We start from the raw sequence: 72089 nt of genomic DNA, 5'->3' as shown, positions 1-72089 counted from the left end.
TCATTTATGGACTCAGTTTTTGCCTGCTGCTGCTACAGGACTCCCTTGGTTTGTTTTTGTGTTTCATCAATAAATCCTCCACTTCACACGTTCTCCTGCCTGCCTGCCTGCTCTCTGCATTTTGGGTCCGCCATTCCCTACTCCTCCCTGCTACACCTAACATAACGATCCGACCAACATGGACCTAGCAGAGAAGCTCGTGTGCACCAAGAAGGTGTTGGAATACGGCTGGACTGTGCGGTGTTTGCTCTTGTCTGAGCCGGACCGGCACCCTCCTTTTCTGGAGAAGCTTGCCATTCAGCAGCAGTGGTTATCGGAGAGGCCTTGGGTGAGTCACTTTGTTCCCCAGCGGGGGGGGGCGGCGCCCCCGGGGGGGGGGTGGGCGGAACCCCCCCCGGAGCGAACAAAAAAAAAATTTGCTCTCCCCTGGTGGCGGGCGGGGGTGGGCGGGGGGGGGGGGGGGTGGCCCGGCCCGCCGGCGGCCCCGCGGGCCCCCCCGGAACGGCGGCGCCGGGGGGGCGCGCGCCGGCGCGGGGCGCGCCCCACGGCAAGGAGCGGCGCGAGGACGCCCGCGCGGCGCGGGGGCCGCGGCCCCCCCCCCCCCCCCCCGGCCCCGGGCGGGGAAAAGGAACGTGCGTGGCTCTCAGCACCATGTCCCCAATCAGCCTCACAGTGGACCTGAGCCTGAAGCGACCTGTGTGCCCGCTCCCCCCGCCTGCAGCCGGCACGCTGCAGCCCAGTCGCCCGGCACGCGCCTGCAGCCCAGACGCGCGCTGACGTGCAGCCGCCCTGCTTCGCCGCTGACGTGCAGCCGCCCTGCTTCGCCCGCTGACGTGCAGCCGCCCTGCTTCGCCGCCTGACGTGCAGCCGCCCGGGGTCGCCCCGCTGGCGTGCAGCCGCTTGGATCCGCCGCTGGCGTGCAGCCGCTTGGATCCGCTGGCTCACCGCTTTGCAGCCGCGCGGATCCACCGCTGGCGTGCAGCCGCCCGGATCCGCCGTCGCGGCCGCCCCCGGATCCGCCGCTGGCGTGCCGACGCCGGATCCGCCCGGCTGACGTGCAGCCACCCTGCTTTGCCGCTGACGTACAGCTGCCGGGGTGCGCCCGGCGCCGCGCGGCACTCCTGCCTCTGGGCTGACGTACAGCCCCTCCCCCTCTTGGCCTGCTAGCAGCATCTCCCCTGAGACCAGGCCAGCTAGCATCTCCCCTGAGACCAGGCCAGCTAGCATCTCCCCTGAGTCCAGGCCAGCTAGCATCTCCCCTGAGTCCAGGCCAGCTAGCATCTCCCCTGAGTCTAGGCTAGCTAGCATCTCCCCTGAGTCTAGGCTAGCTAGCATCTCCCCTGAGTCTATGCTAGCTAGCATCTCCCCTGAGTCTAGGCTAGCTAGCAGCTCCCCTGAGTCTAGGCTAGCTAGCAGCTCCCCTGAGTCTAGGCTAGCTAGCAGCTCCCCTGAGTCTAGGCTAGCTAGCAGCTCCCCTGAGTCTAGGCTAGCTAGCAGCTCCCCTGCCTCGCAGCCAGTTAGCAGCTCCCCTGCTTCGCAGCCAGTTAGCAGCTCCTCTGCCTCCCAGCTAGCTAGCAGCTCCCCAGGATCCCAGCTAGCTTGCAGCCCCCCTGACTCGCAGCTAGCTAGCAGCTCCCCTGACTCCCAGCTAGCTGCGGCGCCTTAGTGTCCCCAGGCCCTCTCGCGTCTCTAGTGTCCCCGAGGCTCCCTGGTGTCCCCGAGGCTCTCTAGTGTCCCTGATCGCCTCTAGTGTCCCAGAGCCACCCAGTGTGTGCCCCAGCGCTGTCAGCCCGGATCCCCGGCTGGCTGGCTGCCCCCTGTATCCCGCCGTGGGACCACCCCTAGGACTTTGCCGGTCTCTGGCGCCCCTGGGACTGCCCGGGAGACCCCCTCTGAGACTTTGCCGGCCTCCGGTGCTCCGGAGACCGCCTCTGGGACCGCACCTGAGACCATCCCTGTCCCTGTCACTGTCCCTGTCTTCATCCCTGTCACTGTCCCTGTCTTCATCCCTGTCACTGTCCCTGTCTTCATCCCTATCACTGTCCCTGTCTCCTTCCCTGTCACTGTCACTGTCCCCATTCCCGTCACCGTGCCCATCCTTGTCCCCGTCACCGTGCCCATCCTTGTCCCCGTCACCGTGCCCGTCTCTGTCCCCGTCACCGTGCCCGTCTCTGTCCCTGTCACCATCCGTGTCCCCATTACAGTCCCAGCCCATAAGTCCCAGTCCGTCCCGTCTGTGTCTGAGTCCGTCCCGTCTGTGTCTGAGTCCGTCCCGTCTGTGTCTGAGTCCGTCCCGTCTGTGTCTGAGTCCGTCCCGTCTGTGTCTGAGTCCGTCCTGTCTGAGTCTGTCCTGTCCGAGTCTGAGTATGTCCTGTCTGAGTCTGTCCTGTCTGTGTCTGTGTCTGAGTCTGTCCTGTCCGAGCCTGTTCTGTCCGTGTCTGTTTTGTCTGAGTCATGTCTGTCATAGTCTGCCCGGTTCTGCGTTTCCCCAGTCCCAAGGCCCCCGTCCCTAGTGGTCTCTCTCTGTCTCCCCCTGTCCCTAGTGGTCTCTCTGTCTCCCCCTGTCTCTAGTGGTCTCTCTCTGTCTCCCCCTGTCCCTAGTGACCCTCTGTTTCCCCCAGGCCTCTCCGGTGCCCAGTGTTCTCTGTGTTCCATGTGCCCCAGCGCCCCTCTGTGTTCCCCGGGGCCCCTCTGTTCCCTGTGCCCCCGGGGCCCTCTGTGTTCCCGGGTCCCCCAGGACTCTCTGTGCCCCTGGACATTGCTTCCCCCGGACTCTCCTTCGCCGCCGGCCTCCAGAGGGGACTCTCCTTCGCCGCGCCTCCTGAGGGTACCCGCCCGCCCGGCCTCCTGAGGGTATCGCCTCCCGCCCGGCCTCCTGAGGATGCGCCTTGCCGCCGCCCGGCCTCCTGAGGGGACTCGCTTCGCCGCCGGCCTCCAGGGGGATGCTCGCCGCCGGCCCGGCCGCGCAAAGGGGTATCTCCTTCACCGGACGGCCTCCCAGGGGACTCTCCTCTCCCGCGCCCGGCCTCCTGAGGGGTATCGCCTTCGCCGCCGGCCTCCTGAGGGATATCGCCCAGCCGCCCGGCGGCCGCCAGAGGGTATAGCAGTGTGGCGGCCGCCTGAGAGACTTCCCCGTCCTGTTCGTCCTCCTGAGGGGATTCGCCGTTGCAGACGGCCTCCTACGAACCCTCACCGTTCTGTTCGGCCGTCTGAGGGGTTCTGCCTTCGTCGCCGGCCGCCTGAAGCATCCTGCCTTCGTCGCCGGTCGCCTGTGGGATTCTGCCTTCTCTGTGGCCCCCTGTGCCCCCAGTGCTCTGTGTTTCCCCGTGCCCCCGGGACTCTCTGTTCCCTGTGCTCCTGGACTCCCTGTTCCCCGTGCCCCAGGACTCTCTTTTCCCTCTGGCCTCTCTCTGTTTTCCCTTGCCCCGAGTGTCTCCAGTGCCTTCCTCGCCCCTCCGGGGTTGATTTAGTTTGACTTTTTGGGTCGTCCCTCCTCCGGGCCCCCTCCTCCCTCCCTGGTTTGTCTTTTGCTCCTTTCTTGTTTTTTTGGACATCTGGGATCTGTCCCTTGGGGGGTACTGTTATGGTTTTGGTGTCTTGTCTTATTTTGGTGGTCTGTTTTGTGCTCTGTTTCCTGTTTTATTTTGAAGTCTCTGGTTTTCTGTCTTGTCTTGTCCACTTTGCTTCCTGTCTTGTGTTTCCCTCCTTTTGTTGATTGCTCTGCCCTGCCTAATGTGTTTCACCTGTTTCCCAGCCCTTGTGTCACCTGTCTTGTGTTATCTCATTAGTCTGTGTATTTAGCCTCTGTGTTCCCCTTGTCTTGTGTCGGATCGTTTTTGTCCCGTGCCTATGGTGTTTGTGTTCGTATGTTTTGTCTTTTTGTCAGTCCTCGTCTATGCTCCTGGTTTCTCCTGTTTTCTTGGATTCCCTTGGTTTTGTTTGTACCCTTTTTGTCTTCATTTATGGACTCAGTTTTTGCCTGCTGCTGCTACAGGACTCCCTTGGTTTGTTTTTGTGTTTCATCAATAAATCCTCCACTTCACACGTTCTCCTGCCTGCCTGCCTGCTCTCTGCATTTTGGGTCCGCCATTCCCTACTCCTCCCTGCTACACCTAACATTTACTGTTTCTCAATAAAAGCTCTTTCTGTCATAAAATGCAAAAACAGATCAGTATAAGCAAAAAACAGATTAACATATAAGCAAAATATATATGTTATTTTTTGGGGTTTTCAACACACACTCTAAGCAATGATATAGTTTGCTTTTCAAAACACATCTATCTAAGTGATTATATAGTTATCCTGGTAATACTGATAACATTATATATAACAACATATATAACGTTATCAGTATTACCAGGATAACAAGAAATTACATGGATTCTGCTATTTCTTTGTTTTTTGGGTTTTCATCTGGCCTCGCGGACAACAAAGACTAAACTGAAAGCTTATAGTTAAGGAGTGAGGAGTTGCAGTGTACGCCTAGACCGGCAGGGCAGGGTGTATGGATGCAGACACAGCACCCCTGCTTTTCTCTGCTTCCCTTCATAGTCATCAGATTTACCTATCATATAATCAATAATATAGCGAGAGTAGAGGGAGACAGGCCAGTACAACCCGATCCGGTTGGGGAGAGTTCTAGCCGACCAGGCACCTCTCTTTAACCTGCCTCTCTTAGTTATGCTGTTATAATTCTAGACTGGCGGGGAGGTTCCTTCCTCCCTATGACACACTGAGCTGCTCTCTCCTCTCTCTTTTCTTTTGTTTCCTTTTGTATGCATCCTGTCCCAGAAAAGCTTGTTACTAACCTAGCTCTGGGGAGTTTACTCCCCGGAGTCCTTATGTTTCTTCTTCGCCCAGAACATCGTCTCGGATTAGGGTGACACCAATATCGGGATCTTGGGTGCAGCTGTCGCTGTGGACCGGCTTCACCCTGCTACGCTCTGCGATCCCCTGCAATGTCCGGCTACGTCCTGCTGCGTCCACTGCATCCAACTATGCTCTGCTGTGCCACGCTACATCCTGTAACGCCCTGCTATGCCCGGCTATGACATGAACTACTACGACTACCATTGTAGTCACTGTTCCATTACCTTTATTGTTATGACTTTTACTGCCACTGTTCATCATAACCCCAACCGGCCCCGTCAGACACCGCCTACCAAGAGTCTGGGTCTGCCAAGGTTTCTTCCTAAAAGGGAGTTTTTCCTCGCCACTGTTGCAATAGCCACTGCTAATGCTTGCTCTTGAGGGAATTATTGAAATTGTTAGGGTTTTGTAAATTATAGAGTGTGGTCTAGACCTACTCTATCTGTAAAGTGTCTCGAGATAACTCTTGTTAGGGCCCGAGCGCCGACAACGGCGAAGGGCCTATTGAAACTGAAGGAATTATTGTTTCTTTCTTTCTTTCTTTCTTTTTCCCGTCAAATGAATTGGCTTTTTGAGGGGCTTAATATATTCAAAAACTCACCAAATTTGGCGGTCGCATCAAGTCTGGTGAACATTTACGTATTTTAAGGGTTTCGGGAATAGGCACACAAAAATGGCTCGCTAGCGCCCCCTAGAAAGTTAAGAAAATTGAGCAACTGCAGTGCGTTTAACGTAGACTCACGAAACACGGTATACATATGTAACATGTCAAGATGTACAAAAAACTTCATAAGAGCCATACCCTAAAACAAACAGGAGGTCCACCATTTTAATTTCAAAGTTTGAAATTAGTGCGATTTTGGCCATTTCCACATGTCGTACTTCAACGAACTCCTCCTAGAGATTTCATCCGATCAACTTCAAACTCGGTCTGTGTCAACTTAAGACATTGAAGATGAAAAGTTGTTAAAAGAAAAACTTTTCGTCATAGGGCGTAGCCGTGGCGGGGCGGCCATTTTGTGCGTTTCGCCGCCGAAACAGGAAGTGGGTGTAACTCGAGTGCAGCTTAAGCCACGCCCCCTTTCATAACATTTGAACCATTTAAGGTTGACCTTTGTGTGAGGTATCAATGAACTCAGCAGAGAGTTCCTTCTTCATTGGTGATGGTTTGGCCCGCCCCCTATGCTTTAGCCACGCCCCCTTTCACAGCTGATGAACCGTATGACGTAGAGTCTTGTGTGAGGTATCATGGTATCATTGAACTCGGCAAGGATTTCCCTTTTCATTGGTGACGATTTGTGGTGTCTTGAGTGCCGAGCGAATGAACGGTAACAAGGAGCGGCGTCTGCCAGGAACCCCGACGCACGCAGAGGTGCAAGGGCCCGTCCATCGCTGCTCGCAGCTTTAATTATGATTTGATACTATAAATAAAATTGAATTGAATTATTCTACTGTCAGGAGTACATAGAATATCACAAAAACATTTTAATGTCATGTTTACTAAAAGCTTTGATTAAAAGGGTTTGCTTGGCTCATCAACATTATACAAAAACGTTATAGACCCTTTGCACGTGACGTCACACTCTACTCCCGCGAATTATGAACGCCATGACGGACGGCGGAAGAGCTATTCTGTAGACGGACGGCAAGTCAAACCTATGAGTCAAACGAGTGTGTTCGTTGTTCTTGTTCTCACATACACAATCTGCAGACTAATCCTCACCAACACAAGCATGTATATGTATTGCCTTTCTGTTTTAAATGATAAATAATAATAATAAAACTTCCTCACCTAGCTAGCTGCCGTGCTAACCAGCTGTTCCTGCTAACAGGTCCCACATAACTATCATCGGTTATTCACTGACCTACATATCCCAAAAAGTAAGCCGTTCCCTTGATCATTTAACTTAACACACATACAAAAAATATTGCTTAAATTAAAGATGACATGGCACGGAAACTAGCTTCAAAAAGGCCAAACAACTGAATTAAATGCGGGTCTGCGGAGCTCCTACCCCGGTTAGCCGACCAGCTAGCTGCAGCCAGAGCCATATCACTCTGCTAGCTTTGGACTGCTCGCTAGCTGCTGCCCATCGCGTCGAAATATCCACCGGTAAGCAGCGAATATAATCACAGATAAGACGAAGGCTAGATGTTACATTATGTGTGGTTAATACTGATCATAGACACTCCGTGATTTACTGCATGGATTAACGTGTGATGAATTATTTCCCAGAGCTGGGATGCGTTCAGGCATCCATTAGAGAGTTGCATCGGCTCAGCCAGTGAACAACGGTACGTGCCTGTAGCTAGCTTGCCCTGCTAGCTGATAGCCGTTAGCTTCTAGCTGCCATCCTGTGAGTGTATGTATGTAGACTTCTGTGATAATCATCCCAATAACAATCCACGATGGTGTGGCTATGTCCTCCAGAGGACAGGTCTTGTCACGTCTTGAAGAACGAGACAGACAGAGGGGCAACAGGCAGATGAACTTGCTGCTCCAAGCGCAAGCTAAAGCTAGCCTTCAGTAACTGGAAGACATAGCCACACCACCGCCACTGTTATTGGGAAGATTATCACAGAAGCCTGGCTGAATACACTCATCGGACGGCAGCTAACGGCTAGCGGGGCAAGCTAGCTACCGGCAGGATCAAGACAGGGACCAGGGTAGGTTAATTTAAACAATGTCTGAAGAAGCCATGAACAAGAAGAAGATATGGTAGTAGTAGTATTATTATTACAGTTTATTTAGTGTTATTTATTTGAAACTAATGAAACTTTCCGCTCGTCTACTACACTGTTTAGCCTGTGCTTCCGGTGATTCTGCCGTCCGTCATGGCGTCGTCACGTGGTCATGGTCACGTGTTTGCTAAGGGTCTATATGAAGGAGAATCCATGAAACAGTTACACAATCTAAAAAAAATTTTTTCTGCAAACTGCAAAGTAGTAAAATAAACTCAAATTGAATGAATACACATACAAACAACTTTAACATTGTTTCCCTTTCAAAACAAAATAGTTGTAAGCTAGTTGTACAACCACTACCTTGGCCACAGGTAAGTTAGGATGTAGTGTGGTTGTAGTGGGCGAGTGAACGGAGCTCCGCTGTCAGCCTCCTTCGCTGTTTGAATAACGTTAGCAGGTTGGCAGACGTATTTCAGCGAGGCGAGACATCTTAAATCCAGAGTTTTAATCATTTCTCTGAACCCGTCTTTCTCAACGGTCTGTAGTGGGACCGGAGGTGGATTGCATTCATAACGTTGCTCCGCTGCATGCTTGAAGTGACAAGTCTTTCATGTTAGCACTGTAACGTTAGCACGGTAACGTTAGTATGGCCGAGTAACGTTAGAGCGACGGGCAACTATAACAGAGGGCTCCTCTCTTGATCATCCGTTGTTCTGGTGTATCTCGGGTCTTTCTTCATCCTCTAGCTAACTTTATTCTTGGTTCTTGAATGTGCAGTAGCGACCGGAGCCTCTCCCAGCTTAACAGACTGTTATGCTACCTGGCTAGCTAGTCTAGCAGCTGTAATGTTACCCAGCATGCCATTCGGTGGTGTAGCTACATTTGTAAATGTAAAATTATTAGTGTTAGAAACTGTTTAAGTCTCAAATTGTTATGTGCTATGGTGTTTTATTCTTTTAAAGAGAGTTAGTTGTCAGTTATTAATTGTTGTGTTATAAAGTTACTAAAATGAGTGAGAAGGGTACCCAGTTAACATGGGTCTCAGTGCTGCGACGGACGAAAAAAAAATAAAAACCTGAATCGACCCGTGGATCTGTTAATTTTTCCGATCCCCGATCCAGCTATTTTGTCAATATCGGGGCTGATATCCGATCTTAATATCGGATCGGTGCACCCCTACTGTAAAAATCAATATAATCAATAATAATAAATTAAATAATAAATAAATGTATACCTTATTAATCCTGCAAGGGGAAATTACAATGTTTTCACTCTGTTATTATACAAATTACAAACAGGCCTGAATTACACACACATGCTCAGTACCTATACATGCACTAATGGAGAAATGTCAGAGTGAGGGAGATGCCCATTGAAAGGGACCCTGAACAGTTGGGGGTTCGGTGCCTTGCTCAAGAGCACCTTCGCAGTGCCCAGGAGGTGAACTGGCACCTCTACAGCTACCAGTCCACCACCATACTTTGGTTCATATGGGGACTTGAACCAGCCCAACTCCCTACTGACTGAGCTACTGCCACCCATTGCCACCAATATCTGCAAAGCAACAAGTCTCTCCCTACTCGTTGCCTTCATTGGTTTGATTGGTTAGGTTAAGCCTTTTTATGCTTGCATGCAAGCATTCACCAGACTTCTCAGAAATCAATGAAATTCAAAGTAAAGTATTACTTACTGGCCAGCCAAGCCCTGTTTGTTATCACACAACTTGAACACAACAGGCTTTGTGGGGACATTTTACACACAATGTAACAGTTTCTTATAGGGACCAGATCTGCCCTAAGTAGCCTACTGTATTTCCACAAACCTTCTAGATGCATTACATTAAACTGTCGAGTGTACTAATTCATACTAGAGTACATGACATTACCCTTCCTTCCTAGCCACTTCCTAGCCTCCCAACCTGAGAATGCGGTTTGTCACAGGATGTGTTTATGTTGGTTGAGAGCGGTCAGCTCTGGAGTGAACCAGGGGCTATCTCTAAACTTTTTAAATGGGGCATGCTTATTTAGGACAGAGAGGAAATCAGTTTTGAAGGACATCCAGCATCCTCCACTGTCAGAATGAGGTTAATGCTCTCTAAGGCTACACGGTTCAGTTCAGACAGAAAGGCTTGTTCTGTGTTTTAGACAACGTGACAGAGATAAGTTGTGGGTGTTTGACCGCTGACCCATTATGGATGCATGCAATCAGGCAGGTTGGTCACTGACATCTTGGTCAAAGACAGCTGGGGTGTATTTAGAGGGCAGGTTGGTCAGGACAATATCTATGAGGGTGCCCTTGTTTACGGATTTAAGTGTTGTATCTTGTAGGTTCATTTATAATTTGTGTGAGGTTGATGGCATCAAGCTTAGCAAGTAGAGTGGCTGGGTTGAGCATATCTTGGTTTTATTTTTTCATTTTTTTTAACCTTTATTTAAGTCGATTGAGAACAATTTCTCACATTCACACAGTTCCTCATTCATGGAAGCTGCCCAGTACAACCACAGTCTGATCGGCTGGCCACTGAGCAGCTCCAATGGAGCGGTTGGGCTTAAGGGCTCAAAGGCACCTCAGTGGTAATGAGGGAGGGACAAGTGCTGCTCTTTTTACCGTACTTTTACTTTCCCAGCTCGCTTCTTAACCCCTTAGGCCACCACGGTCCGTGTACTTTTTCATTCATTCGATTTTCATTTCATAAACAGGTATTAAAAAACAAAAAACGAATGGTTATTTGATTTTCGTTTTAAAATACAACATTTGAAATACAAGCTATAAGCTAGCCACCAGCCCTGTGACCTATTTATGTAAAGGAGGGCAAAAAACGGATGATCAGTTGCTCAGAAAGTTATAGGCTACAGTTTCCCTCAACTGCAGCCGGGACATTCTAACGCTTAACGTGAAAAAAGCTTAACGTGGTTTAATTAATGTACTTTAATAATGATCAATGATTACCAAATTTCTCTCTCATATTGATCCTCATAACCACTGAAAACTGTAAAAAAAATCTAACCCAAAGTCCAATTATTATGGACGTTATCTGACTGATAACCGACTGATATCTGATTGATCATTGTTTAGGTACATTAAACCACGTTAAACTTTTTCACGTTAATGTCCCGGCTGCAGTTGAGGGAAACTGTAGCCTAACTTCCTGAGCGACTGATTATCCGTTTTTTGCCCCCCTTTACATAAATATACATAATCTATATCTATACATATATGAAATAGATCATGAAATACATAAATGAGGCAATACATATGAACATAGGCATTAGTCATTATAGTTCAATAGCCTAAATACATATGTTTTACTTTTATTTATTTCCGGGGACTTTTATTTATTCAGTCTATTATATGCACATTATATTCAAAGGAAGTTTTGTTATCTCACAGACTTCGACTAAAAGCAGCAGCAAGCCAGCCTGGCATCAGTGCATCATAGCATATCACTCTCTGCAAAGAAAATAAAATATGAATATATCACGAGCGCGGCAGATTCCCAGCTCAGCTAGAGCGGGTAACGCAGCTCTGCAGACGGACCAGAGTCAGTCAGCACCGGGGAGCGAACCGGGGACTCAGGTCACAGGGCTGGTGGCTAGCTGCTAGCTAGCTGCAGCAGATAATACTAGAATATTAGACCCAGCACCGGAGGTCTGATCCCCATGATCTGATCCTGAACCCCCGGTGACTCTCAGATCAGCAAGTTTAACGGTAGCAACAGAAAGTTTGCTGGGCTAGGTAATGGTGGCGTAACGGTAACGTTACAGCCGTGAACCGAAATTCTGTTTCCTCAGCTGGTTCAACTCTCTTGGGGCGAAGTTGTCTCTGGCGAGACAGAGAGGCAGAGGGAGAGAGGATAATAAATAAATGTGACATTATGAAGAGGCAAGAAGCATTATCAAGAGTACAGGTTTCCAAAGTAATTTTAGCCTGGGCTGAAAGCAACACTGGTAGGCTAGGCTGGTTCTGTTGCCGTGGAAATGACAACATCCGGTCTCTGAATATGAAAAAACAAGACTTTTTTCATATCTATTTCCGACTGATTTTATTTTTGTTATATGAAATAGAAAATGAAAATCACAGCATATTTTAAATTTCTCCCATCCCCTTTTGACCATGAAAAGGAAAAAACGCCTTGTATTTCAATTTCAAATGTATTTTAAAACGAAAATCAAATAACCATTAGTTTTTTTTGTTTTTTAATACCTGTTAATGAAATGAAAATCAAATGAACAAAACATACACTGACCTTAGAGGGGGGGCGATTAGTTTCAACAGTTTCTCAACTGCTGCTGGGAAATCATGTGTGGGTGTGTGTTTGTGTTACACGTGTACAGATATACTTTGGGAGGAGGGCAGGCAGGACAGTAGTGAGGTGAAGTGGAGGAGATGGGGGGCGGGGCGGTATGGTGGATAAAAGGATTGTACTGCAGAGCGACAGTCTACAGTGGATCAGGATCAGGCCGAAGGATGAGTAGGACTCTGCTGTGGCTGCTGGCCTCTCTGGCCTTTGTCTCTCTGACTTCTCTGGCAGATGGAGCTCCATTGTAAGTAGACCTGCATTATTTTTACACCCCCATGTGCTTTAGATAATTCACACAGAGCTAAAATATATAGTTTGTTTGTTTGTTCATCTTCCTGAGGAAATTATTATTGGTTAAACTGCAATAGGAGCAACACAAATATCTAAGGTGTTCTGCATGTATATTCAATTAAAAAAGTGTATGGATGGAAATATTAGTTTAACTTGTGTCTTAAGTAATAAGAAGTTGAGTCCAGTTTGCAGTTTATGTAACACAAGTCAAGGTAATGTTGTCTTTGAAATTATGCCAATGAGTTGGCCTCATTCTTGTTCAAAGTTTGCTACGATGCCAGACAGAGCACAAGTCTAGAGACATGATGAAATGATTTGTTGATCTAGTACTGGATCTTCATCAAGGTAATCAATAGATCACTCGACGTGTGTGAAGTCCATGCTGGAGCTTATGATCGTAATCTAAGCAAATAGGTTTGTTTTCTTCAGCAATTTGTTTGAGTTGAAACTTTAACTCACAGACTCTAAGACAGTGGCTCTCAACATAAACCTGAGGGGCCAAGAGGAATAAGTAAGGAGGGGGACATTTACGTTGCACAAAATTATGTTAAAATGTTTAGACTTTTCTACACAATTTTTCTTTTTGTTCTTGTGAAATACTAAAATATTCCTATAATTTACCACAGTAAAAAGTCTCACATAGTAAAGCCAATATCTGTGTTAAGGGTTTACCATGCAAGCACTTCTTAATTTATTTTTAAGGGGTCGCACACAAAAAAGGTTGGTAATGTTTGTCAGTATATTATAAACAGCATGAGGTCATGCATGTGAATGGCAGTATATTCACATCAATATCTTTCTCTCTCACCGCTGTTCTGCAGGAAGCTGATGTCTGCCCCTAACTTGTTGCGGGTAGGAACAGCTGAAAACATCTTTGTGGAGTGTCAGGACTGCACCGGAGGAGACATCCCGGTCCACATCAACGTGATGAACCATCCAACCAAAAGCACAATGCTGACATCCACATCTGTGACCCTTACCAGGGAAAGAAACTTCCAGGAGCTCGGACAAATAACGGTAAATGAAATACTGTCACGCTATATATGCATGTTACTGTAACTTGACTTCAATTACTAAAAGACGACCAGAAATAATCTAGAAATGAATCCAGAAATGTACATCCTGATGAACATGATGCTCATCATACTGGTTTCAGATCCCTGCTGACAGCTTCAGTAAGGATCCTACCATAAAGCAGTATGTGTACCTGCAAGCTCAGTTCCCAGACCACCTGCTGGAGAAAGTCGTCTTAGTGTCCTTCCAGTCCGGGTAATCTTCATCCAGACTGACAAGACCCTCTACACCCCCAACAGCAAAGGTCAGTTCAATACTGAGCTGCATAACTGTTAAGAAACACACTTCTGTGTTTTTCCATAATTAAATGATTTTATTGTAAATTACAGTACAACGAATCCTCCTTTTGACATTTTTGACACACATTTGAGACACCTTCCTCCAACCTTCAGCAGCAAAATCAATCTTTCTTTCTCTGTCAGTTCATTACAGGATGTTTGCAGTGCAGCCCGTTATGGAGCCCGTAGAGAGGGATGCCCAAACTCAAACTGATGCTACTATTGCCATTGAGATTGTGGTATTGTATTTTATCTTTGATAAACAGACTGTAATGTAATGTTGTATAGTCAGCTGTAACTGAGAGCATGGAACCTCTTAATGAGGTGATATTACAAATGCCTAACATTAGATAATGTTCATACACAATAACCTTCGGTCTTTGTTATGTTTTTAGTAAAACCTATCCTGCTACTTTACTTTACTTACTGTAAAAGTAAATCTAGTGGCCGAGTTGTACATATGAACACATTCTCTCTCTTGTGGCAGAATGAAAGCTAGAAAAAGTACCGAAAAAGAGTCAATATAGACATTGATCAGGGTCATGGATTGTAGAAAAAAGGCATACATTAAAGGTGCCCTGCCACACAAAACCGTTTTTACTTGTGTTTTTTTTATGTTCAAGGTCCATATGTGTGTTTTTATGTCATGAATGTGAAAATGAACTGCTACTTCCTCTGTCAGCTCTAGCCACTGAACAGAAATAAGCAGAGAAATCAGACCAATCACAAAAGCTGGTCAGTCTGACATCATGTTGCCTGAGCTCATTACTATTCATGAGCTCGCCCAGTTGCGCTTGGGTAAAGGATGCTGCTAGCCAGGCTCTCATTGGCTAGCTGTTAGCCAATCAGAGTCAAGCAGCTTAGCTCGTTGAATATTAATGAGAACTGCGTCTTCCTGCCGGCTGTCTATACCACACTAGCATGGCTTGAAACAAGGTAACCAAGGTTACAGAGTCCATGGTATAACTTCAGACATTACCACAAAGTAATTAAATACATGTGGAAGGGCACCTTTAAATTTAGCATGTATTTACTAAATCAATTTGTAAACTGGCACGGCTCTCTGTTTATGGTTGTTCAATATTGTTTATTTTTAGACCCCTGAGGACATCATTTTACCATTTGGTCCAGTCTCTTTGAAATCAGGGATCTACTCTGGAGTTTACCAACTCGCTGAAATTGTCAGGTTAGTATGTTATCTTGTTAGGGCCCGAGCCTACAGCGGGAAGGCCCTATTGAAACTGAAGAAATTATTCTTTCTTTCTTTCTTTCTTTTCCCGTCAAATGAATTGGCTTTTTGGGGGGCTTAATATATTCAAAACTCACAAAAATTGGCGGTCACATCAAGTCTGGTGAAAATGTACGTATTTTAAGGGTTTCGGAAATAGGCACAAAAATGGCTCGCTAGCGCCCCTAAAAGTTAAGAAAATTGAGCCCCTGCAGAGCGTTTAACATAGACTGCCGAAACTTGGTTGACATATGTATCATGTCACGATGTACAAAAAACTTCATTAGAGCCATACCCTAAACCCAACAGGAAGTCCGCCATTTTGATTTCAAAGTTCGAAATTAGTGTGATTTTGGCCATTTCCACATGTCGTACTTTAAAGAACCTCCTCCTAGAGATTTCATGCGATCAACTTCAAACTCGGTCTGTGCCATCTTAAGATGTTAAAGATGAAAAGTTATTAAAAGAAAAACTTTTCGTCATAGGCGTGGCCGTGGCGGGGCGGCCATTTTGTGTGTTTCGCCGCCGAAACAGGAAGTGGGTGTAACTTCGAGTATACGTTGTCCGATTACCTCGAAACTTTTCAGGATTCATAAGAGTCCAACCCTGAGGACAAATAAAGGCCGATATTTACTTAAAGTCATAGCGCCCCCTGGTGGAAACAGGAAGTAGGCCTAAAAGTCAAGGTGCTATACTTTTAACGAACTCCTCCTAGAGATTTCATCCGATGGACTTCAAACTTGGTCTGTACCATCCCAACACCTTAACGATGAAAGGCTATTAAAGAAAAACTTTTCGTCAGACGGTGTGGGCGTGGCGTGGCGGCCATTTTGAGTGTTTAGCGATGAACAAAGAAGTTGTTGTAACTTGAGTGTACGTTGTCGTATCTGCCCGAAATTTCTCACGATGGACAAGGGTCCAGGCCTGAGGACACCTACAGGCCAAAATTGACTTTTGGTCATAGCCCCCCCCTGGCCACAGGAAATGCGCCTTATATGACAAACATCATCCGATTTACATGAAACTTAGAATGTGTGGTCTACATGTGATACTGAGCCGCCCTATAATATGACCACGCCCACTTACTCAGGCCACGCCCCCTTTCATTTTGCGGTTGCTGCCCCGAGACTCTGGAACAAGTTACCCCCTGATATTCGCACAATTACAGATGTTGCTCTTTTTAGGTCTAAACTCAAAACCTTACCTGTTTAGAATGGCTTTTAATACGCAGTAGTGGTGTGACAATTTCCTCTTTCTGTTTCTATGTAACCTTTTAATGATTTTACTGTTTTCTACATTTCATTCTTCTTATTGCAACATATGTTGTCTATTCTTAGCTCAAGATGTGAAGCACTTTGGATACCTGTTGGTTGTTTTAAAGCTATACAAATAAATTTTGATTGATTGATTGATTTCATAACATTTGAACCGTTTGAGGTAGAGTCTTGTGTGAGGTGTCACTGAACTCTGCAGAGAGTTCGTTTTTAATTGGTCATGGTTTGACCCCCCCTATGCTTAAGCCACGCCCCTGTCCAAAAATTTGAACTTTTTAAGGTATACCCTTGTTTGAGGTATCAATGAAATCAACAGATACTTCCTTCAAAGTTATTTCGATGGTAAACAAACTCGTAGTAGGGCGAATTATCCCGATAGTAAAGCAGGGGCGCGCCGCTGGCTAAACCAGCAATACAGGTTTGAGAGGTGGCGCCCGCCAAATCTCGGAAGTAGGGAGGGATCAGGCCGTGAGTGCAGAGAAGTACTCCACAAAGTAAATTTGAACATGTTTATGTTGTGTTTTCTACAGTTAATTTCCCATGCTGATGTGTTTGGACAGCTACTTGACCAAAATGATCTAAGTCATACAGTGTAGGATGTGGAGAGACACACAAAACACATCCTCAATACACATCTCACAACCGAGCCAATACTTTACAACTTTTATTCTGAACTTCAGTGTTCCGTGTTTCTGTAGTTACTATCAACAGAAACTTCTTACAGCTGCTCATATTATATTTCTTAATTAAATAAAAAATTAAAAAAATTTTTTTTTTTTTTATATTTTTTGTGACAAAAAAAAATGTTGTGTGTGTGTGTGTGTGTGTGTGTGTGTGTGTGTGTGTGTCTGTGTGTGTGTGTCTGTGTGTGTGTGTATGTGTGTGTGTGTAGTCCTGGACTGTGGAAAGTGGTGGCAAAGTTCCCCAGCAACCCACAGCAGAGCTATTCTGCAGAGTTCGAGGTCAAAGAATACGGTGAGCCCCATGACCTGCACCTTTATTAAAAACTTGTATAAACGTACAATATTCACATGATTTTACATGATTTAACACACAGTAACATGTTTCCAATTTTTTAGTGCTGCCCAGTTTTGAAGTTAAACTGATACCTGTAAGTTCCTTCTTACGTTGACAGTCCAGAGTTCACCGTCAACATCAAAGCCAAGTACGCGAAGGTTTATTAGGTGTTATTCAGAAAAGGTCGTGTTTCTCTTTTAGTCAATTAGTCATGTGTGTTTGTTTTGTATTTTTATTATTGGGGCCTTCAAACATGTCCTTCTCTTGTGGATTTAGGTATCTGTTTGGCCAAGAGGTGGATGGGACGGCCTACGTGGTGTTTGGGGTTATGGAAGACAATAATAAGAAGAGTTTTCCAGCTTCTCTTCAGAGAGCGCAGGTGATCACATACTCATGTTTGCTGTATTTAGGGCCTGACTGAAACTTAAGGAATAATTATTATTATTCCTTCGTCCGTAAATTAATCGTCTTTTTGAGGAGCTTAACATGTTCAAAAACTCAACAAATTTGGTGATTGCATCAATTCTGGTGGAAATTTACGTATTTTAAGGGTTTCTGCCCCCTACAAAATTACAAAAATTGAGCCCCTGCAAGGTCGTTTAATGTAGACTAACGACACTTGGTACAGATATGTAACATGTCAAGACTTACAAAAAACATCACCGGAGCCATACCCTAAACCCAACAGGAAGTCCGCCATTTTTAATTAAAAGGTTTGAAATTAGTGTGATTTTGGCCATTTCCACATGTCTTACTACGAACTCCTCCTAGAGATTTCATCCGATCAACTTCAAATTCGGTCTGTGCCATCTTAAGAACTTAAAGATTAAAATGTATTAAAAGAAAAGCTTTTCGTCATAGGGCATGGCCATGGCCGGGGGCCCATTTTGTGTGTTTCACCATCGAAAAGGAAGTGGGTGTAACTCAAGGTGTACGTTGTCCAACTGGCTCGAAACTTTTCAGGATTCATAAGACTCTAACTCTGAGGACATGTACTGGCAAAATTTACTCAAAGTCACAGCGCCCCCTAGTGGCAACAGGAGGTAGGCCTAAAAATCAAGGTGCTATCCTCCTAGAGATTTAATCAAATCAACTTCAAATTAGGTCATCTAAAGACCTTAATGATGAAAAGTTATTAAAAGCAAAACTTTTCGGTCCAGTGGTGTGGCAGCCATTTTTAGCATTTATCTATGAACAAGAGAGTTGTTGTAACTTTGGTGTACGTTGTCCAATTTGGCCAAAATTTCTCACAATTGTCCAGGCCTGAGGTATCTGTAGGCAAAAATTTACTTTTGGACATAGCGCCCTGTGCTGGCAACAGGATATCAGCCTTATATGACAAACATCATTCGGATTTACATGAAACTTATAATGTGTGGTCTACATGTGATACTGAGCCGCCCCTATACTTTAACCACGCCTACTTACTCAGGCCACGCCCGCTTTCATAACATTTTAACCATTTAAAGGGGTCTTGTGTGTGGTGTCATTGAACTCAGCAGGGGTTACCTTTTTCAGTGCAGTGTCGCAAGGGCGGCATCCGTCCAGTAACCCAAAGGCGGGCGAAGCAGAGGCCCCGGTCCAACGCTGCTTGCTTTAATTATTCTTTCTTCCGTGCAATGAATCGCCTTTTTTCAACAGTGTTGGCGTGGCATGGCGGCCATTTTGAGTGTTTAGCGATGAACAAGAAAGTGGCTCTACCTACAGTGTACATAGTCATATCTGCTTGAAATTTTCCACAATCAACAAGAGTCCAGGTCTGAGGACATATACAGGCCAATATCGACTCTTGGTCATAGCACCCCCGCTGGCAACAGGAAATCAGCCTTATGTGACAAACATCATCCGATTTACATGAAACTTAGAATGTGTGGTCTACTTGTGATGCTGAGCCGCCCCTATACTGTAACCACACCCACATAGCCAGGTCACGCCCCCTTTGTGGCTTTTGAACCGTTTAAGGTAGAGTCATGTGTGAGGTATCATTGAACTACACAGAGAGTTCCTTTTTGATTGGTGATGGTATCACCCGCCCTAAGCGTTAACCACGCCCATTTTCATAACGACCCATTTGATGTAGAGTCTTGTGTGAGGTATCATTGAAATCTGCAACTCGATTTTTAGGCTCAAGATTCAATTCAAAATTGATTCCCGACTAAAAAACAATACACAATATGTAAATGTAGTTACTTTTAAAAAAAAGTAGGATGTTGAGAATAATACCAGGCTAACATACTGTAAGAATTTACACTTTAGTGCCTCCAACTGTTCAATAACTGTATCACTGTATGACTGTATTTCAAAATGTATTTTTACATTAGATAGCGCAATGGTATTGGAGGTGACACTGAAGAGAGAGCACATCACACAGACTTACCCAATCATCTCTGAACTGGTGGGGAGGTCCATATATGTAGCTGTCAGTGTGCTGACGGAGAGTGGTAAGAAAGAAACCATTTGTTTGTGCTTATACACTATGTTTGATCATGTGTGGGTCAAATTAAATGTCAGTATTATCAGTTTATTACAATCCATGCTGCCTACCGTGTTATCCTCCTACTAAGCGTTAGCACCCAGAAGGCTGAAACAGGGCAAGTTTTCGTGCTTTTAGCTACTCTTAACATGTTCGAGATGTCATTACAAGAGCCTACATGTGAAGGGATTCCTTCCGAGTGAACACAGTGAATCTGACTGCAGTAGATGGAAAGAAATACATAAAAGTTTTTCTAATTCATACCTCTGTTTAGTTCCGGTGTTGAGATGGCAAGACTTAAGGACCGACAAACTACAACACCAAAAAGAGATACAACAAAAATATGTATTAATTTAATTATTAAATAAGGTATTGTCTCCAAACTTATCTCAATTATAACTTGTCTCCTGCTAGTTATACTACAGTACTTACTTTTCAGAAATAAGCATATGCCTATTTTGGAAAATATTTTTGTATCTCTCTTCTTGTTGTTAGTTTGTAGACGGTCCTGAAGCCCTCATCTGTCCATCTCAACACCAGAACTAAACAGAGCTGAATTAGCACAACTTTGATGTATTTCTTGTATTCTTGCATGTATTTACTACAGTCAGATTCACTGTGTTCACTCAGAAGGAATCCCTTCACATGGCTAGGCACTTGTAATGACATCTTCAACATGTTAAGAGGCTAAAAGCATGTTTTAAAACTTGCCCTGTTTCAGCCTCCCGGGTGCTAACTCTAGCAGGAGGAGAACACGGTGTAGGCAGCATGGATTTAAAAAAAAAAACAGAGCTACGTGTTGAAATCGATCGGAATGCTCCTTTAAAATCAGTTTTATGTTTCTGCATTCATTCACAGGTGGTGAAATAGTGGAGGCAGAGTTGAGAAATATCCAGATTGTTACATCACCTTACACTATCACCCTTTAAGAAGACCCCACATTTTTCCAAACCAGGAATGTCCTTCGATGTTACGGTAAAGGTCTTATTTAGATTTATATAAATTACCAGCAAAAGCATGGCTTACAAATAAAAACCCATTACAGAAAAATGTCATTACTGATTACAGTTACTCTTTGAAAACACAGATGGCAGGACTTCTAAATATGAAGGTTGCCTGCTAATTAATGTTCTTTAAATAATTGTAATTGACCAGAGAAATGTTTTGATCTGTTTTAGTTTACGTACATAATAATTTGTCTAGTTGTGTGTGTGTGTGTGTGTGTGTGTGTGTGTGTGTGTTTGTGTAGACTTAAGGCCGTTTTACAGTTGTGCGGAGGCCCGCCGCAGAGCTTCCGCCGTAGCCTACATAAGTGGCCTGATGTTTATACTTGTGCACTGGTTGTGTGCGTAGAGCCACATGTGTGTGTGTGTGTGGGGGAGTGTGTGGTAGAGGGAAAAGTGAGAGAGTGTCGGCAATTAGCTTCGGAGGCAGTACTGACTCTAGAGTCATAGTGAGAGAAACAAAGTTTCTCCCCTTTGTTTTCTGACCATGGTGGGAAATCTGGAGCAGTAGAAGTTAACCCTCTCCTTGATTTCACGTTGTTTATGGAGAAGGAGAACCAGGAAATGAGTCGGGGAAATGCAACGCTACCAAGCCACGGCCGATGTGCCGCGGCCGACGGTAGTTACATTTTCCGAGAGGTGCACGTCAGGCTACGGGCGAGAGGTTTCAGAAGCTTACAAAACACTTGTATAGAAAATAAAGAGGCATTAAAAATACAGTATAGAAAATACAATATAAGAATAACAATAACAATAACCTTTTAGCTAAATATGGGAAGTAAACAAAAGTAAACAAACAATAAAAAACAATTAACTACAGATATATAAAGATAAATATATATATATATATATATATATGTATATATAGGACTGTGTATGGTATTGTGTTATTATACAGTGAATAAATTAGTATAAATTAGCATTTAAGAGCAGTTAGAATGTCTAGGTATGTATGTGAGTAGATTATTAAGTAATTGCACAGTGAATGAGTGAGTGGCTACCACTCCTTCCCTTCTTTCCTGTCAGGGCCGGATTGGGACTCATTTTCAGCCCTGGATTTTCATGCCTTAGACCGGCACACTTTACTTCACGAATGACTATATTAACAAAATGTAATCAAAACCTTAGTATATAAGTCTGAAATAGCGCCATGTTCTCTACATCCTTGTAATTCGGTGTATTCACTATTTCCAAGTGCTGCTTCACAATGTAGATTTATTAAAAAAGTTAACATCTTAACAACAACCCAATGATGTTGAACAATATCAGAATCTGTTTCTGCGCAAATAAGTAATCACAGATTAAATAAAGAAAAAGATACATTGCATTGCACTTTCTAATGACATCTATTTTTTCCTTTGAATATTTCATACAACTTTCATAATGGGTCACAAGTAATCTGATCATGTTTGCTTGTTTGCACACACTGTGATACAACAGCTTACAGTAGTAGTACTAAATCACATTTTATAAATGGTCATAATTCTCAGCACAAATCTCTCCTTTTTACAAAGCTTTCTGATCAAGTCAAGTCAATGTCATTATGGTAGTGCCGAATCACCTGGCATCATTAATTATCCCAGAGCATTTTTCACATGGAGCAGGTCAACACCACACTCTTATTAATTCTTATAATACTCAGTCAATGATCAACCCTACCTGCCCAAACTGGAGTTCTGGGCTCGTAGTTCTGGCTGCTGGTAACCTTACTGGCTCTTCATTGTTACTGTTAGCAGCAAACTGGACTAGGAGGCCTACTAGCTACTGCTGCAGAGCTACAAGAACAAGTTTGATTCATTAACATAGACGCTGGTTTGCAGGCACTTCTCCTATCTAACTCAGCTTACCCGTCTCAACGTCTTCATTTTGGCGTTTTGCTAAAAATAGAAAAAGTTAATTTGGGCGTCACTTTCTAGAGCTCACCTTTTTAAATTGACGCGCTTTTGGTGCCGTTTAGCACTTTCTACTACCCGTTTAAAAAGCTTCTTTTGCTCGCGGTGGCATCCTCCAACAAGCACCAGTGACTTGTGTACCGCTGACAAATACATTTTTTTTAGCAAGGTCCTGCGCCCGGAGGACTCCTAACATAAATAGGTCATCATTAACCAGGCTGCCAGAAAGAAGAGAACGGTGGCTGCAGAAAAAATAAATACTGTAAATACAAAAAGTGGGCTGTGAGTGCAGGCAGCATAGGGACAGCATCCATAATATTCAACTATGATTTCAACCCTGTGCCATACCTGAACACCGCCCTCACAACCGAACCGAACCCTTTTCCGGAATTCCCGGTCCTCCGATTAGCCAATCCGGGCCTGTTTTCTGTTGTGTTCTGTCCTCTTTACCCTATTTCCTCCTCCCCTGAGTGAGGAGTTGTAGAGTATGATGGCATGAGGGACAAAGGAGTTATTGAGTCTGTTGGTCCTACACTTGGGAAGGATGTGTGTGTGTGTGTGTGTGTGGTGTGTGTGTGTGTGTGTGTGTGTGTGTGTGTGTGTGTGTGTGTCCGTGTCTGTGTACACACCAACATAAGACAATTACACGTTTTCTGATTGTTCAGCTGTTTGTGTTTCTGATGGCAGGTTGAAGTTGTGAATCCGCCGGCGGCCTCCGGCAGAGGGTGTTAGAGTGGTGGGTCGACCCGGCAGGTGAATGCGCGTTACGCCGCAATGGTATGGCAAAGCTTTCTGTCAATACAGAGGAGAGGGAAGGAAAACTGACAATCACCGTAAGTCTACAAATGTGGTTTGCAAATGGAAGCTTAAACCTACATTAATCAACAATTTAGATATTCACTTGAAAAGCAAGGAAAGCTTTCACCTGTGGATCCATGAAGATTTTTAGCTTCCTTATTATATTATATATTATATATATTGTAAATGCTTGCAAATTAACTGTATGGAAATAATGAACTTCATATTGCCATTATTATGTTTTTCTCACATTATATTTAGCAATTTTATATTGCTAGGCTACACTACTATGTCAGGCAAAGGCCACGATAAGTTAGGACAGGATAGAATAGACTCTGAACTTTTCACGGAATCCATTATTCAACTGTATGTATAGTGAATGCTTACCTGTGTGTGTGTCGTTAATTGCAGGCAAGGACCAAGGATGATCTTATTTCAAATGAAAGGCAAACATCAGCCACCATGGTAGCTCTCCCATATACCACTCAAGGCAACAACTACATCCACATAGGTAAGCAGCCCGGTCTCACGGCAGGTCGTTATATAGTTACCGTTATTTTAATCTATTAAGTCTTGGACAGGTTACGTAAATGCCTTTTTTTCGGTGTGCCGATTACGAAATTGAAAGCAATGCATTTTAATGGGAAGCATATTTCGTGATCCCAGAACGGCTGACAGTAGCGAAGTAATATTGATAAGGCGAAAAGTCCGCGTAGGGGGTTGGTCGGGTGGTGGATGGGTCAGAAAACACAGGACTTTCACCCCGAGGACCGGGGATCGCATCCCGCGTGTTGCAGTTCCTCTGTCGGCGTGTCCCGCGTGACGGTTCCTTTCCCCGTTCTTCTTTTTCCTAACCACAACCGTCCAGTTATTGTGGCGTTTCTTTTCCCCGTTGTGGCGTTATAATTTCCCGTTGTTGTGGCCCCTGCGCCCGTAGATCGCATCCTGCGAGTGGCGGACCGTTCCGTTATTGTGTGGCGGTGTGGCGCCTCATTTGCCTGTTGTTCGCGTCCCCAGAGCAGGTTCGAAAGCGTCACCTGTACACGTTCAAAAGTCGTTGCATAAACACGAAAAAACGTCAAAATAAGTCGTTGCATATACACACGAAAAAGCGTCAAAATGCCCGTCAAATTACGTATGAATCAAAATAACGTTGACTATTACACGACCTGGCGTGAGACCGGGTTGAGGTAAGGGACATAATAACATCAGATTATGAAAAAAAGTTGGTGGCTTTGGCAAAGTATGCACCATGCACTACATATTTTCAGTGTCTAACACTCATCACAACATGAAGCTAGCAATCCAAGATGGCATAGCGTACGGACGCGGTGTTTGTATCTGTCCCATGTTTATATTTGTTTATATTTGTACATAGTGTCTTTTCGTCTTTGTTTCGAGCAAACTTTTTCTGGCATATTGCTGTGTTTGCCCTACATGTAACGCGCGTTGTACCTTGAGGTACCCGATTTCCTCGTAACTTTTTGCAACTTTTTCCCGCCACCTCGGAGCTCCAGCTGGATAGCTAGCTCATTAGCTTCTCCCTAGCAGCTGCTCCCTTGTTCTTGGGTGGATCACATCTTCCCTGGACTCTGTCCGCTGTATCACCAGACTTACTAGTTTTGTTTTTGTCTATTCCTCTTGTCTATCCCTGCTTCCAGTTCTGTGCAAACTTCCACCTGGCATTCTGTTCTGCTTGACTCACTGTATTCATCTGTGGCTGGCGAGGAATCTACTGGCCTCGCCTCGGATCTTTCCTGCTCCTACTGTTCACTTTCTGGCTAGCCAGTTAATTAATCTAGCTACTGCTTCATCGTCCTCCACAGCCCAAACAGGACGGACAACATTCATACTCCAGACAACGTCGGCTGTATTACTGATCTTTATTCACTGGACTACCTCGGTCACTTTCTTGCTGCTCCTCTGACCCCTCTCTGGACTATTTATTGTTGTCACTCTCGGTCTGCTGGCTAGCCAGCTGCTGTTAGCCACCAGCAGAGCCAGCTATTGTTAGCCACAACGCCCGGATAGCGTTCGACACCAGTCTCCCACGGTATTTCTGTCCATATACTTAGCCAGGCCCAAGCTAAGCTCTGAACACTGTGTGATTGTTTGTTTTCCTACATCTAAAATTATGACTCATATAATGCTGGTTTTGCTCTCCTCCATCATCTTACTCATTCAGCCAACCCTGATATTCTAGCCGGTTCGAATCCTGGCTCAGGAAATCTACTAATAACTCAGAAATAGCAATCCACAATTATAACATTTTCCGTCAAGATAGAACCACCAAAGGGGTGTTGCAATAAATGGGTCCACTGTCAAACGACCACCACTCATCTCAGTCAGACGTTGTCTAAAACACTTCTGTGAACAAGCCTTCCTAACTGACCTGAACCGTGTAGCTTGGGAGAACATTAACCGTATCCCGGCAGTGGAGGATGCCTGGATGTCATTCAAAACTGATCTCCTATCTGTCTTAAATAAGCATGCCCCCTGTAAAAGGTTTAGAACCAAGAGTAGATATAGCCCCTGCTTCACCCCAGAGTTGATGCCCTCAACCAACATAAAACATCCTGTGGCGAACCGCGTTCGCCTCAAGCAACCCATGATATACAACTCTTTAAAGAAGCCAGGAACCGACACACTCAGGCAGTTCGAGTAGCTGAGGCTCGCTACTTCAAACTGAAAGTTGCTTCTTGCAGTGCCAATTCGAAAAAGTTCTGGGACATTTGAAAAACTATGGAGAACAAGAACACCTCCCAGCTGCCCACAGCTCTGAAATAAGGTAATAATATCACCACTAATAAGTTTATGATAATAGAAAACTTTAATAAGCATTTCGCTGAAGCCAGTCAGGCTTTCCATCAGGCAGCCGGCCCCCGAACAAATTGCTCCACAAACCTTGCTGCTACACGTGGACACCCCTACCACGCATCTCCTTTACTCCAATCCTGACAGCTGATGTGTTTCAAAATCTGGACCCATACAAATCAGCAGGGCTAGACAACCTGAACCCTAGTTTCCCAAAATGATCTGCAAATATCATTGCTTCCCCCATTACCAAACTGTTTAACCTGTCTCTTGCATCTGCAGAAATTCCCGGAGAATCAAAATCCGCCGCAGTCATCCCTCTCTTCAAAGGGGAGACACCCTTGACCCAATCTGCTATAGACCCTATCGAAAGTCTTCAATATCTTGGTCAATAAACAGATTACCAACCACTGTATCCTTTCCGCTACACAATCTGGATTCCATGCCGGTCATGGCTGTACCACAGCCACCCTCAAGATCATAACACGACATCACAAGGTTTCATTCTCGGGCCGACTCTTTTCTCCATATACATAAATGATGTGGCTCTTGCTGTTGGGAACTCTCAAACCCACCTTTATGCAGACGATACCATCCTGTACACATCCGGCCCCTCATTGGATACTGTGCTATCAAACCTCCAGGAGAGCTTTAATGCTATTCAGCACTCCTTCTGAAACCTCCAATTATTACAAAACTCTAGCAAAACCAAGTTCATGCTTTTCAATCGATTGCTGCCCACCCCTGCCTATCCGATTAGCATTACCACGTTCGATGGGTTGGAATTAGAAAATGTGGCAGTGTAAAAGGACAGTTCCCTCTCCATCCAGCAACACATAAATCACCTTCAAACTAAAGTTAAGTCTAGGATCGGTATTCTATTCCGCAGCAGGCGGCGCTCTTTCACTCAGCCCGCGCCAAACTCGCTTTGGTGAAAATGGCAATGTAAAAACTACTGGAAAACTAGCTACTGAAATACTGGCCCTCTGTAGGGTGTCCGGTAAGAACTTGAACCAGAGATGTCTGACTTTGAGATCCAGGAAGATTTATTTATGACTTGAACATGAAGTTAAGTTGGATGTGGTTCTGAAATATAAGCAAAATAATAATGCACTTTAATAAGCATCATCTTACTATGAACATTATTTACCAAAGTAAATGTTATAGTCACCAGCATATAACAAGAAACAATACTAAGAATTACATTAATTTCTCAGTAATAATCAACATAAATATAACATAATGGCTCAGAAACACAAACTAAAACTAAGCCACATCTATTACATTATCCGTTACACGGTGCAAACAGTGTAATACACATTTAATAGCTGAGCATGTGGCTCCACCGCTAGTCTGTTTACTGGTGATTGCACGTTACTAGCAAATTGCCCTAACACAATGCGAATATCAACAAGTAATATTAGACAATCTGCACATCTATCAGCTATGCAATAAGAAACTCTGCAACAGCAATATTATCAAGGCGATAATATATCTCTCTCCAAATAAACGCCACGTCCGTAACACGGACAAAACTTATCCACATCATAGCAGAACACTTATTGAAATATGAATAAACGTAGTTTAAACATTTACACAGATAATGAGGTAGTAAAACCCATGACAGTTTAGCAAGCTACGGGATAGTTTAAACTTACGTTCTGGGCTACACACATCACTTCAACAAGTCCGAAAACTGGAAAGAAAAGATAAAGAAAAGTCTGTTTCACAGCTGCTGTGCGCTGTGCCCCTTCTCCTGCCTGACCGTGAGTGATTGGCAGGAGATCAAAGCCTGGTCGATCATCTCAGGAGAGAGAGCAAGTGTTAGTATGGCCTTTTACAGACAATTTTACTAATTTTGGATTTCAGTGATGTCATATACAGAACTGCCTCAAGCTCTCTTCTGAAAAACTGGAAGTTGTCTACCACAGTGCCATACGTTTTGTGACCAGAGCCCTTTATAACACCGACCAATGCAACCTCTATGCATTAGTTGGCGGGCCCTTGTTACACACTCAACGCCTGACTCACTGGTATCAACTCATTTACAAATCCTTGCTAGGCAAAGCCCTGCTGTACCCTCCGCTCACTGGTCACTATAGCTTTACCCACCCGCGGCCAGCCGGCTCAAGCAGTTACATCTCGGTCTTGGTCACTCAAAGCCCACACCTCCTTTGGCTGATACTCCTTCCAGTATCTCTGTCATGCCCCATTGCATAGTTGCACAGATGCACATCTTCACCTGCATTGCACTTTCATATCTGTTTACACTAATTTGCACTATTTACCTGCCCTTGTATGCTTAACAGTTATTTCTTCCAACCTTTGTTGTCACACAATTTTTGCACATCTATTGATCTACTTTGCTATCTAGACCATGATCTGCACTAACCGTTATATTGACTATATTGACTCCTTACTACATTTCAGCATTCATATAATCTGTCTACTCTTGTATACTGTGTTATTACTGATCTTCATCACTACCTAGACCACACTTTGCACTAATTGTACATTGACTCTTTACTACATCTCAGCAATTCATACAGACTGTCTATTCTTGCATATTGTATTATTAGTGATATGCATCACTAAGTAGTTCACTAGACTATCTGTTTATTGACTCTTCATTCGTCACTCACTTGACTCTTTAGACCATCTCAGCAGTGATATAGACTCTCTGTTCATGTATAGTGCATATCCATCAACTTACTTGCACCTCACTTGTGTCCGGCATTTGTAATTGCCCACTTATTCTGCACTTTATGTAGCATATTGTATTCTGTGTTCTTGTACTGTATTGAATGTGAAACTATTTGTTGTCTTGCAGCCTCACGCTTTTCCTTGGCCAGGTCGCGTAGCAAATGAGAACCTGTTCTCAACGGCTCGGTTAAATAAAGGTTAAATAGAAAATAAAATGAAGTTGAAGTTGAAGTTGAAATGTCTTTAATGTCCCCAAGAGGCAATTTGCTTCACAAATGTCACATTTGCAGGTGTGGATTCACCTGAGCTGAAATTAGGAGACAACCTGAAATTCAACCTCATCCTCAGGAGGCAGGAAACACAAAAGAATGACATCACATACCTGGTGAGATAGAGTTGAGAGTTTTACACCTGCATGTGTGCATATACAACTCTTTTGTTGCATTCCACAGCCTGTATAGTCTATACATGTCGAATAAGAACTGATATTCAAATATGTGTCCGTAGATCCTGAGCAGAGGTCAGCTGGTGAAAAATGGACGTTACAAGAACACAGGTCAAACTCTCATTTCTCAGAATGTTCCCATTACCAAAAACATGCTGCCATCGTTTCGCGTCGTAGCCTACTACCACACAAATGGCAATGAAGTGGTATCAGACTCTGTTTGGGTGGATGTAAAGGACTCCTGCATGGGCCGGTGGAGACACACAACACAGATGTGACCAGTGATGGACTGGGATCAAAAACACCCTGGCATGTGCAACACACAGCCCTATTTTTGTCAATAGCTAGCTTGGAGTGAATCTTTCCACCCACCCCACCACAGTACAATCTTGAATATTTTTGGCTGCATGCATAAAATAAAATTAACCAAAGACAAATAATCAGTAGTGGTCCATAGGGGTCCATAGGGCAGTGGCCCTTCTAGCATTTGCCCAAATTCCAGATGGCCAGTCCGTCACTGGATGTAGCTGACTTTAGGAGGACAAACAAGAACACCCACACACAAATTCATGAAGTTATTTGACATTTCTCAGACACACCGGTTTTTTTTCATTTATGTAGATGCTTTAACAAATACAAAACTGTATGTCCCATTTCAACCCAGTCTCACGGCAGTTCTTGAAATGGTGACATTTTTAATCTATTGATTTGTGTACATGGACACAATTCTCTCGTTTATTTTGTGTTGGTGAGGACGTTATTTTAAACTAATGTATTTCAATGGGAAGCATCTTTCGTGATCACATCATGACCTACGGTAGCGAGTAGTATGAAGGGCCGAAAATCTGCATAGGGAGGTTGGTCAGGGGTGGATGGGTCAAACAACACTGGACTTTCACCCTGAGACCAGGGATTGTGGCCCGTGTGTGGCGTTTCATTTCGCCGTTGTTTTTCCTAACTACAACCGTCCGTTGTTGTTGCGGTCCCCAGAGACCGCAGATCGTGTCCGGGTTTGTTTCATGTTCTTTCCGCGTTCTTTTTTCCTAAATCCAACCTCTGTATAGATGGTTCTCAGTACGTGCTGACCACCACAAAATAAACAAGATATTCGTGTCCATGACACGAATAAATAGAATAAAGTAACGTCACCATTGCCATGAGACCATTGCCAATTTATTGACCTCCCTTTTCACATGTAGCTGAGACTGGAGCCATCCGAACCCACTGCATCCTATGAGACCCCCGCAGAGGTTTTGTTCTGAAGGTCACTGGAGACCAAGGGCCGTAGTGGGACTGGTAGCAGTTGACAAAGCCGTCTACGTCCTAAACAACAAGCACCGTCTCACCCAGAAAAAGGTAATTTCTTTATTTTATATTTATCTTTAAAAAAATTATATTTGAGAGGGGTTTTCATTTAAAAGTGCTTGAAAAATGACACACATGTTGAATTTCAAGTTTGTTAACTTTTGGCTAAAGAAATATCTAGCAAATAAATTGTGTGATTAGATGTACCTCGTGCCTTATCAGAATTTTCATATATGTTACAGATACAGTATTTCTGTTTACCTTACAGTACATCCTGTAAGCCTTGTTTGTTTGTATTTGTGTGCGTGAATGACCTCCACCCTGCTCAGGTTTGGGATGTTGTAGAGAAGTACGACACAGGCTGCACACCAGGTGGAGGGAAGGATGGTATGGGGTGTTCTACGATGCTGGGCTGATCTTTCAGTCCAACACAGCGCTTCTCGGAACTCCCTACAGACAAGGTGACAATACTTAAATTTCCCCTTTCCGGAACATACCCCTCTTTAGGCCTTAATGTTGTACCAATGAAATACCTAGTATAATAAAGAGAAGCAGGCACATAGACCTTTATTCATGGACATAAGTCAAGTGCTTTTTTTAGGAGTAAGCATGTAGTGCAGGGGTTTTCTAACTTTTGTGTGTGGACCACTATTTGTAAGAACTTTGCGGACCACCTCATAAAATATGTCTAAACACAGTCCTACCTGAATTAATCCCTTGCCTCTTAATAGGCCTCCTAGCACTAGTGATGGTCAAATGAAGCTTCGTGAACCACTGTCTTTATTTTCTGAGCTCACTAGAAGGCACTCTCTGTTCAAAGAAAAAGGTTAAAGGAATGGCAATTCAGTGTGTTTTCAAACCCTTTGTTGAATAGAGAGGCCATCTAGTGAAGCTCAGAAAATAAAGACAGTGGTTCCCGAAGCTTCATTTGACCATCACTAACTAGCACTAAAACTATAACTGGTCATTGCATCAGTACAACAGGTTTGTTAGAAGAAAGTTTATTGCACACACAATGGCTGCCACATATTCAATTTTTTTATTTACTCAAGCACCCCAAGGGCATAATCAGGTTCGTTTAAACAACAGGCTTATTTCTATAGCAATGGAGTATTAAATCTATACAGTAATAAGAACACTTGGATATAGTCAAAATTTTCAAAACCTTTGGCGATTTTAGGGTTAGTGCCGAGTGCCATTAGCCTATTTTAGTTATCACACAATAACTTGACAATTTAATTTAAATTTAATATCAATATACATATTCTTCATTTTTATGGGAATTTCCTGGCAAAATAAAGGTTAAAAAATATTATTTCATATTTTATTTTTGCTTTTCCACGGACCACCTGCAGTACCCTCCACGGACCACTAGTGGTCCGCGGACCAGTTTGGGAATGACTGATCTAGTGGACAGTAGAAGAACTGCATCTTAAAGGGTCATTTCAACTAAATTACATTATATTTCTTATTCCCCTTTTTAATAGCTTATCACATGCCGTTAAGTGCGGATAAGACCAAGTTAATCAGGGAGACACATTGCGCAATGAAAGTGGATGAAAAAGGCCAAGATGCCGTTGCACAGATGTCAGCCACTGCTATACCTCTGAGGAGGGCAGTGGGTGCTGATAACGCTCGCTGGAGTGTGCCCAGATGCCACTCCTTTTACACTAAAAGCGTGGATGGTAACCTCACACAGCCGGGGAGACAGCCGCTGTTTCAAAAGAGTATTATATAGTGAACAAACAGCTGCTCCGCCTGATGTCTGCCGTGTGTAAAACATACTGAGATAACACGCGCACTGAGACGCTTTGTTCCTTTTCTCTGTTATGAGGCAGAAGGAAGAAACCCTCACGGTAAGAAATTCTCGGCCGAAAATAGTTTGTTTTGACTTTCGCATGAATGAATACTTGTAAAGTAGGCGTTCCCGTCCTCTCTAATAGAAAAGCAGGACAGTGAGACAGACAGGGCGCATAAGTCACTCATCTCTAGCTGATGTCCCCCGAAGCCCGAAGCACTGGGATTAAATCCCATAAAGGTGCTAGAGAACGCACAACAGGTTTTGTCATCTGTCATCGCCCTTCAACAAACACTTCACTAAGGGATGTGCAAAACCCCTTTCTCTCTCCACGGTCTTTGTGGCACGAGGAAAAATGCTGCAACAAATGCTTAAAAAACTTTATCAAATCATTATCCAGTAGTGTCTGAGGGTAGGTTAACACGAGGTAGAGGACACAAGGTAGTGTCCGAGCCTTTCTCCACACACCAGCGCTGGAAAGCGGACTGCCATCAAACGTAACACGCTGAATGAATAAGGTCGCTAGACATTCTGTGACTTATGATCCGTGTAATCACATACAGCATAGTGACTTATGATCCGTGTATTCACACAGAGTATAGTGGCTCACACAGTGGGCTCTGCTGTTACAGATCAACATACCCGATTTAAATACAGGGTGGAGCTGTTGCCCAAGTAGCGCGAACGACACCCTAACCTCTCAAAGCGAGCGCTCCCGTTCAGCGGCCAGGGCAACAGCCATTGGTTTATCACTGGGGGATGGGAGATCGCGACAGTCCAGCTGCAGAAAGTGCGTCCTAGTGCCATATGGCAGCTGTCATGATGATGATGTTGACGCCGAAGTGGGGAAACATTGCCCGCCAAAGAGATCCTCTTCTGGGATATCTGGGTGTCGCCGCTTAGTGGTATCCTTACCTTACCTGACTGTCCGCCGGGCTGCCATCATCTGCCACTTGGGTTCCTCCGTCGATAAGCTGGCACAGAACTGCTGGCGGCCAGCGCAGGATGTAGCCGGTCTGTCAATCGGTACACAGGCAGACACCGCTGTTCTTCAAATTCTTCAAACTGCTTGTCGCTGAAGAAAAATAGGGAGCAGATCTCTGGTCTCGCGAGCTGCAGAGCACAAGGCGCCGAAAGAAATCCTCACGACCTGCCTGGACCGCGCTTCGCTAGCGGGATAAACCCAATAGAAACAGCTCTTAGATGGCGGAAGTCTATACCGAATAGAACTGTCCAATCTTTTCTGTTGCACGACTAAAACAACTTTTGAACGTACCTACCAAAGCAAGTTCCTTCCCGGAGGCTATTTTGCAGAGGCTTTGTCATTGAGTCTGGCGCTTAGCGCTGCCCAAGACAATTGTGATTGGTTTAAAGAAATGCCAATAAACCAGAGCACATTTTTCTCCCATCCAGGAATGCTGTGTGGACCAGCCAGACCCTCCTCCACAGAGCTTAGGAGGAAGGTCTGGCAATGCAAGACTACACTAGGGGTAACTGAAATAATAATAAAAAATAGTTTTTGATTGAGCCGACCCTTTAAGGCATTTATATAATGTTTTAACATTTCAACAAATAAAAAGTGCACTTGTAGATCCAATTTCTCATCCCCACACCATCCATGTGTCTAACCCATAGACTGTATAAAATATGAACATAGTCAACAAGACGTCACCCATAAGTTTCTAAAGAGCCAAAAAAAGCTCAAAGTAGGCAGCCCACCTGTCACTCAAAGCAGAATGCCCAATGCAGAACTTTAAGCCTGAATATAGTTTAATGGGGTGAGTTATAAAAAGAATCAGTCCTAAAATGTTAAATTATGCTGTAAAGTTGTGCATTTTAACATGGGGGCTAAGGGGATTGAGAAGAACCAGCCTCAAGTGGCCACTCGATGAACTGCTGTTTTGGGCACTTCCGCGTGGCTTAATTTTTCATCACCGGGAGGTTTCCGCTTGGTGTGACCAGATAAAGGACCTCACTGATTGTAGGAGTTTCATATACATCCATACCATGCAAAAGTTAGGTCTTACTTTCCAACCTTGTTGGGTTCTGTTAAAGATCTTGTCTGTGATGCGTTTCCAGAATTAAAATGTCCGGCTCCCAGCAGAAGGAAACGAGCCGCTACTATAATGGACGTAACAACCAGCTTAGGTAAGAACCACAGCTCTAAACTACCCAATAACCACATCTTTCATTCATCTTCTGTCACAGACTTCAGGCTCTCCACAGTGTTTGGAGTTAGACATGTTTGTGCTTGTCTTTGTAATGCTTTTCAGTTCACCATTTTTCTTTTACTTTATGTCTTCTTCCACTGTCATTCCTCCACAAACCTCTTTCTTCCCAGTGAGTCAATATCAAGACCAACTCCAACGTGAGTGTTGTTTGGATGGCATGAGGAACACCCCCCTCTCATACACCTGTGAGAGGCGAGCGGAGTACATCAGTGATGGTGCAGAGTGTGCCGCAGCCTTCCTGCACTGCTGCAAGGAGATGGAAACCCAGCGAGCTGAGAGGAAGGAGGATAGCCTCATACTGGCTCGCAGTAAGACACAGGGACAAGGGATGGGGGGGAAGCCATGGGTGGTTATTTGGTCATATTGATAGTTAGAAGATAGTCAAAACCGTAACATTTTTAATGACACTTTACTTTAGGTGAGGAGGATGACAGTTACATGGACAGCAATGACATCGTTTCGCACACTCTCCCTGAAAGTTGGCTGTGGTTAGATGTGACTCTGCCTGCTTGTCATCGACAAACACCAAACTGGTGAGTCAACGGAATACAGACACAAACAATACACTGATTCATTATAACACCACTAGGATTTAAACATTTTTTTTTTACACTTTTCTTTGTTTCAGTGTTACCCCACCCTAGAGCCGAAAACTGTTCATTTGCAAGACTCAATAACAACCTGGCAGTTCACTGGCATTAGTCTGTATCAAGAACTCACGGTGAGGAGTCTTGTGCTTTAGTTGTGCTGCTATCCTTAACCCGTGTGTTGTCTTCCATCAACCAACAAGCAACTTTTTTTTTTCTAGGTCAAAATTTTAAATTAAAACTTTTTTGGTCATCGTTTTGGTTGTCTTTTTTCGACACTTTTGTCAATTTTCCCCCATGTTTTTGGCACTTTTTCAGCGTTTTTTATCATTTTCTTTTTTCAAATGCCATAAAATTTAATACAACACCCAAATTCAATGAAAGTAGTGGACTGATAATTTACAAAACTAGTTGTATGGAACCATCCGCGTTGTTTTTTGGTTTTTGGTTTGAAACTCAAATTATAGCATCAATATCAATATCGCAGCAAACAAAGATATACAGTATCTCACAAAAGTAAGTACACCCCTCACATTTTAGTAAATATTTCATTATATCTTTTAATGGGACAACGCTGAAGAAATGACACTTTGCTACAATGTAAAGTATTAAGTGTACAGCTTGTATAACAGTGTAAATGTGCTGTCCCCTCAAAATAACTCAACATACAGCCATTCATGTCTAAACCGCGTGCGCTAAAGTCAGTACACCCTATGTTAAATTCCCATAGAGGCAGATTTTTTATTTTTAAAAGCCAGTTATTTCATGGATCCAGGATACTATGCATCCTGATAAAGTTCCCTTGGCCTTTGAGAATTCAAAATAACCCCCCATCATCACATACCTTTCACCATACCTAGAGATTGGCGTGGGGTACTTTCCATAAAATCATCTCTCAATGCAAATCAAACCAGCTATTAGGCTAACCGACGCAAAACCATGCCAATATCTAGGTATGGTGAAGGGTATGTGATGATGTGGGGCGTATTTTAATTCCAAAGGCCAGGAACCCTCAGGATACATAGCTATCCGGATCCATGAAATAACTCTTAAAAATAAAAATCTGCCTCTATGGGAATTTAACATAGGGTGTACTGACTTTAGTTACCAGCGGGTTAGACATGATAATGTGATGGTTCGGGTAATTTCACCCTAGGGTCCTTTGCACCATGACCTCGGGGCCAAACACTCCCCAGAAGCTTTTTCACCTGGGTCGAATATTGGGAGAGTTAGCGTGAGTAGCGTTATCAGCTGAATAGAGCAGAAGCCAGCAGGCAAGTGTTATTTACATAAACTTCTGGTGTACTTACAAACTTTCCAATCCATCGTTTTATGAGAGCATAACCTATTTGTACTACTGTAAGACGTTTGGTATCATTTCGGGCATTATTAGTGGGGTAATGTTAAAGAGACACCGGATCCATTAGCCTCTGCGCTAAGCTATTCCAGCGGCTAACGCTACTCTACGCTAACTCTCCCAATGTTAGACCCAGGTGAAAAAAGCTTCTGGGGGTGTTTGGCTCGAGGTCATGGTGCAAAGGACCCTAGGGTGAAATTACTCCGAACCATCAATTTAATGGCTGTGTTTTGTGTTATTTTGAGGGGACATCACATTTACACTCTTATACAAGCTGTACACTTAATACTTTACATTGCGAGCAAAGTGTAATTTCTTCAGTGTTGTCCCATTAAAAGATATAATGAAATATTTACTAAAATGTGAGGGATGTACTCACTTTTGTGAGATACTGTAGATATAGATATATAATATATATAAAAGATATAGACAGTAGTGAGCCTGAGCTATGAATGATGTCATACTCCCGTTGTGTACTGTAATCCAAACTTCTCTGTTCTTTGTTATGATAGCCGGTCCGGTCAGGAGTGCATGTTAGTGCATTTGGCTGTGAAAAAACACAAATCTTTTTTTTTATCCCTCTCATTTTATAGGAATCTGTGTTGGGGGGCCGTTAGAGGTCATTGTCCGGAAGGAGTTCTTCATTGATCTCAGGCTGCCGTACTCTGCTGTCCGTGGAGAGCAGCTGGAAATTAAGGCAATCCTCCACAACTACAGCCCGTTCCTATCACCGTAAGTCAGTGTTACTCTGCTCTGGTGTCTCAGGTCAGAACCAATGAGACTATGATATTTTATTAGGGGTAGGGTTGGGTGTTTGTTTGGTTTTTTCTGAAACGGGTGCTAAAACAATACTTTTAAAATGGTGCCTGAACCTAAATATATATATATAATATATTCATAATGCATATAATATAAAATATAAAAAGCAGCACAAAACGACACTTGGCGACATTAAAGAACTTTGTTAGAAATCACCACACACACAGGCTTGAAATACACACACACATGCTCGGACCTATTCATGCACAAATGGAGAGATGTCAGAGTGAGTCAGAGAGTGGGGCTGCCAGTGCTGGACCGCCCTGAGCGGTTGGGGGTACGTGGTCTTGCTCAAGAGCACCTGGCAGTGCCCAGGAGGTGAACGCATGCTCTCCAGCTACCAATCCACACTCACACTACACACTACATACAGTGGCCTTGCGAAAGTATTGCGGCCCCCTTGAACTTTTTGACCTTTTGCCACATTTCAGGCCTCAAACATAAAGATATAAAACTGTAATTTTTTGTGAAGAATCAACAACAAAGTGGGACACAATCATGAAGTGGAATGAAATTTATTGGATATTTCAAACCTTTTAAACAAATAAAAACTGAAATATTGGGCGTGCAAAATTATTCAGCCCCTTAAGTTAATACTTTGTAGCGCCACCTTTTGCTGCGATTACAGCTGTAAGTGCGCGGGGTATGTCTCTATCAGTTTTGCACATCGAGAAACGACATTTTTGCCCATTCCTCCTTGCAAAACAGCTCGAGCTCAGTGAGGTTGGATGGAGACGTTTGAAGAACAGCAGTTTTCAGTTCTTTCCACAGATTCTCGATTGGATTCAGGTCTGGACTTTGACTTGGCCATTCTAACACCTGGATATGTTTATTTGTGAACCATTCCATTGTAGATTTTGCTTTTATGTTTTGGATCATTGTCTTGTTGGAAGACAAATCTCCGTCCCAGTCTCAGGTCTTTTGCAGACTCCATCAGGTTTTCTTCCAGAATGGTCCTGTATTTGGCTCCATCCATCTTCCCATCAATTTTAACCATCTTCCCTGTCCCTGAAGAAAAAGCAGGCCCAAACCATGATGCTGCCACCACCATGTTTGACAGTGGGGATGGTGTGTTCAGGAGTGATGAGCTGTGTTGCTTTTCCCAAACAGCGTTTTGCATTGTTGCCAAAAAGTTCGATTTTGGTTTCATCTGACCACAGCACCTTCTTCCACATGTTTGGTGTGTCTCCCAGGTGGCTTTTGGCAAACTTTAAACGTAAACATTTTTATGGATATCGTTAAGAAATGGCTTTCTTCTTGCCACTCTTCCATAAAGGCCAGATTTGTGCAGTATACGACTGATTGTTGTCCTATGGACAGAGTCTCCCACCTCAGCTGTAGATCTCTGCAGTTCATCTAGAGTGATCATGGGCCTCTTGGCTGCATCTCTGATCAGTCTTCTCATTGTATGAGCTGAAAGTTTAGAGGGACCCGCGGGTCTTCATAGATTTGTAGTGGTCTGATACTCCTTCCATTTAAATATTATCGCTTGCACAGTGCTCCTTGGGATGTTTAAAGCTTGGGAAATCTTTTTGTATCCAAATACGGCTTTAAACTTCTCCACAACAGTATCTCGGACCTGCCTGGTGTGTTCCTTGTTCTTCATGATGCTCTCTGCGCTTTACCGGACCTCTGAGACTATCACAGAGCAGGTGCATTTATCACGGAGACTTGATTACACACAGCTGGATTCTATTTATCATCATTAGTCATTTAGGGTCAACATTGGATCATTCAGAGATCCTCACTGAACTTCTGGAGAGAGTTTGCTGCACTGAAAGTAAAGGGGCTGAATAATTTTGCACGCCCACTTTTTTTCAGTTTTATTTGTTAAAAAAGTTTGAAATAGCCAATGAATTTCGTTCCACTTCATAATTGGGACCCACTTGTTGTTGATTCTTCACACAAAAAATTACAGTTTTATATCTTTATGTTTGAGGCCTGAAATGTGGCAAAAGGTCGAAACGTTCAAGGGGGCGAATACTTTCGCAAGGCACTGTATATTGTATAAAATGAAGTTGCTTAATAAACTGGGCCCTATGATAACGTGTAGAGGGGCCCTTAAGCCTTTATACATACCTGTTTTGCATAGAATACTAAGCTATTTAAAATAGTCTAATAAGTGTTGGCATGATTTAATAAAACCTGTTTTAATATTAAACATGTGGCACAATTGATCCTTAGGATTAACTCTTTTGTGGATGACCTTAGTGGCTACCTCACCTAAAAGGGCCAGTAAGCATTGGGGATTTATAATTGCTAATATTATGCTGGATCCATGTTAAGACTTTTTACTTTTGAAAAAACTTACAATAATTTGGAGGCCCCCATGCATCGACTCTGAGGACCCTCGGACCCTCCTTGAAGATCCCTGCTCTACAGGGACATACATATCAGTCTTTACACTGCTTAACATAAGCTGTCAGCATTTTAACCATTGTGTTTAATCCAGCTACTAGCTAATGGTAACGTAGCATCCCGAGCAGCGATGCTTCTGAAGAAAAAAAGTCAGGCACTGAAATTGTCGTTCTTATTCGGTCCCCTTACTACCGTTTATGTTGGAACCAGAGCCCTATTGGCACTGCGTTTAGGTACCAACCCTAATGAGGAGTTTGCAATAAAGGGCAAAAACAACAGGCAATATTTACAGACAGTGTGTGTGTGTGTGTGTGTGTGTGTGTGTGTGTGGTTTTGTGTGTGTGTGTGTGTGTGTGTGTGTGTGTGTGTGTGTGTGTGTGTGTGTGTGTGTGTGTGTGTGTGTGTAGGATGTAGGATACAGTATTAAAAGTAGTTATATCATGTAATCATGCACAAACTGAATATTACTTGACTTTACTTTGACATTATTGGGACCATCTCTGAGGAAAGCTAGGTGAGATTTTTGCTACAGCAAGGGGAAGACAGTGATGATTTTAACATGCTTTTCATTTCTTTGGCAAAAAAGTAGAATGTGTATTGCCATCTACAGGAACTTATGTGCCTTTTCAGCAAACCGAGATTGAAATATTACAGAATATCATTGCGTTTATCAAACTGACAACTTCAGTGTAGCTGAAAATTGTATCCTTTAAAAGAAAAAAGGGTAACTCTTAAAGCGCTGTTAGTGTATTGTGTTTGTGTGTGTGTGTGTGTGTGTGTGTGTGTGTGTGTGTGTGTGTGTGTGTGTGCGCATCAGTCACGGGGAACGGAGCTGCAGAGAGCCGACAGGATTGAAACAGCAGCGCTGACTTTGAAAAATGAAAAATCGTCACAGTGTACATTGATGTTAAAATGGATACAGGCTGGAAGGACAATCTGAGATGTTTTGCACGTTCTTTCGCTGCTCGCATTTTCTTGGTAACTTGTTCGCCACCTCTTCTTACTGCAGCGCGAAAGGAACACACTATCTAAAGGTCCTATCCTACGGGCTCCTGGCCGGGCACGAGGCTACATTCCACATGACGTCCGAACCGTACGACACACACGCACTCGAACCGAGACGCGGACTGGAACGGTTCGGATGTTTTTCATACACTATATCATCCCTACTTTCTACAATGGGAGGATTGTTCTGCATTGAATAGTTTTACTTTTAATACTTTAAGTACATTTTCCTGATGATACTTACATACTTTTTACTTGCACTACACATACTTCCATGTTTTTTCCGCCATCTTTGTCTCATTTTCAGAGGTTCGTGTGGATCTGACTGAAGAGGAGCATGTGTGCAGTTCAGCCTCTAAACGTAAAAGGTATCGCCAGGAGGTCAAGATGGGGGCCAAAACTACACGAGCTGTACCCTTCATCATTATTCCCATGAAAGAAGGAAAGCGTAACATTGAGATCAAAGCAGCTGTTAAAGATTCTGGGCTCAATGATGGAATCATAAAGAAGCTGCTGGTGGTGGTAAGTAGGGTTGGGTATGGTTTGGTTTTTTTTTTAAAGGTGCTAAACGAACGATACTTTTAAAACGGTGCCGGTGTCTAAACGGGTGCCTGAACCGATACTTTTAAGAAAGTAAAAAAGAAAAGAAAAAAAAGTTTATTAAAAAGAGTGTTTATTGCTAAGGCCATATGGTCAAAATTAGTGTAGGTTTAAAAAACGTGATCGTTGACCAATTCTGGCCTGGCCAAAGAGGCCAAAACCCTATCTGACTTGGATGAAGTCCAGATCCTCTCAGCTCTGCTGTCCCGTCCCCGATTCGGCCCCTCTCCACGATGTCACACCCTGTATGGAATGTTACCTTGACTTTCTCCTCCCCAGTCCAAAACAGACAGTTCTTTTGTGATATTTTATGGTTGCATTCCATTTATCAAAATGTGTACACGGGTACAAAAATGTTTTACAATGTTCATATTACTGGGGCACCTGTGTATTTCTCTATCTCTCGCAGGCTTAGGAGTGTTGAAAACCAAGGACATTCCACAACATGCACACACTTCCCACTTCCTGATTTTACATTCTGTGTTAAAATTATCTTTCCAATGTCCTGATACTCCCTTCCAAATGTTACCGAGCCAGATGGCTTCTCATAAGATCAGGGAGGGCAGGGGACAATGGGTCAGTCTTAGACCTTCTTCACACATTTATTGACAAAATATATCCTACACTAGTTTCAAGTGAATGCACAGTCTGTGTTGTTTTTCCAACAGTGGCAGCTGCAGACTGCTTAACGTCCGGTGTTGGACCCTCTACAATGAATGCAGTCACACTTTACACCATTTAGTTATCAGCATTTTAACTGTGTTTAATCCAGCTGCTAGCTAGCGGTAGGCTAACATTACCTGCTGTCAAGTGTATTATGTTAACTAGCCTCATGTGCAGCCATGCTTCTGTCACCTCTAACGTCTGTTTCAAAGCATCAGCTTTGCATCAGCAGCAGGAAGGCATATCAGTGGCACGGAATGAGGCACCGAAATCTGCCGTTGCTATCCGGTCCGGTAGATACTGGTCGTTAAGGCACCGGTGCCGTATTAGTACTGGGTCTCGGTACCTAACACTCGTGGTAACAAAAGAACAGCGATCTCCCATGTTAAAGTCAGTGTAGGAAATAGAGGTGTCAGAAAAAATCAATACACTTGAGTATCGCGTGATATTTTTGCAACATAATATAGATTGCTCCAAAATAGTTGTAATTTCTAATGTTTGTCCTCACTGTTGTTTTTCCAGCCTAGAAGTTACTGGTTAAATTTCCTCAGATTATAAATCTAGACCCCACTACTAAAGGTGTAGGTGAGTTTACCCATTAAATAGCCACATTATGTAGTAGTTATGTAATATTATATTTTCACCATTTGCTACCCGATCTCCCAACTTGCCCACTGTTTTCTCCCTTTAGGTGGTAAACAAGAAGAAACTCTCAACAGTGGAATTCCTGAAAAATATTTGGTCGAAACGCACCTACTAGCACCCAGATCTCAGTGACAGGTCAGATATGATGTCATATTTCGGCATGTTATGGCATACAGTACCTGTACAATGAACTCTACGTAGGTACTAATTGGTACTGTATTGTTCTTAATGTTGTTATTAGTGTATGCACCTCTACTGGTTGGATTTTAGTTTTGTTTAATTGTTCCTGTTTTGTATGTGTGTGTGTGTGTGTATATGTGTGTGTGTGTGTGTGTGTGTGTATGTGTGTGTGTGTGTGTATGTGTGCGTGTGTATTTGTGTGTGTGTATATGTGTGTATGTGGTGTCTGTGTGTGTGCTGTGTGTATGTGTGTGTGTGTGTGTGTGTGTGTGTGTGTGTGTGTGTGTGTGTGTGTGTGTGTGTGTGTGTGTGTGTGTGTGTGTGTGTGCAAGGGAGAGAACAAGTTTCAGCGGCTGGTGGAGAAGCCATTAATGGGGACTCTATCCGGTACTCTGATCCCGCCAGCCCAGTGGATGTGGAGAGCAAAACATTGCTAGGACGACCCTACCAGTCATTGCAGCCACATATTTGGACAAAACCAACCAGTGGGAAGCTGTGGGCTTTTCAGAAACGACGTGAAGCCCTCCAACACATCAAGACCGGTGGGCTCAAAGATGTATTTATTTGCACAGATACCAGAAATCTCAATAGTTGGTCGAATACCCTCCGTGTGGGATTTTAAAGTTTCTGATTGAAAATTGAAATTTCTTTTATTTGAAATAACCCCTTGAGATGTAACATCTCGTTTTCAACAGGGTCCTTAAAGGCAAATATATACAGTACCTCAAGAAAAACATACATCACAGACATACATACATACTGACAGACAAAGGCTCTCCATCACACCAAAACCACCCATATCCTCCCCATTCCAACCATTAAATATTAGACCAACAGTTAAGGTCATCTATATGAACAATTAAAAAAATCTAATAATAATAATAAATACAAAATATCAAGCATGAGGAAAAACAGTTGCAGCTTGTATGCAAATAATTAATAAGAAACATCTTAAACTAGTGAAAGAGGAGATTGATCTAAAAGACCTAGGTAAACCATTCCAATCAGAAGGGTTTTAAATTTTAAAGGCTTTCCTCCCAATTTCTTTGGTTATATATATATTGATAGATAGATAGATAGATAGATTTTTTTTATTGATCCCAAAAAGAGAAATTCCGGTGTTGCAGCAGCAAAATATCAGACACACATCACACATACAGAATATACATGAAGTAAAAGAATACAATATACATTAAATAATATGGATAATAATAATAATAATAGGTTAGGAACAAATAGTTTAAAATATCTGTAAGTTGGGAATAAAAACTGTACAACTGTTTAAATAGTATTAATAAAGCTGTAGGTAAAACAAACCTATTGTGCAAGTTGCAATTAGTGCAGTTGTGATGTCTAAGAGTCTTATCTGTCACTCAGTGAAGAAGTGTTAAATAGTTTGATTGCCTGTGGTAGGAATGATTTCCTGTTGCGGTCCGTGCGACATCCAAGCTGTCGGAGCCTCTTAGAGAAGGTGCTCCTCTGATGGACCAGTGGGGGTGGAGAGGGTGGTCGGGGTTATCCATGATAGATAACAGTTTATTCAGTGACCTCCTCTCCACTACAGCTTAAAATGTGCCCTGTTTGCAGCCAATAACAGAGCCAGACTTCCTGATCAGTTTGTTCAGTCTGTTGATTTTCCAGTTCAGCCTGTTGTCGATGTTGACACCCAGGTATCTGTACTCCCCAACCATGTCCACATCTCCACCCAGGATGCAAAGGGGCTGCGGAGCCGTTCCCTTCCTCCCTAAAATCAATCACCCGTCTCTCTGGTCTTATCCATGTTCAGCAGCAGGTTCTTACCAGACCACTCCACAAAGTTGTCCACCAGCGCTCTGTACTCCCCCTCCCTGTCCATCCCTTATACACCCAACAACTGCGAGTCATCAGAGAACTTCTGTAGGTGACAGGACACTGAGTTGTACTGGAAGTCTGTGGTGTATAAGGTGAACAGAAAGGGGACAGCACAGTCCCTTGTGGAGCCCCCGTATCACTCACCACCACATCAGAAAGAACACGATCCAGACGGACAAACTGTGGTCTGTCTGTCGGGGTAGTCAGTGATCCAGGAGACTGAGATCTGTCTTCAGGTAGTCAGTGATCCAGGAGACTGTGGACACACCGACACCATCCTCTGCAGCTTCTCACCTATTAGCAGTGGCAGGATGGTGTTGAATAGCACTGGAGAAATCAAAAATGTGATTCTCACAGTGACCGCCATCCAGGTGCAAATGAGCTTCGCTGCAGAAGATAGATGACAGCATCGTCCACTCCCAGACGAGGCTGGTAGGCAAACTGTAGAGGGTCCCAGAAGATCTCACCTGTGGCCTCAAGTAGGCCAAGACCAGTCTCTCCAGCACCTTCATCACATGGGATGTGAGAGCCACTGGACGGTAGTCCTTGAGACCAGATGGAGTGTGACTTCTTGGGGACTGGGACAAGGCAAGGACGTTTTACAGCAGCGGCACCCTCTGCAGGCTCAGGTTGAAGACATACTGGAGAACACCAGACAGCTGACTGGCGGTCTTCAGGACCCGGGGGGCGTGCCATCTGGGGCCGGCAGCCTTGCACTGGTGAAGCCTCTCCAGCTGTCTCCTCACCTGGCCAGGTGTGAATGAAAAGCAGAGGGGATGCATGAAGTGTCTGTGGGGGGAGATGAAATTTGCTGTAGTGGTGGGGGAGTGGGCAGACCACAGTAGGGGTGAGGGGTGGATGGGTGAGAGCAAGGGGGAGGCAGTGAGGGGTGTAGGGGGTTTGTGAGATGGTTGAGGATGCAGGGGATGGCTGTGAGCTAAAACCTGTTAAAGTAACAGTTCAGCTTGTTTGATCTCTCCCGGCTGCCTGGTGTTGGTCTTCTTCTACCCCCACCCGGTGATCTCTTTCATCCCGGTCCACACCTCCCTCATTTTTTTCTGTTGCAGACTGGCCTCCAGTTTCCTCCTGTAAGTGTTTTAACATTCCCCTCAGCTTCTCACGCAGTTTGTGCTGTACTCCCCTCAGCTCCTGTCTGTCCCATGACCTGAAGGCTTTCTTCTTTCAGGTCACTGGAGATCAGAGATGGGAAGTAACGGTACAAATACTTCGTTAACGTAAGTAGATTTTTCGGATATTTCTACTTTACTTTACTATTTATTTTTGTGGCGGCTTTTTACTTTTACTCCTTACATTTTAACACAAATATCTCTACTTTCTACTCCTTACATTTTAAAAAGTGGTGCCGTTACTTTAGTTTTGTACAAGAGGTCGTAATGTCGGAGAATAGCGCGGACACGCGCCTTCAGACCGGAGCGGCGCGGCGCCACACAGAAAAAAGTGAGAAAAAGAAAGAGAGACCGCTGTCCGGAGGATAATCAGTTAGATGGTGTGTGTGCGTCCTTGAGAACTGTAAGTCGTATAACTTATGTTGTCAGTTAATGTAAGCCTGTTGTTGTATTGGTCTATAGTTCCTGCACAGTTAAAGTAGGTTAGCTAGTGATTTAGTTGTTTGTGTTCTTCACCTGTTAGCTAGGTCTCACGTTGCTTGTAAAGTATCAAAAGAGAGAAGTTGTCTCTGTCCGTGTTTTACAGACACACCTGGAAAGTTGGCAAAGTTGGAAACCAGCATCAGCTTTAAATACGGTCCTAATCTAGTCCTCACTAACAAGTTTCAAATAATTTCGCTGGAGTTACCGTTATTATTTTTCACGCCGATCATACCGAATTCAATCTAATTGGATGGGAATATACTGTAGGCTACGTTGCATGTAACGGACCACTACAAGACGACTCGACAGATTCGGCCGCATTCTGCATTCATTGGCGGCAAATAATTGCAGCTTGATGGTGGTAACGCGTAGCACTAGTAGTATGGACGGCGACATGATTGAAAATGAAGAAAACGGAGATCCCAGAGATTAGGCAGACAAGCAGCAAGACATTCCCAATCATCCCTGGCCTTATCTGAGAGAGATGTTTGAGATAGGCTAGGAGGCATCAAGTATGACTCCTGGCCAATGTGCTGTGTAACTCTAAAAGTATGGGGAACTTCTTAATTAATCTATGTTTAGTAATTCATATTGTATCCTTTATTTTCTTTCTATATTTGAGCACACACACATACATGTAGATTCCTTTAAATGTTAAGGGGAAGATTAAAAAGAGAAACTGGATCTGTGAATTCTCACAGAATCACAATTGAATTCATATCTTGCTACTCAGTCAGAATCTTATTAAGCCGGAGTCCCAGTCTCTGTCACAATAATCATATATGTGATGTTTGGCAGACATCCATTTAAAATGTAGACAATGGCATATAAAGAGCCTGGTTTTTATGTCCACTGAAGTTTCTCATCGCGCACTCTAGTAACGTTGTGGTCCAGGTAGCTTTGTATAAAAAGTGGTTGTCATTCAAGGCTACTTTTACTTTTATACTTTAAGGTACATTTCAAAGCCCGTACTTTGTTACTTTTACTTAAGTAAAGAAGTTAAATCAGTACTTCTACTTTTACCAGAGTATTTTTTAACACAAGTATCTGTACTTCTACTTAAGTACGGGAAGTGAGTACTTTTGCCATCTCTGCTGGACATCCACGGCTTGTGAGTGGGAAAGCAGCATACAGTCTGGGGGGCATGGTGATGTTCTCACAGAATTTGATTTCGTTGATGCAGTCTGTCATATTATTGATGTCCTCCCCATGTGGTTCACAGAGTACGTCCCAGTCTGTAGACTCAAAACAGTCCTGCAGAGCCTCCTCAGCCTCCTTAGTCCACCTCCTCACAGTCCTTGTGTGGACAGACAGCCGCTGGACAAGAGGAACATACTTAGGAGACAGCAGGACAAGGTTGTGATCAGAATTGCCAAGGGGGAGGGCAGTGGCACTGTAAGCATCCTTGGCATTAGCATACAGGAGGTCCAGAGTTGTATTGTCTCTTGTGGGGCAGTTAATATATTGTTGAAAGTCTGGGAGGGATTTATCCAGTGAAACATGATTAAAATCCCCAGTGATAACCATGAAGGCAGTGGGCTGCTGCGGTTCTGAAGTTGTGACACAGTGGTGTGGATGACGTCAGCAGCTGCCTCCCCATCAGTAGATGGTGGAATGTAAACAGCGATGACTTTGGCAGACGTAAGCTCCCTCTGTAAATAGTAAGGACGAAAACCCCACAGCCAGCAGTTCAATGTCCGGGCTACAGAAACTTTCCTTCACATTCACGTGTCCGGGATTGCACCACTTTTCACTCACATCCAGTGCAACCCCCTCCTTTTTTCGTACCGGTTTCTATAACGTCCCTGTCCACCAAACCGTCAAAAGCCGGGTTCCGCTAATCCTGGTCCGGATGTGTGAGTGCAGCCCTGTCTCAGTAAAACACAGTATGCTGCACTCACGGAACTCCCTCTGGGGTTTACTTACGCCGCAAGTTCGTCCGTCTTATTTTCCTGAGACCGTACATTCCCCATAATGATCGCTGGGGTGGCAGGCTCATGTTTTCTTTCTTTGCCTTCCGTTTTAATCCACCTCTGCAACCCTGGCGCTCCTCCGTTGTTCCTTTGGGATTTCAGGCTTGGCCCCCGCAGCAGCACAGTTCGACACAGAGCTATCAGCTGATCGCGGTATAAACAATAGTCCCGCTGCCTTGTGCGTAACACGTTGTTACAAAAACGACCAAAGTAAGAATAGAACTAAAAGAAAAGTTCAAGTTGACAGAAGCCATCTCAACACAGACGTTCTAAGTGACCATAAAAAAGAACTGCACTTAAGACCAAAAAATTACTAAAAACACACAAAATACAGATACATATCAGGAGCTGCTGCAACAGGCTACCACACGACACAGCACCATCTTGCATCTTGATATGTGGGTTAGAGAAGAAAAGATGGTTTGATTGGTAGACTTGGTACCAAAAGGCAATGTGGTAGACAGTAATGCATGCCATCACTGCCCCACATAGACAAGCTTAGGACACTGAGAATTAATAGTCTCAAAGCAACACATAGACTCATAGACTACCATGTCTTAACCAAGATTGTCAGTACAAACAAAACCTATGCCAAAGATTCTATAATCACAGAGAAAAAATGTAACAAGACTTCTCAAACTGGTTGTGTGTGCTGTTTGTGTCCAGGCTACCAGAATGAGCTTGTCCTCCGTAAAAGGATGGGTCTTTTGCTGTTTGGCATCAAGAGAGAGCAGTACCTGGTGAGGCATCTAAAACATCCATGATACATAATTGTTCACACATCCTCTTCTAACTTAGATCCTGACTATGTGACAATGGTGTATTACATCTGCATATACATGAAACTAAAGTATTACACATTCTCTCTCTCCTCCCTCTCCTCTCCTCTCCTCTCTAAGGCTGACAGCGTATGTTGCCAAGGTGTTTGCCATGGCTGATAATCTGATGCCATTGCAAAAAGAGCACATCTGTGAAGCCATCAAGTTTCTGATTCTCAACGACAGCAACCTGATGGCTTGTTTAGAGAAGTTGGAAGAGTTAGCCATGGAGAGATGATTGTGCGTATACTGATTTCATTGACATCTAATTCTTAACCCTTGATTTCCACCAACTGCAGAACACCTGCATGTCGGCTCTGTGCTCCATTGTCTATCAATACCCACCAGGTCCGGATTTTTGTAAACACGGCCCACGACTGACAGCTGAAGTCACGAGGACCCACGAGATTGAAAATTCATGTATGATCGCGATATAACAGGATGTAGTTTCTATAAACAGAACCACAAAACCAACAACAGTTTGTTTCCATCCAATCTGATGTTTTCAAGGTGTAGTGCAGGGAAATATTTTGTTTCTGTGCTCGACTTCCTGTCCCGCACTATCTGCCCTGTGCTGAATTGCTGCGGAGCTCTCGCCCTCCGGCAACAATAGAAGCTCTGACTATCTGCTCCGGAGCTGGGATGGAGTCGGTACGCAGCCGTTCTGCAGTCAGTGGAAATCAGGGGTTAATCCTGGTGCTACAAAAACAGCTGATCGAGATGAATACAATTACATGTTCATATGAATATGAAAAAATATGTGTGTGTGCGTTTTTGTATGTGTGTTGTGTGTGTGTGTGTGTGTGTGTGTGTAGGGTGATGTGAGAGGCGCAGATTCAGATGCCTCCATGACGGCCTTCTGCCTCATTGCCATACAGGAGTCTCGCACACGATGTGCCGCCTCTGTTAATGTGAGTACTTCATCTGCAAACAGTGTGTTGTCTTTTCCCTCACCTCTTTCATTTCATTTACGGACTCCACACTAGTGATGAGTGACACAAAGTTCATGTGCTAGTCATCTTAGTCTTTTTTAAACATTATTATTACCCACTTACGCGTAAAGGATATCTTCCACCAATTTAACATTGAGCTTTGTATCAGTAGAAACACAGTAGTATTTTTTGAATGACCGTGCTTCCCTCCCTCATGTCCCTTGAGACGAGATCTCTGTATTGGGTCTGGGAAGTCTCTCCGATGACTAAATAACAATTTTTCGTCATCGGAAGATTCTGTCCAGACCCACAATACAGAGACTCTGGTCTCAGGGGGACATGAGGTATTTTGGACTACAGGCAGCTACCGCATGTTTTCAACCCGCCCATAGGGGACTGTCATCTTATCTGAAGTTTACCAAAGCAAAACGAGTTCCAGCCATCTTGAAGCTTCTCTGGTGGATTGCGTTAATTTACACGTGCCTGGTGCAGAAATGGGGTGCTTGTATCCAACTAACTGCTAACTGCTGGTGGAGTTTGTGACTGTTAAATGCCGCACCATTCTCCATTCCGCACAAATTTACGGCTGTGTTTATACTCTGTGTTTATAGCCTACCTAAGTGCTAATGCTAGTACGTTAGCTGAACTTTACGGAGCTTATAATGTGTGTGCACTAAATGCAGCCTGTTAGTATGTTGTTTTTATATATATGTCGCTTTTTATATATTTTTAAATGTGTAACACCACTTGAGTCATGGTGAAACGTTGTTTCAGGTATATGGTTGAAATGACAATAAAACACAATAGACTTGACTCAGTTGACTGCCTCTTTGTAACCGATAGGTGTGGCTTAGGGTGGCCTGTCTTTCATCCACATGAGCCCAAAACACATTTTCTGTCTTTTCTCGGCCTAGTAGGCTCAATTTAAAAAAAGTCACATTTCTACTACATTAGTGACCCAATTTAAAGATATATTCATCTTTTCAGCGGTGAAATATCCCTTTAATGTAGTTGTCATGGTGTGCTCTTTGGCCTTGGAATTAACATTTAGTTACCACTGTAAGTAATGTTTCTCAGACATGCTAATGATTGCAGCCTACATTTTGTTTTTTTAACCTTTATTTATCCAGGTAAGTCGATTGAAAACCAATTCTCACCTTGCAACAACAACCTGTCACATTCACACAGTTCCACATTCATACCTGGAAGCTGCCCAGTACAACCACAGTTTGGTCTTGCGGCCACTGAGCAGCTCCACTGGAGCGGTTGGGGTTAAGGGCCTTGCTCAAGGGCACCTCAGTTAGAGGTAGTGTTGGGTAACATGACCCGGTACTAATATGGCACCGGTGCCTTAACGACCAGTATCGCCGGACCATATAGCAATGCAGATTTCGGTGCCTCATTCGGTGCCACTGATATGCCTTCTGCGCTGCTCTCTGATGCCCTGAAACAGACTATAGAGGTGACAGAAGCATCGCTGCATGTGACGCTAGTTAACATAATACACTTGGCAGCAGATAATGTTAGCCTACCGCTAGCTAGCAGCTGGAGTAAAACACGGTTAAAATGCTGATAGTTAAACAGTGTAAAGTGTGTCTGTATTTCACTGTAGAGGATCCAACACCGGGACGTTCAACAGTCTGCAGCAGTCGGTTGTCGGAAAATCAACACAGACGTGCGTTCACTTGAAACTATAGTAAGCCTTTGCAATGCATTCAAAGTGTAAAATAACCCATCTGGTGGTTGTTTTTGTCATTCAACAGGAATTTACTGGTGACATACATTATTGTTGTAAGTTATAGTTATTACTATATTATTAAATCATTTCATTTTAACCATATGGCCTTTAGCAATAAACAAGCCATTCTTTAATGTCGCCGTTTAGGCACGCCACAACCGTTTTAAAAGTATCGTTTTATCACCAATATCAGAAAAACCCAAACCATACCCAACCCTAGTCAGAGCAGATAAAGACATGGTTTAATCCATTCCTAACATTTTTTCTTTTGTTCTCTGTATCTGCTGCTTTTAAATAATGTAGCAGATTAACAAAGACATCCCATTTTCACACCACAGACACCTCTCTGACACGAGTGATGCTTAAAATGAGGCCTCTTTTTTTGCAGGTAATGTGATTGTTGACATGTCAAAGCCAGGCATCAAAAATATCTTGCTGCCTTTCAATCCAGTCTCAGCTATTGTCCAAGGTTAAATTGCTCTGGCATTCCTGAACAGAAGTGGATATTTGAAATAGATGCACTACTGTTATCTGACCCATTTGACAGCCTTGCTTGCTTACACTCTCCTTCCTTTCTTTTCTCTGTCCAGAGTCTACCAGGCAGTATAGACAAAGCAGTGAAGTATCTGGAAAAGGGCGTCTGCCCAGCCTCACCAACCCATATGCTGTTGCCACGACATCATATGCCCTGGCCAATGAAAACAAACTGAACAAGGAGATCCTCTACAAGTTTGCTTCCACAGGTGTCATCACACAGCAACATTCTTAAACTAAACAGACCTGATAATGTTATTTTTAGCCATATAGTGTCCTGCTTAGTAGCCTAGAAATATAGATGCACCCTAGTGGCAACAAATGTAATTTGAGGCCAGGGTCAGTCTAGCAATTCTCCGTTGGCTTGCGAGCTGGAAAACCAAACTCTGGTCAGGCCAATCACATCATGTATAGAGTCGGAGGGCGGGCTTAACATAATGACGGCAGAGTTGCGACAGTTCCGCTTGAATTCCTGCTACTTGAAAACAAAGATGATGCCTGCTGCTGCTGGCGAACAGCGGCCTTTGGAAATAGCTTTGGCGCGACTCTGGAAGACTTGGAGTTCAGCTTTTCTTTGAGAAAAGAACAAAGAATGGCACTGAAGTCATTCTTAAAAAGGAAGATGTGTTCGGAGTTTAAAGTTTAATCTATCAACTAGCATTGCTCTGGTTGGTTGCGCGCTATCCTATAACATGCAGAGGGAATTTGAAAGACAACCGTTTATCCCACCCCTCGGATTGAGCCCTGCCAATGCCAGATGTTTCCGCCAAACTGGAATTAAAATAGCCACCCACATCATCACATGCCCTTCACCATACCTAGAGATTGGCATGGGGTAGATTCCATAAAAGATTCCATAAAATCTCTCTATCATCTCTTTATCAGAATGCATAGTATCCAGGATAGTATGCATCCTGATAAAGATCCCTTGTCTTGGAATTAAAATACCCCACATCATCACATACCCTTCACCATACCTAGAGATTGGCATGGTTTTATGTCAGTTAGCCTAATAGCTGGTTTGATTTGCATTGAGACATGATTTTATGGAAAGTACCCCATGCCAATCTCTAGGTATGGTGAAGGGTATGTGATGATGGGGTGGTATTTTACCAAAGGCCAAGGAACTTTATCAGGATGCATAGTATCCTGGATCCATCCATCCATCCATCTTCGTCCGCTTATCCGGTTGTCGGGTCGCGGGGAGCAGCTCCAGCAGGGGACCCCAAACTTCCCTTTCCCGAGCAACATTAACCAGCTCCGACTGGGGATCCCCGAGGCGTTCCCAGGCCAGGTTGGAGATATAATCCCTCCACCTAGTCCTGGGTCTTCCCCGAGCCCCTCCCAAGCTGGACGTGCCTGGAACACCTCCCTAGGGAGGCGCCCAGGGGGCATCCCTCACCAGATGCCCGAACCACCTCAACTGGCTCCTTCGACACAAAGGAGCAGTGGCTCTACTCCGAGCTCCTCACGGATGACTAAGCTTCTCACCCTATCTCTAAGGGAGACGCTAGCCACCCTCCTGAGGAAACCCATTTCGGGGCTTGCACCCTGGATCTCGTTCTTTCGGTCATGACCCAGCCTTCATGACCATAGGTGAGGGTAGGAACGAAACTGACCGGTAGATCGAGAGCTTTGCCTTCTGGCTCAGCTCTCTTTTACCGTCCACAGTGCGATAGATGGAATGTAATACCGCGCAGCTCGCCGATTCTCCGACCAATCTCCGCTCCATTGTCCCCTCACTTTGCGAACAAAACCCCAAGGTACTTGAACTCCTTCACTTGGGGTAAGGACTCATTCCCTACCTGGAGAAGGCATTCCATCGGTTTCCTGCTGAGAACCATGGCCTCCGATTTAGAGGTGCTGATCCTCATCCCAACCGCTTCACACTCGGCTGCGAACCGATCCAGTGAGTGCTGAAGGTCGCCAGGCCGATGATGCCATCAGGACCACATCATCTGCAAAAAGCAGCGATGAGATCCCCAGCCCAACGAACCGCGCCCCACCCCGACTACGCCTCGATATCCTGTCCATAAATTACAAACAGGATTGGTGACAAAGCGCAGCCCTGGCGGAGGCCAACCCTCACCTGAAACGAGTCCGACTTACTGTCGAGAACCCGGACACAGCTCTCACTTTGGTGCGTACAGAGATTGGATGGCCCTGAGTAGAGACCCCTCACCCCATCCTCCCGCAGCACCTCCCACAGTATCTCCCGGGGGACCCGGTCATACGCCCTTCTCCAAATCCACAAAACACATGTAGACCGGTTGGGCATACTCCCAGGCCCCCTCCAGGATCTAGAGAGTGAAGAGCTGGTCCGTTGTTCCACGACCAGGGACGGAATCCGCATTGTTCCTCCTCAACCTGAGGTTCGACTATCGGGCCGAACCCTCCTTTCCAGCACCTTGGTGGAGTAGACTTTACCAGGGAGGCTGAGAAGTGTGATACCCCTGTAATTGGCACACACCCTCTGGTCCCCCTTTTAAAAAGGGGAACCACCACCCCAGTCTGCCACTCCTTTGGCACTGTTCCAGACTTCCACGCAATGTTGAAGAGACGTGTCAACCAGGACAGCCCCTCCACACCCAGAGCCTTGAGCATTTCCGGGACGGATCTCATCAATCCCCGGGGCTTTGCCACTGTGGAGTTGTTTGACTACATCAGTGACTTCCGCCCGGAAATCGACGACAATCCCCCGTCATCCTCCAGCTCTGCCTCTAACATAGAGGGCGTATTAGGAGTTCAGGAGTTCCTCAAAATGCTCCTTCCACCGCACTATACCTCCTCAGTTGAGGTCAACAGTGTCCCATCCTTACTGTACACAGCTTGGATGGTTCCCGCTTCCCCCTCCTGAGGTGCGAACAGTTTTCCGAAGCACTTTGGTGCCGACCAAGTCCTTCTCCATGTCTTCTCCAAACTTCTCCCACCCCGCTGCTTTGCCTCTTTCACGGCAGAGGCTGCAGCCCTTCGGGCCCTTCGGTACCTGCAACTGCCTCCCGGAGTCCTCTGGGATAACATATCCCGAAAAGACTCCTTCTTCAGTCGGACGGCTTCCCTGACCACCCGGTGTCCACCACGGTGTTCGTGGGTTACCGCCCTTGAGGCACCTAAGACCCTAAGACCACAGCTCCTCACGCAGCTTCAGCAATGGAAACTTTGAACATTGTCCACTCTGGTTCAATGCCCCCAGCCTCCACAGGGATGCACGAAAAGCTCCGCCCGGAGGTGCGAGTTGAGAAGTCCGTTGGACAGGGTCCTCCTCCAGACGTTCCCAATTTACCCGCAATACGTTTGGGCTTACCAGGTCTGTCCAGAGTCTTCCCCACCCCCCAACTCCTACCACCAGATGGTGACCGGTTGACAGCTCTGCCCCTCTCTTCCCCGAGTGTCCAAAACATACGGCCTCAGATCAGATGACACGATTATAAAATCGATCATTGACCTTCGGCCTAGGGTGCTCTGGTACCAGGTACACTTGTGAGCATCCCTATGTCGAGACATGGTGTTCGTTATAGACAATCCATGACTAGCACAGAAGTCCAACAACAAACAACCACTCTGGTTTAGATCAGGGAAGCCGTTCCTCCCAATCACGCCTCTCCAGGTGTCTCCATCATTGCCCCGTATGCGTTGAAGTCCCCCAGCAGAACAATGGATTCCCCACTGGCGCCCATGCAGGACTCCACTCAAGGTCTCCAAGAAGGCCGAATACTCCGAACTCCTGTTTGGTGCATATGCACAAACAACAGTCAGAGTTTTCCCACAACCGCAGGCGTGGGGAGGCGACCCTCTCGCTCCCCGGCGGTAAACTCCAAGCGTGCGCGCTCAGCCGGGGGCTTGTTAGTATCCCAACACCCGCCCGGGCCGCGCACCCTGAGCAACTCCGGAGAAGAAAAGAGTCCAACCCCTATCCAGGAGTACAGTTCCAGAACCGAGACTGTGCGTAGAGGTAAGCCCCACCAGATCTAACCGGTGGCGCTCCACCTCCCGCGCCAGTTCCGGCTCCTTCCCCACAGAGAGGCGTTCCCACGTCCCCAGAGCCAGCATCTGCTGCCCGGGTCTGGTCCGTCGAGGCCCCTGACCTTCACTGCCACCCATGTGGCGCGCGCACCGACCCCCAGCGGTTCCTCCCACAGGTGGTGGGCCCATGGGCTGGAGAGATGGGAGCCACGTAGCTTGTTCGGGCTGTGCCCGGCCGGGCTCCGTGGCAAACCCACCTAGGCTCGGCCGACGAGCCCGCCCGTCTGGGCCTGGCTCCAGACGGGGCCCCCGGCTTCCTCGGGCAGGGTCACTCCATTTCTACCTTGTTTTTCCATTGGCGTTTTTGAACCATTCTTTGTCTGGCCCCTCACCTGGAGACCACTTTGCCTTGGGAGACCCTACCAGGAGCACAAAGCTCCAGACAACACAGCCCTCAGGTTCACAGAGACACAAACCTCTCCACAACGATAAGGTGATGGTTCACGGCCTTTAAAAATAAAAATCTGCCTGCCTCTATGGGAATTTAACATAAGGGTGTACTGACTTTAGTTGCCAGCGGTTTAGACATGAATGGCTGTATGTTGAGTTATTTTGAGGGGACAGCACATTTACACTGTTATACAAGCTGTACACTTAATACTTTACATTGTAGCAAAGTGTCATTTCTTCAACGTTGTCCCATTAAAAGATATAATGAAATATTTACTAAAATGTGAGGGGTGTACTGACTTTTGTGAGATACTGTAAGTGGTCATATGACAAACCTATGGCTAACTGAGACTTTCTTCAGTTGCAAAATTATCTTTTAAATTGATGAACATCATATTTGTAATCCATGGCTTAATTCAAACCGGACAAAAAATAATTCTTATCTCTCCATTGATTCCCGTTCATATTTTATTGAAAGAAAGGTCCCATGGACCAGAAGTAGAAGGGCGTGAGTTCGGCTCTCTATTGACCTTTTTCACAGCAGACATGTTGACATGTCATAGTAGGAAACAACAGGTGTATTCAAAACCATTACTGATGGCTGCATTCCACTTAGGAGAGGTCCTGGTATTAAACCATTACTGATGGCTGCATTCCACTTAAGAGAGACCCTGGTATTAAACCATTACTGATGGCTGCATTCCACTTAGGAGAGGTCCTGGTATTAAACCAATACTGATGGCTGCATTCCACTTAGGAGAGACCCTGGTATTAAACCATTACTGATGGCTGCATTCCACTTAGGAGAGGTCCTGGTATTAAACCATTACTGATGGCTGCATTCCACTTAAGAGAGGTCCTGGTATTAAACCATTACTGATCGCTGCATTCCACTTAGGAGAGGTCCTGGTATTAAACCATTACTGATGGCTGCATTCCACTTAGGAGAGGTCCTGGTATTGTGCATGCTGATTCACTGAAATAGCTTACTGGGACACTTGATGGAATTGAGCCATCGTTAGAAATTTCAACTGTGCTTTTCCTACTATGACAAGTCAACATGTCTGCTGTGAAAAGGTCCATTGGGATTGAGCGGGCATCAGAATCTCTTGCACAATGCATGCTGGTACATGTAGGCACTGCCGACTCAGTGTCGCTAAAGAGAACACAGCTTTTCTCAGTCAATATAGCACGCACTGAGGAATTTTTTGCTTCAATTGACTACATTCAGTCGGGCTCTCTCAAATGATCTTACAAACGATAAAACAATTACCGGTTGTTAAAATTCTTTTTCAAGCACATTTTACTTTATTGTTTTATTTTATTTCTATAAAATTCAATATTTTAAGATCAGGAATTGGGAATTATTAATGAATTAATCTTGTTTCAGGTAAAGCATAGTAATGTAAAGATATTTGTGTATGTCTTCCTCAGAGTCTTCCCACTGGCCAACACCTAAGGGACACATTTACACACTGGAGGCCACAGCTTACGCTCTTCTCGCTCTGGTCAAGGCCAAGGTGAGCATGTCCCACTTGAGTATGTCTAATCAGGACTCAGAACACAGAAAACATACAACTGAGTCTGGACCGGGCAAAGGCACTAATTGCAATAAAACTAAATACAAATAGCGTTCTTTTCACTGTTAGTCTTGCTTGCTGAAAAATGACACAGTTTCAGAAAAGATAAAAAGTTACTTATAGTAACTTTAATATTTTTCCATTTGTTAACTTGGCTCATGTCAAACTTTTACATTACTGGTGAGTAAGGGTGGGGAAAAACCATACAGCACACTATTGCGCTATATATACCTGCTTCGACTCAACTCTGCTCGAGCGCGGTGCCCGTCCTCCATTTTCCATTGCAGATTTAGTACCGCCTCATGCATGAGGCGAAGCGTGTGGTGTCGTCATAGCGACTCAAGGGAAACCGCGGTCCCGATATTCGGTACCCGACGGGCCGGGCCGTTCGGACAGATATTTAGAAATTATGGTCGGGGTCCGGTCGGGCCCGGGTTGGTCGGTCGGGCTTCGGTCACATCAGCGATAAGGCATTTGTTGTAAAATGGTGCTGCGGCTCCTTTTAAGAGAGCTCAGTGCGTGGGTTTGTGTGTGGTAAGTGGGCAGAAGAGAGATAGAGAAAGAGGAAGCAGACGTTTTGTAGATGCAACCCGAAGCAGAGTTGGTGGATATTCGTGTTATAACGTGGGCCCTGGAGGTAACCAGTCTCCGCTGTTTTCTGATCACAGTCGGAAACGAAGCGATCAGGAAAGGTTAACCTATTGAACATTTTACAGTTTTTTCGATTGCTAAACGACAAGCCACAGTCTGCATTACCAACAGTCACCTGAGCTAAACAGTTCACATCTCCTGCAAAACTCATTCACAGCAACACAACTCCTAACACACGTCTCAAAACAGGCTCAGTGCAGCCAAACGGTATGCACAGGCCTCACTGAGAATAACACACACTGTCACTCAGAACACACTGAGGGCTAGATTTACTAACACTAAGCGCGGAGTTTGCGCGTCTGTTTATGCGAGTTCGGTAATAGCGCCGCTATGCTTCCACATTTTGGCGTAGTATTTATCAACCCCGGCACCCATCAGGCAATCAAGCGTCTTTCTCCGCCCACTAGACCGTGAATTGCGCTGTAGCAAAGCGGTACTGTTGCTATGATACGGCTGAGTGCAGACTGCCATATTCCCACTGCTGATGCTATGACTGTTTGAAATTATCCTGATCCCAATATTTGTAATGTAGCGAGGAGTTTAACAACAGCTGGAAATGGGATGTAGCACGCTGAGTGGGAGATTCAATTTCATCTTTGATTTCTTCCAGTAACTCTAATATTGCATGGCTGCTTGATCTGTAATGCGGCTAAATGATGTTGTGTTCACTGACAAAGTTTGATTCTTCTGTTAAAAATATTTTCCTCGCCTATGTCTTCGTCTTGCTCAAATGACTGTTGCCATTTCACCAGCGGCATAAAGGTCTTCGGGAAACTTCGACTGCGGCTGGTTTTAAGAGGCGCGGAGAATTCCCCACAGAATAGAGGCGCTCTTACTGACAGTCTTTGTAAATACCACGGAATATATAATTAGGGGCACTTTGCTTTATCCTCCCACCTTTTTGGGTGGAACTCCCACTTCCCCCGAACGCATATTGAAAGCGCAACTTGTCTCTTCTACGCTCATGTGGCGAGACAATCTGCCATTTTACCCAAGTGCGCCCTGTTTGTAAATAGCCCGCGATCCGGTTACGTCCGTCTTTTGCGACCAATTAGCGCCTGGAAACAGCGCAAACGGCTGATAAATCTAGCCCAGAGAGTAGAAAACACTAGCATCAAACACCAATACAGAAATTACAAACTTTTCATCTTTACAAGTTTAAAAATTTGAGGTGACTTTAAACTACTCAATAGTTTATTTAAGGAAAAGATATAGATTGTATAATATACAAATTTTTACATAAGGTAAACAAAAGGAATGAAAATCAGCAGTTTTCTTCAATAAAGTATTTTGTCTCTAGTAATTCATGGAATTACTGGGAAAAAAACTAAAGGTACATACGTAACCAAATAGTACCAAAGAATAGTGTGACTAATCCTGCCTCTCTCTCAGCATCATGTGGCAAGTTCTCTTCATCACATTGGATGTCTTCATCATCTCTAAATACTAATGAATGTGGTGTTTCTATTGCTTTCACCTCCATTACTTTCTGAAAAACAGTAAGAACACAGTTTTACTATAGTAAAGATATTGTGTTTTTCACATTTTTATAGCTGTGTACATAACCTCAGCCATCTTACCTGGACATATTGGTATCTTTGCTCTTTTACCTGTTTCTCTCTAACAGTACAGTGTATAATTGTGTCATTCTTATTTGGTGTTTGTATACAAAAAAGTCTTTCTGATCTTTCTCTGTATAAATACCGTATATCTTTACTAACTAGTCTAAAACAAGACACCTGCTTAGGCTTTCAGCTAAAATTGCAATCAGCAGTGTTTGATAGGCACCAGACTGAAATCTATTCTGTTTTGAATGTGTGGTTAACAGTTCTGACAGCAGTGTGTTAGCATCTGAACAAAGTGCTGTAAATCTACAGTGTTGTGCACGTTGTGGTTAAAGTCATGGGATAAGTGTGTAGAGTTTTGAAAACTGTGTTCAAGCAATGAAAAACCAACTAGAGTTTGGTCCATATAAACTGCTGCTGTGCAGACTGGAGAGAGAGTTTTGCACGTTACTGCAGTTGTGCCCACTGTCATTTAGCAATCGAAAAAACTGTAACAGCTTATTAGTAATGCGCTTGTTGCCCGTGTGCGCTGATGTGCTCATCTGTTGACATTTCCAAATGCCTTCCTACAGTTGCTTAACAAAAGCGGGCTTTCCACACAAACAAACGTAGCCTACATGTGTCATTAGTATGACGGAAAAAATAAAAATAAAAATTTCTGTCCCTCCCCGGACAGAAAAATTCGGCCCGATCCGGACTCTAAACACACACACACACACAGAACATGGAAGATGTGTGTTTTGATTCTCATAATGTGGCTGGTTGCCAAAAGACACATTTAATTTCTAAAGAAGCTGGAGGCAGCAAAAAAAAAAAAACACCGCTGGCTAAACTATTTAAAAAAGGGCGGGTTTGTTCAGGACACCCCAGTCTGTCGCTATAGTAATGATGACGCAGTGATTAGTGGCGATTTTAACCCGACCAATCAGTAGTCTGCAGGTTTTCACGTCACCTTTTGGTATCGCCTCATCTGCGCTGTGAACCTGGGCGGAGGTGGTACTACATAAAGGACCTGTTAGCAGGTACCAGGGACTGTTTATCAGAATGGAAAACCAAAGTTGATGATTTGAAGTTAGATGAACAAACAGAGAAATGTATCTTTTAGATCAAACAGATGTTGACAAAGTTTCCTTCTGGGGATGTCATTTGAAATTAGGGAAAAAACATTTTGAAAAAGGTAATCACAATAATATTGTATTGTGACATAATTATCATGATGATATCTTATGGTGAGGCCTCTGGTGATTCCCACCCCACTGGTGACCACTTCACAGAGCACTTTATGATTATATATGGATATATAGACGGCATTATTCATCCCCTTTTGCAATTAATTAGTATTGAGTTGACTTATAGGACGGCTCCAGCTCAAAGTACCTCTTCTCAGTACAGAGGCTGGTAAAACAGGCTGTTCTACTACGGTCCTTGGTCCTGAAACAGTCTGCAGGCCAAGCTCAAACTTTAGACACTTAACTCTTTAAATGATTTTAGACTTGAAATAATTTTTGTGGTACCTATTGTTGCTGTTGTGATTTATTGTTGTCGGTACTTTTCTGTGACTTAGTCACATGGCCAGGTCTTATACTTGCAAAAGAGGTTTTAATCTCAATGTGGTTTCCTAAAATAAAGGTTATATACATTATATTATGACATAGTTATAAAAAAACAAAGGGAATGATTTGAGCATCCTGCTCTGCATAATCACACAATAATGACACAAATGTGGAAAGATAAAGGACATGTAGTTTGTGATTGACTGCTTTCATCAGGCAAGTTTCAAGTCTCTGCTGTTTGATTGTGTCAACCAGAGAATTTCAACCATTGACTTGTCTTCTGTTAATAAAGGCATTTGAAGAAGCCAAACCTGTTGTGAGATGGTTCAACACGACAGATGGTTTACGGAGGCTTTGGATCAACTCAGGTAACACAGACCGCTCTCTCCATCTTGATTCCTGCAGCTTATGTTAGCTCATAAGAGCCTGGGAAAACCCTGACAAACTATTTTTTATTTTTTTTATGAGCCCATTTAAGCCCATTTCCAATTTTTTCCAAATCGAGGCACCAATCACAACCGCTGAGACGGGCTTTACGATGATGATAGACCGCGAGCGGAGCAGCTTTTGTTTACATTCAACATGGCAACATGTGATTTGATGCCGCTGTCGCTCCCCGGATTGTTGGTCTGAGTGGTTGAAGGACTATCCAGTTGCGTCCAGAGGCATTTGAGCCCGTCCGTTGGTGGCGCCCTTTGGAAATGGGCTGTGAATGAAGCTTCCCCACACCCACTCTCAGTTACAACTGAGAAGGGTCTGGTGTCAACCAGGCTAAGTTCATAACCTATGTTTCTTCTAAATCTTGTTCCCGTCCTTCACTCTTTCTCTCTCTAGGCTACTATAATGGTGTACCAGGCCATAGCAGAGTACTGGGCTAGTGCTAAAGAACCAGAGTATGATCTGAATGTGGACATCTTTATCGAGGGCAGGTCAAATCCTGTCAAGTTCAACTTCAACAGGGACAACCACTACGCCACCAGAACATCTAAAGTCAGAAAACACACAAACACACACATAGTGGCTCATTAATATCATAATTCCTGATGTTTTCTGTCTGTTTCTTCTGCTGATCCCTGACTGTGTGTGTGTTGTGTGTGTGTGTGTGTGTGTGTGTGTGTGTGTGTGTGTGTGTGTGTGTGTGTGTGTGTGTGTGTGTGTGTGTGTGTGTGTGTGTGTGTGTGTGTCCCACAGGTCAAAGATATCAACCAGAATGTGACGGTAACTGCCACGGGTACAGGAGAAGCAACAGTGAAAGTAAGTAGAAGTTATTATTGTTCTGAGTTTTATCCTCAGTTGATTATTGATGTCTCTCTTTTTAATCTCAGAAGAGCCCAAAGATTTGTTTAATCATATATTTTTTGAACTGATGTCTATGAGTTCATCACATATTAAGATGCACTTTTATCCGTCTGCCAGATGGTGTCTCTGTATTACGCTCTGCCTAAAGAAAAAAAAAGTGACTGTCAGAAGTATAACTTGTCAGTGCAGCTCCTGCCAGGTAATTTGGTCATTCTGTCTCTTTCTTTATTCATCATTATGTGTTGTTTAGGTACAAACAATAAGGTACCTTACCTTATGAGAAACGAATAACCAAAATACTCAATTACTATATACATTATTTTGCTCCTGCAGAGAAAATAGAGGAGGATAAGAAAATATACAAGCTGAAAATAGATTTTTGTGAGTATAATCAAGAAGTCATGTGAAGTGTTGTTCTCATAATTTTAAAATCTTAAAGATTTTAGCTTTTTATCTCCATCTTTTTTTGGTGTTATTTAATTATTCCATCCATTCTGTGTACAGGTATAAGGACAAAGAGAGTGATGCAACCATGTCAATCCTGGATATTGGCTTGCCGACTGGCTTCACCGTTAACACAGCTGACCTGGACTCAGTAAGAACATACAAATACATTATATATACAATACATACAGTGCCTTGCAAAAGTATTCACCCCCTTTGCTTTTTACCTATTTTGTTACATTACAGCCTTTAGTTCAATGTTTTTTAATCTGAATTTTATGTGATGAATCAGAAAAAATAGTTTAAGTTGGTGAAGTGAAATGAGGAAAATATATACATAAAACTATTTTTTTGAAAAAAAACAGAAAAAGTCAATGTGCATAACTATTCACCCCCTAAAGTCAATACTTTGTAGAGCCACCTTTATGCGGCAATCACAGCTCCAAGTCTCTTTGGATCAGTCTCTATGAGCATGTCACATCTTACCACTGGGATCTTTGCCCATTCTTCCGCAAAACTGCTCCAGCTCCTTCCAGTTGGATGGTTTGCTTGTAAACAGCAATCTTTAAGTCTGACCACAGATTTTCTATTGGATTGAGGTCTGGGCTTTGACTAGGCCATTCCAACACATTTACATGTTTCCCCTTAAACCACTCCAGAGTTGCTTTAGCAGTGTGTTTGGGGTCATTGTCCTTCTGGAAGGTGAACCTCCATCCTAGCCTCAAATCACACACAGAGTGGTACAGGTTTTGCTCAAGAATATCCCTGTATTTGGCATCATCCATCTTTCCCTCAACTCTGACCACTTTCCCAGTCCCGGCTGCTGAAAACCATCCCCACAGCATGATGCTGCCACCACCATGTTTCACTGTGGGGATGGTGTTCTTTGGGGGTGTGATTGTTGAGTTTGCGTTCGACATAGTGTTTTCTTTGATGGCTGAAAAGTTACATATTAGTCTCATCAGAACAGAGCACCTTCCTCCATACATTTTGGGAATCTCCCACATGCCTTTTCCAACTCAAAACATGCCATTTAGTTTTTTGCTGAAAGTAACGGCTTTTTCTGGCCACTCTGCCAGTGTTTAATACACGTCATGTATCCACATCCACATACAGTTCAGTCAGAGTTTATGGTTGGGAGGAACGAGATGTTTTAGAAAGTTTAGAAAGTTATCTGACTCTGTGTGTGTGTGTGTGTGTGTGTGTATGTGTGTGTGTGTGTGTGTGTATAGTTGTCTAAAGGAAAAGCCCGCAATATTGCAAAATATGAGATGAACACAGTCCTGTCAGAAAGAGGCTCACTCATCATCTACCTGGACAAGGTGAGCCATCACTGTTTCCCTTCTTCTGGACTTTATCTCTCGCCTTGTTCTTCCTTTCATTATCTCTATCTCCCATTGGTCCACAGGTTTCTACACACACACACAGAGGAGATTGCTTTTAGGATCCATGAGGAGATGAAAGTGGGATTCACACAACCAGCTGCTGTGTCTATCTATGATTACTATGACCGCGGAGTCTCAGAGACACTTTGAACACATATGATGCCTCCATGTGCATGCTGCCAATACATGTCAGAGTAGAAACAACGGGATAAGCTAGCATTATTACCTTTTCAAAAAATTGAACGACATTTTCGAAATCTTTCATTCCCATTGCAGAAAGACATTGTGTCAAATTCTACCATCCACTGAGGAAAGCTGGAGAGCTAATGCGTCTCTGTACAAGTGACGCATGCAGATGTGCAGAAGGTAACCAGGATGATGTCAAAGTGACCTAATCTGTTGTCTGAAAACATAAATTTGTTATATCTGAAATTCTTGAACAAACACCTAAACCCAACACTAACATGGTGCTTCATAGAGATAAAGCACTGATCCATCATGTGGGGCTTATCGTCCTGCATTGTCTGTAAACGTACATTCATTTATTATTGTACCTCAATAAAGTTAGGGGACTTAAGGCCAAGAGAAGATTAAACAAGATAAAGAGTCTACAGCGCATGCTAGTGGCTCTTAGAGGCTGTACCAGTGGTGTAGTCTAATTGATCGGAGGTATAGTATAGTAGCCCACTAAGATTTCAAACAAACCCAATTCTTAAAAATGCCCAATGACACGAAACAACATACTTTCATTATTATTATTTTTTTTTTTGATATATTTTGAATTGTCATCTGTGTTTATTTTCTTCACATAGACTAAATAAAGGTATTTCCACCCCCCGAATTGGTGCAAAAAAGTGTATCCGAATGCAGGAAATTAAGTCTTTGATGTGAAAAATAACCCTGGGGAGGCACCCAGACCCCCACTATGATATGTCCCCCCCCTCTCCCCAAATGCAGATTCTGGCCAATATAGCCAGTAAAGTATACCCACTACAATACATTAGACTACACCACTGGGCTGTACCTATGTACAGCAGCAGTTTTGGGCTAAATGCTAAAATGCTCAAAATGAAAATGCTGACATGCTGTCACATATTGGTTGTTGGTTAGTTGGAAATTTCATTCATTTTGCAGTAGTTGGGTCATGAACATTGCACAAAGATTTTTTAAAAGCATTTCATTAAAAGAAAAGAAAAGTCAGAACATCACACAAGTGATGACAATGTACCTATTTAATGGCAATCCATCAAATAGTTGTTGAGACTTGTTACTAAAAGCTAAAAATGTAAACCTGCTGGTGGCCCTACAAGAAAAGTCAGGGAATCACCAAAGTCATTCAAATTTATCCTCTGGGCACCTTTCGTATCTCTCGTCTGATATTATGGAAATCAATTCCTTTGTTGTTGAGATCCTTCCATCTGGACCAAAGTTGTGAGATCACTGACCGACAGACAGACATGGTCACTATTAGTGGCAAACTTTGTTAACAATTATTGTCAAACCATGATGGTATCAACTCCCTTCAGAGCCACAGAGGACAATGTATAAGCATTTTCTCAGGCTGAGTAGTACTACTTGATATGGTACGGGTATACTGTACCTCCAGTAGAGTGCCTTTTAAGATTTGGTGAAGGGAGATGGCTGTGGAATTAAAACTTTTAGTAAATCACCAGATTGTAAATTATTAAATAATCATCACAATATTCCATTAAGGCAACAAGCACCTGCAGGATCAAGTATTGTTAGAGCAGCAGGCTAGCTAAAGAATAGCTCATTATAATACTTAAAACAAAAACAACTCAGTAACATTACTTAAATTGTGTATCTGATACAGTAGCACTCACCCATCAACCCATCCACACACACATCCACGTGTGCTTTTTGATCAGTTGTGTATTTATGTTGTGCCTATTGTGTATTTCCAGAGAACTGCAGTATGCAGAACAAGGAGAAAATCACCAATGAGGAGCGAACAGCTAAGATCTGTGAGAGTACAGAGAACAGCATAATAGATTTTGGTAAGAGAGTGTGCAGGGGTTATATGGTATAAAGCACTTTTATCCCAAAACATTTTTGTACATGTGTGTGAGTAAGTGAGCTTACAATCGGCTAACAACTTGTCTGTCCTCAGCGTACAAAGTGAGACTGGAAGGTTTTGAAGAAGATGTGTCCACTGACATTTACAAAGGGAAGGTACTGGAAGTCATCAAAGAAGGTATTTATCTTTCAACTGCCTGAAATGTACAAGACACGTGATGTTTTCTAAGGTCCCTTAACCCGTAGTGTGGTATTCGGGTCTGTGGGACCCGTTTTTCAATGTTGCTAAAAGAAAAATTATGCTATTTATTATTTCTTCTAACTCAAACTCATTGGCCTTGGCTCATCTTCTGTGAAGAACATGAAAAATAACTTATTTTCAATGACTGCACACGTACACGGTAAACATCTGTTAAGTATTTTTACGTACATTGTTATGGCTGTATTGATTTAAAAGCCTCAATAATGTGGTGGGGGTCCACCAGACCCGGGAACATTGGCTGTATAACAAAAATATGAACACCAGACAAGGGTTAAAGGTGATAAGTGACATAATTTGTTTCTCCCTTCTGAAATGGTTTGGGCACATTGAATTTCAATGGTGTTTCCAATAAGACAAAAAAATATTGTTCAAAATGCACTCAAATACTTTCTGGCAGAGAGTTAGATGAGAATGAAGCTACCTCTAGCAGCCAGCGAACTTAGCTTGTATTGTCAGGCAAACCAGCGGACACTCCAGAGGTTATTGGTCCTGGCCAAGAAATTGACCAGTTGACCCCACAAATTGTCCACAATGTGTTTTATTTGTGGTTTCTGTATTTCATTCTCCTCAACTCTAACTAAATCAAAAGCTTCCCAGATGACAAATCTTGGGAAAACAAAATAGAATCTTTAGAGACGTCCATAAAAACATAGCTTCTCAGATGATCAGTCTAAACTGTTGGCATCTCTGAAAGATGAATACAATACACTGGCCATTTCAAAGGCAGAATTTATCCTGCATGGAACTAGACAAAAGTACTACTTTGAAGCAGAGAGGCCGAAGCACCTGCTGGCTCTTATGCTTAAGGAATGTGAAACAACGCTCACATCCCAGCAATAAATAAACTTGATCGCAAAATCACAAACCAACCCCAGGCCATTAATGATACATTTTTCACATTCTATGAAAATCTATACAAATCACAAATTGCTAATGACGATACTACCAGTAAACATTTTTTAGAACTTAGAGCTTCCCTGCCTCAGGCAAACAGACCAAGATGATCTGGAAGCTGCGTTAAAGCTGGATGAAATACATAGAGCTGTGAAATCTCTCAATAAACAACATGACATCATGACTTAGTGTAAACATACCGCCACTTTCCTAAAGCTATCCGTGTATGTCTATACTGTAAACAGTGGACGTAACACATACACACAACACATGGCGTCCCCAAAAATATTGGGGAAGGCTTTATTAAAAGAAAAAAATTTGATGAACGCCACACGCAGGACATGATCCTGGCTCTCCTGAGTGAAAGTCCTGTGTTTTACCTATCCACCACCCCAACCAACCTCCATCTTTCAACTATACACTATGGCGATAATTTAAGCCGTTGATAAACACACTAAAGTGCCTGGCGACTGTGCCGCAAACCCAACTGCCCCATGGGGACAATAAAGTTATCTACTACTACTAACCGTAGTTTATTATGCGGTAACGAACAATTAATCAACCATCTTGGTCATCTGTTGGAGTGAATACATTAGGCGATATATATGACACTCAAGGTCTTTGTTCCATACAAGACTTAAGAACAAGCTTTTCTCTTCCTGCAGAATCTAAAATATAAGACATGTTTTCAGTTATTTCACACTCTTTTGTTAAGTACATAATTCCATATGTGTTCATTCATAGTTTTGATGCCTTCAGTGAGAATCTACAATGTAAATAGTCATGAAAATAAAAAGGAAACTCATTGAAGTAGAAGGTGTGTCCAAACTCTTTGGCCTGTACTGTTTTTGGATATGTCTGTAACTCGCCCTCACTTTTTCTCCATATGAAAAGCAAATGTTGATAAAAAAAGGCAAATTATGGGGCGCCTGGGTAGCTCAACTGGTACAGAAGGCCCCACATATAGACGTTGCTCCCTCAACCGAGGGTTTAGAACAACAATTTGAGATAGATTTTATATATATATATATAATATATATATATATATATATATATATATATATATATATATATATATATATATATATATATATATAAAATCTATCTCAAATTGTTGTTTTATTGTAACGGATTTAACAAACAAAAATAGAAGTGCTGGTAGGTGGATTTTGTTCTTTGTGCAGAGCCAGGCTAGCTGTTTCCCCCTGTTTTCAGTCTCGTAGCTAAACTAAGCTGCATGTAAGCTACGCAGTCATAAGAGTGGTTTCATTAGAGGTATCAATCTAACTCTCGGCAAGAAGGCAAACAAGTATTTCCCCAAATGTCCAACTATTTCTTTAAGCATGATTTCACTTTGGAATGTGAGAATACAACACACAATATTTTGTACTGCACCTTTAGCTATGCATTTAATCCTTACCTTTTCTCTGTTCTCCTATACTTGAATTACAGGAAGTCTTGATGTGGGTCCTCTGAATAAAGCACATTCCTCCGTTATACCTACTGCCGGGAGTCTTTAGTTCTGGAGACGGGCAAAACCTACCTCATCATGGGCAACGCCCAAAGATATTCACCAGAGATGACAAAGACCAACCGTAAGTTTGTTCTTTGTGTGAATGTGTGTGGAGTTTGCATTTTAACATTTAAAGTTTTTAGTAAATCAAAGCCTTTATTGTACTCTAGCTTAAGTGTTTCTGTCACTATTGATAGTGATTGTGGGAAGAGGTCAAGACGCTTTTAATGTTGTGTAACAGTGTAACAAATGTGTATTTTTCACTGTGCTTTCCTCAGGTCTCAGTATGTGCTTGGAGAGAGAACCTGGATCGAGTACTGGCCCACAAAAGATGAGTGTCAAAACCAGGAACACAGAAATACCTGTTTGGGCATGGAGGACATGGTTCAACTGTACCAAATCTTTGGGTGTCAGCAGTAGTGAAACTCAAGAAAAGAAAATGTTAATTTAAAAAAATTATTAATTTTGCATCATTCTTATTATGTAAATCATTCCCACTATGGGATATGATGGCTTTCAATGTTGCACTGAATTGATTAAAAATGTAATGGTCTTAAAGGTGCAGTAGGTAAGCCTTATAAATGTAACTTTCTGTCATATGTAAACGAAACTGACCCTATGTTTCCAGTAGAACTACATGAAGCAGGTCATTTAAAAAAATCCAGCTCCTCTGGCACCACCTACAGCCTGGAGTGTGATTAGCAAAATCCACCGCTCCCTGTTGAGATGCACCCAATCAGGGCCAGGAGGGGTGTTAACAGCATGTCAATCACTGCTCATGCACATGTATTCTATTCTCCCTTGCGGGGAGGGCCTTAGGAGAACATTTTGGGCTTTACAGCAGAAAGGGGAGGGACTGAGAAGTTGTTGATGTTCAAATGTTTTGTGTCCTCCGGATCTTTTGCCCATCCCACCTACAGCACCTTTGAAACTCATTGTCTTTGTTAAAAATAGACACTGATTACTGTAATTTCGGTTGTGTTTCAGAATATATACTCTCATGTAGATCAATTTATGTCACCAGCAGCAGTAATAAAGCTGATATTTTAAGCTATTGTCAAACTACTGTCAAAAATAAAAGTGAAGTGGGCGAGGTTCAGTCCTTGACGCAGCGGGCCCAGGTTCGACTCCACCTCCGCCCCCTTTGCTGCATGTCATCCTTCCCCCCCCTTTTTTCTCTCTTTCATGTCTTCAGATGACCTGTGAAAATAAATCCAAAAAATACAATCTTTAAAAAATAAAATATAACTATGTGTAACTGAAATGCTGTTGTTTTATTAGCTGGTTTAGCAAAGAAATCACTTTTAAAAAAGCGTCATGATGCAGCAGGTGCAAGTAGCCCTATGACACAATGTAAATTAATTAATTCATCAAAGTACCCTGTCCAAAAGTAGCGCTGAGATTAAATTCATATATTGATAATGATTAATGAACAGACTTTTCCTCAGGGATACACACATAACTGAAAGTAACAGTATACCCATACTTACATGGAATGACATTTTATTCAATAATAAATAAATTAATAAATAAATACAGACATACATACAACAAATAAATATGCCCATTAAATACATCTTAAAACACAGTAAATAAATGATGCAATACGAGCAGGTTTCCTGGGATTAGGGTGGCACATACTGTAAATCATGGTTACAGCTGTCCCGGTGGTCCTGCTCCGCGCCCTGCTGCTATGCCCTGCTACGTCCTGCTACACCTTGCCATGCTCTGCTGTGCCCTACTATGCCATGAACTTGTTGTAATTGTTGGGGCTTTGTAAATTATAGAGTGTGGTCTAGACCTACTCTATCTGTAAAGTGTCTCGAGATAACCTATGTTATGATTTGATACTATAAATAAAATTGAATTGAATTGAACTACTACAACTACCATTTCTGGTCATTGTTCCATTATCAGTGTAGTCTGTTTTAAAAAAGTCACAAAAAAGTCATAGTATAGTATGTCAAAATACGTCATTAAAAAAGTCATAGTTAGCAGCATCGAAAGAAATCATAGTATAGTATGTATATGTATAGTATGGGGGCTACTGTTATATTGTACTGTAAGTCCATCTTGAGTTCAGCTTGCATCATGTTTTGTGCCGCTGTGTTTTAATGTGCCTTGGTGATGTCATTTAAAAAAATTCCCTCCCCCCATAAGCATCCATGCATTCAGTCCTAAATATAATACATATAATATATATACAATCTGTTATAAATATTGATTCAGTACTAAAATAAACATTCATTTATTTATTCATAAATATCCTTACAATCCAATTGAAGGGTTACAGGTTACCAGGTTTAGGGTTATAGGTTGCCAGGTTGAGGGTTACAGGTTGCCA

General features: G+C 43.5%; 1 pseudogene; it reads left to right on the top strand.

Annotated features, from left to right (window-relative positions):
* Positions 1-11921: 11921 nt before the first annotated feature.
* LOC120561591 lies at positions 11922-70326 on the top strand (annotated as a pseudogene).
* The last annotated feature ends 1763 nt before the right edge of the window (positions 70327-72089 follow it).

This window comes from Perca fluviatilis, chromosome 7 (assembly GCF_010015445.1).
Source record: "Perca fluviatilis chromosome 7, GENO_Pfluv_1.0, whole genome shotgun sequence".
Lineage (NCBI taxonomy): Eukaryota > Metazoa > Chordata > Actinopteri > Perciformes > Percidae > Perca > Perca fluviatilis.
Note: the sequence above shows the minus strand (reverse complement) of the source record. Positions and strands in the feature narration are given on the sequence as shown.